Genomic DNA, 72,089 nt, shown 5'->3' with positions numbered 1-72,089 from the left:
AATAGGACAAAATAACAGAAAAAGTCAATGTGCATAACTATTCACCCCCCTAAAGTCAATACTTTGTAGAGCCACCTTTTGCGGCAATCACAGCTCCACGTTGCTTTGAAAAAGTCTCCATGAACTTGCCACATCTTACCACTGGGATTTTAGCCCATTCCTCCTTGCAAAACTGCTCCAGCTCCTTCAAGTTGGATGGTTTGCGCTTGTGAACAGCAATCTTTAAGTCTGACCACAGATTTTCTATTGGATTGAGGTCTGGGCTTTGACTAGGCCATTCCAACACATTTACATGTTTCCCCTTAAACCACTCAAGTGTTGCTTTAGCATTGTGTTTGGGGTCATTGTCCTGCTGGAAGGTGAACCTCTGTCCTAGCCTCAAATCACGCACAGAGTGGTACAGGTTTTGCTCAAGAATATCTCTGTATTTAGCACCATCCATCTTTCCCTCAACTCTGACCAGTTTCCCAATTCCAGCTGCTCAAAAACATCCCCACAGTATGATGCTGCCACCACCATGTTTCACTGTGGGGATGGTGTTCTTTGGGTGATGTGATGTGTTGGGTTTGCACCAGACATAGCGTTTTCTTTGATGGCCAAAAAGTTAAATTTCAGTCTCATCAGACCAGAGCACCTTCCTCCATACATTTTGGGAGTCTCACACATGCCTTTTCGCAAACTCAAAACGTGCCATTTTGTTTTTTGCTGAAAGTAATGGCTTTCTTCTGGCCACTCTGCCATAAAGCCCAACTCTATGGAGCGTACGGCTTATTGTCGTCCTATGTACATATACTCCAATCTCTGCTGTGGAACTCTGCAGCTACTCCAGGGTTACCTTAGGTGTCTGTGCTGCCTCTCTGATTAATGCCCTGCTTGCCCGATCTGTGAGTTTTGGTGGGCAGCCGTCTCTTGGCTGGTTTGCTGTTGTGCCATGTTCTTTCCATTTGGTTATGATAGATGGTGCTCCTGGGGATCATCAAAGATTTGGATATTTTTTTTATAACCCAACCCTGACTTGTACTTCTCAACAACATTGTCCATTACTTCTTTGGAGAGTTCCTTGGTCTTAATGGCAGTGTTTGGTTAGTGGTGCCTCTTGCTTAGGTGTTGCAGCCTCTGGGGCCTTTAAAAAAAAGGTATGTATATGTAATGACAGATCATGTGACACTTAGATTGCACACAGGTGGACATCATTTCACTAATTATGTGACTTCTGAAGGTAATTGGTTGCACTAGAGCTTTTTATGGGCTTCATAACAAAGGGGTTGAATACATACACACATGCCAATTTTCAGTTTTCTATTTCTAAAAAATAGTTTTATGTTACATTTATAGATTGTCTGTCACACCTACATTTTAGTTAGGTTAAAAAAAACCTGCCTCTTATTAGTACACTCCTGCACTCTTTTAACCCCTAAAACACATTTTTCCTACCTTCACCTGCTCTTGATATTCCAATTATCTCCAATTTTCATTTTTCACAGTTTAGCAATGATCTGTTTTCTCCTCCTCTTTATTTCCTCAGTCTCCCTCAGTATAAAAATCTCTCCTTACACCCACTTCACTCATCCCCCCCATCCACATTTACATATGCCCTTCTCTGCTACACTCCCCCTCTCATCTCATGCCTTACACTCATTTTTCTACTCTCTCACTCCAACCCACAATCGATCTCATCCTATACCCCATGCATACAAAACCCATTCACACCTCCTGTCACTTTCTCTGCTCCTACTTCTAGCAGCTGGTGATATCTCCCAATCCAGGGCCCTTCACCTTCTCTACACACACGAAGACAACCAGAAACCCCACAAACCTCATCACAATACCCTGCCCTTTACCCTCACTTACCAAAATTCATTGTGCACTCTGGAATGCCCGCTCCATCTGCAGTAATTTAAAATCAACAACCATACACGACTTTCTCATCTCAAACTCACTCGCACTGCTTGCACTTACAGAGACCTGGCTGTCCCCCTCTGATAGCGCTACTCCTGCCTCTTTATGTTTTGGTGGGCTACAATTCTCTCACACTCCCAGACTCAACTGTAAAGGAGGCGGCGTAGGCATCCTTCTCTCCCCTCAATGTACCTTTCAACCAATCATAACCCCCCCTGCCCTATCCTTTTCTTCTTTTGAAGTTCACACTGTCCGCCTATTTAAACCCACTCCTTTAAGAATTGCTATCCCTGTTATCCTAGACTATTCATTGAGCACTTTTCTTCCTGGCTTCCCCACTTCCTCTCATCTAGCACTCCTTCCCTTATACTTGGGGATTTCAATAACCCCAATTACACTGATGCCTCCCGTCTGCTCTCTGTAACCTCCTCCTTTGGCCTTACGCAATGGTCCAATTTAGCAACCCATACAGCAGGAAACACTCTTGATCTTGCCTTCACCAACCTCTGTACTGCCTCTAATCTCTCCAATATTCCTTTTCCTCTATCTGGCCACCATCTGCTGACTTTTGACATTGGCATACCTAATGTATATATTTTTCTAATTTCACGTCACCAACTTAGACTATTGTGTTCTGATCCATCACATAAAATTCAGATTAATAAAACATTGAACTTAAAGCTATAATGTAACGAAATAGGTAAAAAGTCAAGGGGGGTGAATACTTTTGCAAGGCACTGTACACCCAACCAACCAATTTAAAATTTTAGTCATGTACCCCCACCCGCATGGCCACATTCACGCACCCAATCAGTTCTAAATAAACCTACCCACACTCAGTTACTCACTATACTACAACTGTACCCATTCACCCATCAATTGATGTGCCCCTCTACACCAATTTACACCCATCCTTCCATCCATACACCCAGTAAATTATCTTATCCGTTTACCTACTGACACACCACCCACAGGCATACACTCCTAACCACCCCATCACCACATACCCAGTCGCATATAACACACAGTTACCTATACATTTTTAAACATACTTATACTCATTCACATACACATTTAATTCAATCACATTTTGGCTCCCCCCTGCATCTAACTATCTGGTGTAGAACATTGAGTCCGCGTGTTCTGACAACGGATTAAATTGAATCATTGCCTTTTTCAACAGCTAATGTGGTATTCTGAGCAATTCCAGTGAATGCAGATTGTTCTAAAGTGTATAAATATGTGTAAATAAAAATGTATGTTTGTGACACACTATATGTATTATTTAAATGAATCGCACCCAATAGCATATTTTGCTTATCAATTTTTGTAAAATTTATTGTGCAGCTCAGACTCTAAACTGCCCCATAAAATATAAATGTTCCCTTCACCATTAGTATGTACATACTGAATAGATTGCTGCGCACACTATCATTAGATAAGCCATGAATATTTGATCTATCTTCCCAGGAGCAGAACACATTTTCGTCAATCATTAATTCACATAAAGCCCAAACTTTACTGTTTCCATAAATGTGACACCAAGGTGAGAGAGTTATTTAGCGTTAAAAGCGACAGCTCGGGTCATATGTCACATTATAAAATCCATCTTTACTGCATAATAATTTTGCATTGAATAAAAGTGTTCCAGCGTTTTTATGGACAGAATGAGATTTTAATGTGACAATGTCACCTTCACCAAATGCAAGGAGAGCTGGAATACGTTTTTGGAACTATTATTAGAGAATTTCTAAATTGTTTACTCGGATATTAAATGAACACTGTCACACTCTGGGATTGGGTAGCGGGGAGGGTGGAGAGGAAAACAAAATGTATATTTTTGTTAATATGTTTTCCTTTCTTTTTGTTGGTTAAATTAACGTTTACATTGTATATTGATGACACCATGTATTTTTTATTCAATTGTTCTTAAAGGGACACTATAGGCACCCAGAGTATCCCTATTGCCCTTAGCCCTAGAGAAACTGAAATGCCTACGTTGGAGCATTAAGACAGCTTCTAGTGGCTGTCTACCATGTCTGCTACGTCTTCACTCTCTGTATGATGACATCCAGTGTTAGTAAATCCACATAGGAAAGCATTGAGTCAGTGCTTTCATATGGGGAGGGCCTAATGCACTCGCAGCGCTTGCTACGCATGTGCATTAGCCCTCCTCCCGTCGGATGACATCGAAGGAGGTGGAGTGCTGACCCAGCATCTCTGGCGCTGGGTTCAGGTAAGTGCGCAAACGATTTGTAACAGTTAATTGATCGGGAAGGAGGGGGAGGCAGAGGAACTATTCCTAACACTGTAGTATCCCTTTAATGCCATTCCTACTCATTAATAAAACTGGTAAACTAAGGTATTAGTGTCATAATTTTCCCAGTATAATATTTGTGCTATGATATACCATTTTATTATTATTTAAAATTAATTTATATTGAAACTTGTGACGAAATTACTTGCTTCCTTTTCCATTCCTTGTATCTGATGACCATCTTTAGGCACCTTTGGTGGGATTGTCAGTTATCAGACACCATACTCACTCTTTACAACCATCCATTACTTTTTTACAGGTAAGCATCATAGCATTTCTTTGCTGTTTTCAAAGCAATAAAGGAACATTCTAAGGTTAAAACTAATATTTCTTAGAGTGGTCCTTTAACCCCTTACGGACCAAGCTTCTGGAATAAAGGGGAATCATGACATGTCACACATGTCATATGTCATTAAGGGGTTAAAGTAGAAGCCGGAGATGTCTACCGCTGATCTGCAAAATGTGAGGTTCCTGCTAGCATTTGGCAATATTTTATATAGGAGTTTTAATGAGAATTCTAAAATGATGAAGTCATTATCTGCTGTTCTTGTTTTTCTGGGGTCATGGGCTCTGAATGGCAAATGTGTGCTGAAGTTACACTTTTGGGAGAATATATTATAGAAAAAAAAATATCAAAAGACCATTTAGTTTGGAGAAAGTAGACAACCTCATGAAAATAGAATAAATATCCCAGGGTTTCTGCCACAGTCAATCTGGCTTTTTTAAGAGAATACAATAGTTATTACTTCTCAATGTGTACTACAAATAAATTATTGTAAAAACAGGAAAAACACAGTGATATCTGCTCTAGTGTGTAGTTTTGACAGTTTTTTAATAAAATATACATTTCCTTGTAGGATATTAGTTTTTGTTTAGAGGCGTATTTGATGGCTTTGTATTCAATGAAACTTTTTTTTTTTTTTTTAAACAAATCTCTTCAAAACATTGCGTTGCTTGAGATTATTTATCACCTAACTTTAACTGTTTACTTAAAGGGATTCTATGGTGCCTGGAAAGTAAAGCCGTTTTCCTGGCACTATAGAATCCTACAGTGCCACCCTCGCTTGCGCCCTCAAGGAATAGTAAATCAAGAATTTAGATCTGATCATAATGATGTGTACACTAATCAGACACTACATTAAAACCACTGATAGGTGAAGTGAATAACATTGATTATATCATTACAGTGGCATCTGTCAAAGGGTGGGATATATAATAGGCAGTAAGTGAACAGTCAGGTCTTGAATTTCATGTGTTGGATGCAAGGAAAATGGGCAAACAAAAAGATGTGAGTTAATTTGACAAGGGCCAAATATTGAATTAGGCGACTGGTCAGAGCATCTCCAAAGACTTGTGGGGAGTTCTCTGTATGAAGTGGTTAGTACCTTCCAAAAATGGTGCAAGGAAGGACAACAATCGGTGTCAGAGTCATGTGCACCCAAGGCTCATTGATGCACAGAATTGGTACTGTAGTTCAAATTGTTAAAAAAACTTAATGCTGGGCATGAGAAAAAAAAGTTTACGGTGTATGGGACTGTGTAACCGCATAACGGTCAGAGTGCTCATGATGACCCCTTTCCACCGCCGATAGAACTGGATCATGGAGCAATGGAAGAAGGTTGTCTTGTCTGATGAATCGCGTTATCTTTTAGATTAGGTGGATAGTCGGGTTTCGTGTGGGTTGTTTACCTGGGGAAGATAATACCAGGACGCACTATAGTGAGAAATCAGGCCAGCAGAGGCAGTGTTCTTGTGGGAAACCTTGGGTTCTGGCATTTATGTGGATGCTACTTTGAAACGTGCCACATACCAAAAGATTGTTGCAGACCACATACACCCCTTCATGGCAATGATGTTTCGTAATGGCAGTGGCCTATTTCAGCAGGATAATGCACCCTACTACACTGCACAAGTTGTTGAAGAATGGTTTGAGGAACATGTGAAAGAGTTCAAGGTGTTGCCTTGCCCTCTAAATTCCCTAGATTTCAATCCAATTGAGCATCTCTGGGATGTTCTAGAATAACAAATCTGATCCACGGAGGTCCCACCTCTCAACTTGCAGGGCCTAAATGATCTGCTGCTAATGTCTCGGTGCCAGATACCACAGAACATGATCAGAGGTCTTGTGAGGTCCATACCTCGATGCATCAAAACTGTGTTGGCATCACAAGGGGGACCTACACGATATTAGGCAGGTGGTTTTAATGTTGTGGCTGATAAGTGTATGTACTTTACAGTTAGATGTGTGTATTAGATTTGTCACCAAACGATAAACAAAGAGTTATCTGTGAATTATTAGAATTTGTCTCCAAATGATGCACAAAGGGCTACCAGCACTACTAATGATCCATTTTAACCTAAAATAGCTTCTCTCAAACATGCGTGGACTGCGGACTGGGAATGATTTAATACCCTATATCCTCATTTGTGAGCATTTAAAATGTTGGTCGCTAATAGGTTTCCAGTTTCCTGTAGATCAATATGTGTTTGATTTCCCAGAAGAAAAAAAAAAAAAAGTATGAAGAATGAAATAACAAAGCGATGAAAAGATTGCTTTCTCAGATATGATTGATTACAAACTCACACATACAACCACGGCCAGAAAGGCATAACACAGAGCAGAGAAATGAATGTCGCCCCATTACAGGTAAATCTATCAAAAAAGAGAACTCAATGAAGCTAGTTACTGGGGACATGCTGTGTTTTGTCCAATCCTGTTCCATAATAAGAAAAGTGTATAATATAAATATTTGTGCTTCCCTGTGCAGGTTAACCTGCTATTATTCCAGCCAAGTTTGAACCTTCTTAGTCATTAAATGATCAAAAAACCCACTGTATTAAATGGAGATCACAAGAAATAAACTGAGATTTGTGTACTCTTTAGCTCAAGTCTTTTCACATCACAAGGCACTATTTAATTGAAATACATCGATCTATTTAAAAATAATCTGTAGAGTAGATCCTTATGGAGTTTGCAGAGTTTATGCATTGCAGAGATCGATTAGTCGTGATAGATTAGAGAGATCAATGGATGAGATCAACAGTATAGGGCAGACAGACACACAGACAGATGCACAATTCCAAATTCCAGACAGGTCAGGTAAAATAAATCGTAGCTGATCGTAAACCCAGGTGAGCAGGGATCCCCCCTTTCTTGTACCGGCACCAACATTTGAAATTGTTTTGGAATGTGTGCCACACACGATTTACTTTTATAGTTATATCTATACATAGATTCTTCTGGTTAGGCAGACTAGTTTAATAGAGGAGGATTTTATGGTTTATTTATTTTTTATTTTTTTTGTAAATCTTTTTATTGAAGTATTAACATGACATAGAGAATGCGCAGTAAGTAAGCAGTGTGAAACACGCAGGTTTCAGGCATTTGAAGTAATATGTCATAACACGAGATATGCAAATCTCAGCGGGATTATCAATAAGGAGATACGCAGGTCTCCTGGTAGGTAAACATAATATTCGTGCTTTATGGATAAAGTAGGCACTTAAATAGGTGTAATGAGGAGATCTCTTGGAGCACCAAGCAAAGGATACCTGTAGGGTTTCCCAAGGCACATCAATACGTTAAGGACAAGTGTGGCTAGTGTCGGAAGAAGCTGTTTTCAACTAGGTATGGGACACGGGAGGGATACGTAAGTATGGAACTCTAGAGTCTTTGGCGGAGTGCCAGGGCAGAAATAAGAAAGGTGGTCTATGTGTCTTTATCGAGTCAGGCGCACCAATCTGTAACTATGGCGTCTATCAGTCATTTGGACCCATGGATGTCGGGGTCACCATGGGTGCCTTTCACAGTCTGCTACAGGGTGCTTGGGATGACATCTATTCTCTTCAGTGTGTGGATTGGGGCCCGATCGCCCTCTCGAGACAAAGTGGTCGGAGAAGTTGCCCCTGCTAAGGCTTCGCGTTCCCAGGGGCCTTTCCCTCATGTTCAAAGACGTAAGTGGTCATGGGTTGAATCGTCGTCCCTATCGGCAGAGCCTGCGGGTCGCAGGCGTCTCAGGTGTAGGTCACTTGTAGTTGTCATGGGTAGGTTAAGTGTTTGGAGTGAGAGATTATGTTGTAACTGTAGTGTGTGTGTCAGTGTTGTCAGGGGGGGAGTGTGAAGTGATGTGGCGCCTCATCGTGGGCAGGGAACCAAAGTCGTCCATCACCACGGCATTTGTCGTGAAGATGCGAGATGGTAAATGTATTTCGCAATTGCTTTGGTGCAGGCGGTCGTCTGCGCCACATAATGGCCGGGGGCAGAGGCATCCGTGGAATGGAGCCTATAATTTGGCAAGGCGGTATCTCCCCAATCCCGGTCTCCAACCCCGGGACCCCTAGGCCTAACAGTCGAGCCGCAGCAGAGTTAGAGAGAGAAGAGGAGAAATTAAAGGTGGGAGGAAGGGAGGGAGGAGGGTAAAGAAGGTCGGTCTGCGTCAAGGGGACCCACTGCCGCCGTCCCTCCACTGGGGTGGCCGCGAGCACCCCTCGCTAGTCTATAGCGGGTGATGTATGTGAACCATGGGAGCCACATCTCCAGATGTTTCGTTGTGCGGCCGGTCAGAGAGGCATGGATGTCTTCCGCTCCGTGTATGTCTTCCACCCTGTTGATCCATTCATTCTGTATCGCGCGTTTTCCAATGTGCCGGTATGTTGGCTTTGGCGGCGTTCAGCAGATGGCGTAGTATGGACCTCTTGTAAGTTCGGACGGGTTGGGTCGAGATGTGCAACAAGGCAAGCTCAACACTCCACTCCGGGATGTCACCCAGGATGTCGGTAATGGCGTTTTTTATCATCGCCCAGTATGGGACTATGTCTCTGCACTCCCACCAAATATGAATCAATGTACCTCGTTCTGCCTGGCATCTCCAACACAACGGTGTGATTGATGGGAATATCCTGTGTAGCAGGGTCGGGGTCCTATACCATAATGAGAGCAATTTGTAGTTGACCTCCTGGTAGTATGAGCTCATGGAGCTTTTCTGCTGCCAGAGTAGAGCCGTATCCCACTGTGCTGGAGTCAGAGTTTTCCCGAGTTGTGTTTCCCACTGTCGGCGGAAGGTGGGCGTCTGGGTCCCGTCCCCGGCGATTAAGTGCTGATATAGTGCCGAGATTGTATGGTCCAGTAGGCTGCCCCGGTCGCATAGGTCTTCAAACCAGGTAAGTTCCCGATGCAAGCGTTCTTTATGCAGTATTGAGTTGTAACAATGTTGTAGTTGTAGGTATCTGAGAACATCTAGGGGGGTCCTAGGGGCAGTTCCCAACAGCGATGTCGAGTCGCGTAGTCTGCCCTCTGTAAGGACCCGGTAGATGGGGATGTATGCCCTGTCGCTGACGGCGGGCCATGCCCTCGATGAAAGACCTCCTGCTAGGGTCGTGTTATGTGTGATAGGGATCATGGGGCTGGGAGTAGGCGATACGTGGCTTTGGTTTCTCAGTGATCTCCAGCCCATTAATGTTTGTTGTATTGATCCATTTGCAATTCCTCCACCCATCCGCCCCTTTGCGGTTCCCCATATCTCCATTTCAAGGGAGGGTCCGAGTAGTCCTTTGTCAAGTGTAACCCATTGTTTTGACGTGGTATCTGTGTGCCAGTCCAGTATTCGCTGCATTATCGTGGCCTGATGATATTTCTTAATGTCCGGGAGTGCTAGTCCTCCACGGTGCCTTGGTCGGCAAAGGATGTCGTGTCGAATTCTAGAGCGGGAGGGGGGGAGGGGGGGGGAGAAGTCAGTTGTGATTTCAATGTGTCTGCTTGTCGGGAGGGGTCTGGCATCCCTCCCAGGGTTACTGTTTGGTGCGACTGACTCTGGGTTGGGGTTTTACGTAGGTCCTCGTGTGGGTGAGTGCCATTACCAAGCAAATAAAGAAATTACATAACAACATCATGTAAAACACAGTCAAGCAGTTTATCAGAGGCAACCTACTGTTGCCGAAACCCAGCTCCCATACCATAATGTCTGCCTATGGGGGGGGGGGGGGAGGGGGGGAAGGGGGGGGGAGGGAGAAAAAAGGGGGGGGGAGTGGAGAGGGGGAGGGGAGTCACAATTCCAGGCACCGGCACTAACCCAGGGCCTCTCGCTGCTGAGGGTGTGTTGTTCAGCCCGGGGGGGGGGGTTGTCGGTTGGTGGGACTGAGTCAGGGCTGGAGCCTTGTATAGGCGGACGGGGGTGGGAATGTTAGTACCATGTAGACACATAAAACATACAATAACAGGGTATAAAACGGGATTGAGCAGTGTGTCTAGAGCAACCTTAGGCAGTGGAGGACCGTCCCCCATGCAGTAACGTCTGTGCACCTGTCCATCAGGTCCTTGCGGGCACCCGAGTCTCGTGTGGGGGGGGGGGGGTGAGGGGAGGAGGGGGGGCAGGGAGGGAGGAAGGGAAGAGGGGGGGGGGGAGTCTGAAGTTTGCTATTTGGCTGGACCGGCTCAGGGTTGGAGCTTTGTGGGAGCACCTGGGGGAGGAGGTGCTAGAATAATGCAGGGTAACAAAACATATAACAACATCGTGCGAGACAGAATCGAGCTAAACATTACCAGTAACCGAAACCCATCTCCCATCTCATAATGCCTGTCCGTACAGCAGGCCCTCTCAGTCACCTGGGTCTCGGGTGTCGGGGTGTGTAGAGGAGGCTTCTTACAGTTTAATTTACTAGGCTATACAAGATCATACTTAAGCTGCATCACATAACTCACCCCCGACTCTCCTAGCCATGCAGGGGGCAGGGACATAATCAAGGCAGTTCCCCCCGACCCCTTGTGAGCCCCCCTCCATCCCCCGCGCACTTGCATATACGTAGGTAAAGCTCTCCTAGACATAACAGGGAATGGGAGACACAACCACTGGGGATTACCGAGGGTGAGAGGCTCTGCATTATTACGTTAAGTTCCCACCCCCACTCCCCCAGTACATACCCGTATGGTTCAAAAACACAGCCAGTGTTACACGTTACTGCCTCCCCCAGATGTGCACCCCACCCCCGCCCCCCGCACATCGGCACATGCATGAACAACCATAATAAAATAACAGCAGAAATATAGTTACTGTGCCCCGAGGGAGCCAAGGGGTGCGTTGTAGTGTTGCAGCGGCAAGTGATGCGACCGAAGCCCATGTTCTCACCCCGTGGTCCCCACCTCCCCAAACAAAGGTACCCCATCCCCTGCATCAATGCCGTTTAACCTGGGAGTCAGGTGGCAACTGGACTAGTCCAGGAGACGTTACTCAGTAAGGCTGGAACTTTCAGGGAAAAAGATAAAAAGGGGAAAGTTCTGAGAACCCCGGAATCAGTCCCCTGAGCCCCCCCACGAGCCCCCCCAAAAGGAGTCCCATCAAACCTGTGGGTAGCCATTACCCCAGCCGGGGCCAAACACATGACAGGTCCGGAATCAGCAAACCAGCGAAGGGTCGTCAGCCAGGATAGGAGGCCGTGATGGAACGTTCATGTTAGCGGGGGTGTACTCACTCCTCCGGGGATGTCGGGTTTCTATGCCGTCTTACAGGTTGAGCCGATGGAGAGCGGGCGTCTCTCCGTCTCGGTGCCCGTTGCGATCTCGTGGCAGGGGCCGTCTGGCCTAAGATCCAATTGGGAACAGGTGGCGGTGGAAGGCCTAGTTCTTCCATAAACCGCGGGACGTCCTCAGGCCAGCGGATGGAGATCCAACCATTGCCGTTTCTGGCCATCAGGGCGAATGGGAACCCCCATTTGTAGGGGATAGCTCGTTCCCGCAGAGCTGCTGTCACAGGGCGTAGAGCTCTCCGTGCCTCCAATGTGATAGGGGACAGATCATTGTACAGGGCAATTTGCGCGCCTCGGAAGGGCCACGTCGGTCGTTCCCTGGCCTTCTTCATGATGGCGTCTTTAACGGGGAAGGAGTGGAGGCAACAGATGATGTCTCTAGGGCCCTCTTCCAGTGATCTGGGCCGTGCAGCTCTATGCGCTCTCTCGAACTCTATGTGTTCCGGGGAAGTCGGTTGCAATATTGCCTGGAAGAGTTCGGTGAGTATGCTAACTACGTTTTCGGCCGGACCCTCGGCTTCAGGGATTCCCCGGACACGAATATTGCACCTCCGACCTCTGTTGTCTAGGTCTTCGAGGTGTCTCCTCATGGATAATAGCATCGATCCCTGGCGGGCAATTGCAGTGTCCGCAGATGTCTGGCGTGCCGAGAGGGTTTCAGCCGCTTCCTCAACACGTGCGATGCGGCCCGCGTGGGTAGTGACTTCAGACTGGATCCCCACTATTTCTGCCCTGAGGGTGTCCTGTATGACAGTGGTAAGGGACAGCAGGTCGTCTTTTGTGGCCATGGAGGCCGTGAGGCTCATCAGCATCTCCTCAATCCTCTCTAGGGCTGTGCCTTCCGTCGCCGGAGGGGTAGCCGGCGCCATCTTGGGGCTTCCCACGTCCCCGCTAGCGCCCGGTTGTGGGTGTAGGAATCCGTCCAGGGGACCTTGCTGGAGGTTCCTGGGGGTCTGGGGTTGCTCCGGTTTCTTGTTGCGACCCATTTAGCAGGTGAAAATGCTATTTATACGGCTATATCGGGTCCGGTGGAGCGGAGCTCTTCCTCTATGCGGCCATCTTGGTCGGCACCGTAACCACGCCCCTTATGGTTTAATACCTATGTGAAACATAACCCAATATTTAGGTGCAGGGCTACGTGCATGATTTTACACCTGATAGAATTTGAAAGAAATGGGTAAAAAATAAAATATAAAAAAGCTAAGATTTTCCATATTTTAATGTACAATATGTCCATTTCCAGCCCGGCACGAAGGCAAACAATCAAGAGTGCACCCGTCATATGGCACGTCACAGCAGATGCACGTATGACTATGGATGTTCTGTGGAAGTAAATGTGTTTTATACTCTCCTCCAGTGCACTGTTCACCCAACAAATTGCTTTGATACTATTTACTAAGTTGAGGATTTGAGGAACTGTTAATTCCAGAGAAGTATCAGTTTCACTTTAATATGAATGACTAGCAGGACGCAGTTATCTTGGTTTGCACGATAGGAGACGTGTACATGGTATTGACTATGGAGAACAGAATATCTTCCAGTATATGCACATTACATAGGCACCCTAAGCAACATAATCTATACAGACAGCTATAATGTTTGTTACCTACAATTCCCTGTCACCTTCCCTCAGATGAATATCAAACCCCTTAAGAAAGGCTTTATATAAACCAGGGGCTTATTAGTGCTGATAGTCTGCCTAACCTTATCAACATTCCTGCATTATCAATTTCATTCAACACCGATAAAAAGGACTTGTTTGAGAGCACTGGGCTAACATATCCCCAGCATTCTCAGTCTACGTCAACCATGCTGGCCAAACGGATAATGATAATAAGGAAGTGTTAATTATGCATTATTAAAGCAGCCAAGATAGGGGCAAACAGAATAACCCTATTTGTGATCAAAACTATTGTAAGTGGTTTTAAATTAAACAGAGGCACAACACTAGGGTGCTGTAGGTAACTAGCCACTACAGAGAGCCATAGTTATGTTTGACTGATTAAATATGCTATGTCAGAAAGTGGTGATTGTAATTTAAACTAAACCTGTGTGAAGAGTAACTGCAAGTAGTTTACGCATAGGTCAAGTTCATCCTTTTTCACATTTTATCGCTTAGTTATGTAGAGTTACACACTGGAGTTCCTTAGCGAAACCGAATTACATATCAAGAACATAAGTGTGAAGACCACTACATGTCTAGCAGACAGTCATGGGCCTTGGTATGGCTTCTTCTGTTATTGACTACGTCATGTTGGAGATGTGACCATCTCTATGGTTTGGAGCACCATGACCTGGAAAGAAAGTTTGTTATTCTCTTGAGTGCAGTCCCCCTTTCCCTGCTGTTATATAACCTGGGTAGTGGTATCCTTCTCTCTCTAACCGACTTCTGCTCCAACAACACTCCAGTCGTAACTAATTTCCTCCCACTTAATGATGAAGCCTCTGGGTACTACCCACTCATTGAGGTTTCTCTCAATGCCCCTATCGCTCAGCAGCCAGTTACTGTAATGAGAATGGGAAAAATAAAACAACTGGGCTTTTGTAAGAAGATAGGCTTTGGAATGAAACATCTGCATTCATAAATTCTAGCAATTTTAGGACTCATCAATTTATATTTACTTTAATTTTTTTTTCCAACTTCACAGCAAAAAAAAATTAAATAAAACAAAACAAAACATCAAAACTCAAATCTGCATCTTTACAATTTTGGAACTTATGTCAGTCAGCAGAAATAGGACTTCAGATTAACATCTTTATTCAAGTGCCAGTCCTTTAACTTCACCAAATTTTGGCAATGTTACATACTTGTTACCCTGTGTGAGGACATGAAGGTACATGTAACCGAAACTTTCAGAGGCAACCCTAAACAGATTTTTAGTTAATTTACATGCAGCTACTGGCACAAAGCATGGTACATATTTACAATAGATTTAAATATTAACACTGGACAGGAAATGAAAATCAAAGCAGGACAATAAACATATACTTTTTACAGACATGTGATCTGTTTTGTTTTTTAATCTTGTTGTGCTCATCAGAAACAGGGCAATAACAAACATCTAGTAGTGGTCTTCAAACCAGTCCTCATGGCACACCAATGGTTTTGGTTTTGTCAGTATCTCCCTAGGAACAAAATGAAGAAATGTCCAAAGCCTTGACTGTCGGCGTGCCATGGGTACTTGGTTATGAACCACTGTTCTAGTAGTTTATAGTGTTCATCTAATAGTTTGTAGTGTCATTAAATATACAAAACAAATCCAAACAGGCACTTGTAACCATCAAATATATTATTATTACTAAAGCCTTACATATTTCAAAATTGCAGGTGGTAAGGGAAATGTGTCACCCCCTGGCACTTAAAAAGTTAAGAATTCTTGTGAGGTTAGTCATGGCTAATTGTGGTAGCATGACACGTTTTTAGGGAAGACCAATCTGTGAAGGATATTCACGTGTAATACGGGAGGAAGGAGAATGCTCCTGAGCAGGCGAAGTGCTACAACTACCAAATTTCTCAGATAACCCAACTATGGGTTTGGTGAATATCAAAGAACCTATACTTTCAGTAGCAGTTTTACCCCTGGTGTACATTGATTGACTGGTGGGTTGGAGAAACTGCTTTGTGTGTACACTCTATTACTCTATAAATCTATTACTCTACAAATGTGTGTAGCCTATGCTTCACATTATGCTGTCACATAATCAAGCACACATTTTCAATGATCAGCAGAATTTTTGAAAACTGAAAGTACAATGCCAGAAGGAAGATTCTCGAATGTTTTGTCTTACACACTCTGATCATCATAGAATTATTTTTGTGACAGATAACTGGGACATTTTTAGGGTTCCCAACTACTTGTTTTAAACCCTTACCCTCGATGTGTGGGATGTGATGGTTAGGATTCACAATATCTTGTGAATTAGTTGGATGAACATGTTGATTTGTGTTTCCCTGCCCCTTGCACTCTTCTGATAATGAATAATGGAAGGTGTGATGCATTTAATCACACAAAGTTCCTTCAAGAATTAACGTAGTGTAGATCACACGGTCCACTCATACTAAATCGCCAGACACCTTGACTGCAGGATGATTGTAAATGTACTTCCTGCAAACGTTTATATTATGCCAGTCTGAAAAGTGTTTTATACAATGACAATTAATAACCGTGCCATCTATGTAAACTATATAAAATAATGCCAAAGTGCATTTGTGCTCATTAACTCCACATGTACACTAATGAAAATAACCTGTGCACCATACTTATCCAGAAGATATAAATCTATAAATATATATTCTCAATTTTACATTCTCCCTGAGAATTATGTAACATTACTGGATCGCTTTAAACAAAAAAGAAACACCAATATTTAAATCTCCTGAGGTTGCACATCATCCAAGATGCAGAACTTAAGGACACCGTGGGGGTTCTACTCAAAGAACCAGCATGGATATTCCACTATGTTCCATAGTTCCAATTTTAGAACTTCCCCCTGAATTGATTAATTAAACACAGCCATAAATGTACTAGAGCTCAAGGTATAATGAGCATGAAGTAGTATTAATGATCTGTTTATAACCCAGTCCTTTTCTAGTGTACATGTAACAGTTAACTTGGTTGTTTCTAACTTTTCTTTTTTTACATAAAAAACAAACTATAGCGATCGTATAACATTACAAAGAACAGACAGTACAGTGATGAAAATTTAGGCAATAAATAAGTTTTTGGGTAATTTTGACGACCCACTTTCATCCTCTTCGCTTTGCCAGTGGCTTTAACTAATTAGGCACAGTTCCATATGACACGTTGTTTGCACTTGGCTGGATTTTATCCACACTTTCCTTTCCTGTAAAACGAAAAAATATAAAGGAAATAATATTTATAATTTTTCCAAAAAATAAATGTAATCTCACATTAGTAAACATTTTTTTTTTTTTAAGAAATAAATGATCCTGTACATGCTGGGTCATGTGACACTACATATATGTAGTTGGCACCATTTTAAATCAATGCATTACATTACAGCGTTGGCACTGTACTACAATAGAAAATGCAATCCATATTTAAGAGCTGCATTTATTTTCTTGTTGTTGAATTGCCTTTTGATGACGGTTAGAGATACAATAGTGGTTGATCCATGACACGCTGCTTATTATTAACAGTGTAAAGCACATGTGACCATCACACGCTTTCCTGCTTCCAGTTCATATGAGTCAATGCCAGACACAAGAAGCATGAGCTAATCTTCTACCTCCGGGACTTTCCGATGAAGTCCAATTGGAATATTTTCACTATGTTGCAACAGATTTCAGGCCAATGCTCCTAGTTACATTGGCTCAGAGACTTTCTACAGAAAACTGCTTGGCAATTGTAATATATTAAAGAATAAGTATAGCTTCACAAGGAGACAGACAACGTATCGTCATGGGTTTTCAAGAAACTAGATAGAGATACTGTAAAACAATGCATGAGAATAGTTCTCCTTGTTTAATTTCTTTACAGTGGTAGCAGAGTATGGACATTGTATGGTAAGGGTCATATAGGTGGATGTCCTAAAAAAAGTCTCCAGAAGGAGGCGCTGTGTTACTATTGGTGTACCTATAAGGAAACCTCTCAAGGCAAAATGATTTTCCGTGGAGAAGGCAATGAAGGTCTAGCTAGCCTCCAACATAGCACCAAGATTTTAGAATGGTTGGTTTAGGTGTGAAAACGGTGTGGAGGGTGGGAGCCAGCAAATGGAAAATGTAGCATGAGGGCACTGGGACAGGACAAATGGAAAATAAGAGAAAATATGTGGACTACTGCTCATTAGAATGTGAAAATTATTTAATATAAGTGGAAAGGCTGCCTGCAATGACACTATTCTCCATTGTGGTGATTATGAGATATAGATGGATTATATATATATATATATATATATATATATAATATATATATATATATATATATATATATATATATATATATATGACAGTGCAGTACCAGTGGTGTGAATGGCCCCAAAAACTGAAGTGTCCTGGGATATTTACCAGTGGGCCAGTTCAGACCTTGGGTCTCTGGCCAATGAACAAACTCACACAGAGAACTGCAAAATTCTTGTCTGCTGCCTCACTTTTGCAATAAATTGCTAACCACACCACGATCATAGGTCCACCTTTCTGCACCTCCTCCAGCTGAACCATTGGTACCTGTCTCACGAGCAGTCGGCGCTTGTTATAGCATCGGTAACCCACAGCAATGCTCTAATGGGCCGAAGCTCACCGTACAGATACACAAGGTCTGCGCCTGATGGAGGTGCAGACCAGAGGCTGAATCCTCTCTCCCCTGCCTCATATTAGGGCCTTCCGCAGCATTGCAAGTTTCTGAGCTGGTGAGGAAGATATTTGATCTCTCTACAAGCCCACAAAAGGAAAACAGAGTGTTTGTGGTACCCTGCATGGGGCAGCTGGGGAGATGCCATGAAGTATTTACACAGATGACAAGTGCAGGGCGTTTTATGTATGTTCCTAAATACAGAACGTGCGGGTATATATGCATGAATGTTCTGTAGAGCTTCTTTTGAAACAGTATTGTTTGAATAAATTAATCTTCATTTTTAAACCAGTATAATTAATAGATTTGCTGATCTGCAGGTTCATAGGAATCCTGCATATTAACAGCATGAGGTCAATGAGTTCTTGTGCCAACAGGACAAAAAGCGTAGTCTGGGAATGCACATGATGTGCCAAGTCACTGAAAGGGCATACAAATTATGTATTTTACCTGGGCCAAAGCAGAAAAGGGGCAGCAAAAAACATCTCTACCTTAGGCTGAAAAAATCCAGAGAACAGCACTGAAAGGTTCCTTATAAGAAACCAGACAAGAAATAAAAGATAACTTTTTTCATACTTGGATTGATTGAATACATACCAGGAATTTCACCAAAGTTGATAAAAGGTTCTTGAATAGGTTGTTTTTCTTGGTTTCTTGCAATTAAAAATACACCAAGGAAAGACAAAATACACCTACAGAAAACAAAAATCAATATAGAGTTACATTATAGCAGGCAATATTACAGCAAATGCAAAAACAGAGCATCTAAACATCACGTATAATAGATTATAGATTCCCACATCTCTGTCTACCAACACATCTGCCTATCTACATGTGAATCAGTGGAGGTTGGTCCATTGGGGCAGTGAAGGCAGCGCCGCATTAGATTTTGTTGCAATTTAAAAAATATATATATATTATATATATATTTTTTTTTTCTCCTTTCATAGTTGTAGAAAACTATATGTATTCATGCAGCTGTAGAAGAAAAATCGAAAAATGGACTATGAGCAAATGTAATTGGTTGCTCATATTGTATTTCTATATATAAAAAGAAAGATGCTTTAAAGGTTTCATTAGTAATTTCATGTCTCTCCTAAAGACGGTTATAGCTTCAGTTATTGATATTAAAGAGTTGTATGTATTCTTTTAACTTTCTTTTTTGGCAATCTTTCTTTTATTGAAGCATATGAGATGGGGTTCAGAAATAAAGAGAGAGAAATGCAAAAACGGTTTACAATAAAGGGTTAGTACATCGATAGCTGAGTGATGATGCCTCATTTTTTAATTGTGTTAACTTGTCGTGTAACAAAAGCGTGTTGTAGCTAGTGGCTATGCCTATCCTGATAGACTATTAGAAAGTAACCTTAGACTATGCAATAACTTAGGCACGTAGTAAATAATAACAATTTATGCTTGACGTTGCTAGATTGGGTATGGTAGGTAGTTAGATCCACATGACTAGGTACATGCTAGCTGGGTCATCGCTGTAGACACTTAAGTAGATGGAAATCCTACATTTGCATATAACAGCTGCTCTTAACATTTGCTTATAACAATTGCTTTATCATCTTCGCATAGTATTTGCAAGAGAATCAGTATGTAGCCTAAAAGCAGGTAAAGCAAAACATATGGCAAACTATGTGTGTTCGCTGATTAAACCTTAGAGCTGTAAAAATGCATATGCCTCAGAGTCTGCCTCTGGGTTAACGTTTGACAAAGTAATAAGTAAAATAACGGTTTATAAAAATGCAAACGAAATGATAAGTAAAATAACGCCATGAGGGCGAGTGGGCAGAGAGACTATTAAATACGGATCATGTGTATTAACCACACAGGCTATTAAATATTTGCACATAGCATTACAGTCTCGTGGGTGGTCTGCTGCGGTGTGCTACTCAGGATTTACCCCTCGCGGAACAGTCTCAGGGACAGACTCAGCCCATGCCAGCAGGGGACATAACACAGTCTCTGAGTTCAGTTCGGGTTACTTTGGTGCCGTTGGGAGTCTTGTCGGGTATCACCGGAATCCCCATCGCCTGAACAGTGCTGCAGTCATATTTTCAGGTCGGAGTCTGCTTGTGGCCCGCCGTTAGCTCCGATATTTCAGCTCAGAAGCAGGAGCTCAGACGAAACACGTCTGATCCGACCGGCAGTCAGGCCCCGCCCCCTTTTAACTTTCTTTTTAACCACAGTAAAGCTTTATTTTTTCCACAGCAATTATCTTTGTTAATTATATTATTTATTGTCTTGAGATGCAAACGAGTCCCGTAGAGCCCAAAATGGAATATAACGCAAGCCTTGGTTTCTATACAAGTGTCTACGCCATTCATCACTGCAAAATACAAAGCTAATTACTGGCTCGTGTCTATATAAAATGGTCTTTTATAGCTTCAAATTACACCAACTTGTAAAGATTTATTAGTATAAACTTATTTTATTGATCAAGAACCCAAGGAAGTGGTTGTTACAAGAAAATCTGAGTGCTTAAGAGGAAACGTTTGGAAATTCATAAGTTTTGTATTTCACCAATGAAAAACGCTTTTTTTCAATCATAAGCAACTTAATTACATTCATGAATTAACTTATGAAATGCCTAGGCAATGTGCCAAGCATCAAGAAAAATTCATTGAATACTCTTCTAGCAATCAATGTAAGTTTCTTACATCCAGTTTCTAATAAATTGGACCGCTCATCTCACAAATCATCTGGATGACAAGGTCACCTTAAAATATTTATAGAATAGTTCCACTTCCTTCAGCATGGCAGACGGTTCAGTTAGAGTCATATTCACCACACTTCTAAATAATGCACATGGGATTCCATCAGGCTTAGTTTTAGGATGGTAATGCTACCTTAGAGGTGATGGTTTTAGAACGGTTTGACTTTTTATCTGGGGTCCACTGGGTGACAATCCTCTTCTCCACTACAACTGTCTGCATCACGCCTGGAGGGTGCAGGACTCAGGTCATTGGCCAAAAGCAACCAGCTGTTGCACTCAACCAAACAGCTAGCCTTACACCTCAAAGCTTAGCTCAGAAGAACTACTGGAATCTTCTACTTAGGAGTTTCCATGTCTCTGTAGTAAGGTGCAGGCAGAGGTGGGAGCTGACACCTGGTGCTCCCCAGTTAAGCCATTCTAAAACAGTTTGACTACTCAGATGGGTAGTTTCTAGGGCACTCCAGGCACTATAACCACTACAGCTCATTGTTTGAGTTTATGGTGCTTGGTGTGTTCCTATAAAACAAAAGATTTGCTAGAATTTTGACTAACACAAAGTATGTAGAGAGAAGTTCGGGTCAGAAGCCAATGGTATGTTTTGGCATTGATTTGGGTTTACTTTAAGACATAAATATTACCAGATTGTCATTCAAGCATTTACGTTATAGTCTCACAGTACATACAGAGAGGTGCTTTTTGCCTCTGCATTTAGGTTTTATTTTTACTCAATATCACGGCATAAGAAGCGATTTTTCAGTAAGACTTGGAAAAAAAAAACAGGGATTAAAGAACAACATAAATGAAAGTAATGAGAGAGAAAGGAGGAATTAAGTTGCGATGGTGGTGGTTAAGATAAAAAAAAATGTTGGAGGGGACAGACAACTAGGTGGTTCTTCCAGACTTAAATATGGTTCCTCTATGCTGCTTCTAATTTATTTTTTATTTTTTTATCATTCATAGATTTGCGCTTTTCACTTATGTGTTCATGCCTTCTTGAATATGTTTAAGTCTTATGAGAATGTCATTTGTATTTCACAGAATTGTATACTTTTATGGTCATACGCTTGTACCTTTGAGAACCTACTTACGCTTTTTTTCTGCTTGTATTACATTTCATACAACTGTACATTCATACAACAAATCTGAATATTTAAAAAAGTCATTTTACAAAAAAAAAAAAAAAATCTAGGTGAAAATTCTAAAATGAAGCAATCACCATGGAAACCAATAGAATGCTTTGGCTGATGACTTTGCCCCAGAATTGTTCTTTCTAATTGATCCACACAGTGTGCAGCTACATCTAGAGTATGTACATTAACATGCCAGTGCCGATGCCAAGGAAGAGACATTTGGGCTTTGTAATCTTTTAAGTGTAACATAGTGCCAGTTAGACACAATTCTGCTTTATTCTATTACTTAAGTTGAATTATGTTCTGTGAAATAAATGCCTAATACTGTGTGTGTGTGTGTGCGAGCGTGTGCGTGTGCGCGTGTTTTTTTTTTTTTGTGAACCCAGGACATACTGAAAGCGAGAGAAATCTCAATGTATCCTTCCTGGTAAAATATTTTATAAATAAATAATAAATAAATACATTTTCTCCTTTCATAGTAGTATTGAACAGTAGACCCGAAAATACATATAAATATATTCTGCTATAGTGCTACTAGAAATTCAAGCAAACATGCCCTAAAAGTGCTGATCACAGCGATACCATATTTCCTTATGGTGGTTACAAATCTTACAGAGACCATATGTTTCAAAGTTGGTTTCATGGTTGCAATTCTACAAACACCATACTGTGAGCTATTGTTCTGCCCTAGAGTCTCGCACGAAACAATAAGGAGATGACACATATTCAACGACTGCATTTTTCTTGTATTTTCTCACTAATGACTTGACAAAGGCCATTGTAAGGTCTGAACGGTGCTTTTGTGTCCGTGTGAACCCAATAACATGAAGGAAGAAGTATAATCTATATTCAATTGGATCTTCAATCCCACAGTGAACACACAATGTCATCTATTAAATCTATTTCTTTGTTTCCACATTATCACTTATAAAAAAATAAAACCTAAAATTATTAGCCTCTAGTGTAAACGGGGATTATTTTTATGAAACCATCATATTATAAATCACATATTGTGTTGCAAAGTGATGATTACTGTGTACTTGAGGCAAGTCTCATCCAATTTTAAAATATAGTCTCAAAACATTCTATAACTGTAGCCAGTTTCCAATTAATAGCACATTCTATAACTGTGGCCAGGTTCCATTAATAGCACAGCAAAGTTCAAAAACATGCTTACCCAAAAATAAACATGCATATATTCAATATGGCCGCATCTCTGAATTCCTGGTAAAATATCACACCTGTAAAAGAGACACAACAAAAACATTGTTAAGACATGTCTTGTAAGCATACTTTACCATAGTTACCATGTGCACCATTACAACAAAAACCTGATATTTAAATAACAACATAATAGCATCCTTGTTTTACACAGTGGCATAAAAAAAAAAAAAAAAAACAAACATTTTTTTAATTTTTTTTTTAAATATCACTTCCACTAACCCAGCATCTTATGTCCATGCGATAGGCTTTATAAAAAGTCTGCTACAAAATATTTTCAATGAAGATGTGAAAAGATTTAGAATTTGAACATCTAGTCAGTCTCACTATCAGAGCCATATGTAAAGCCCTCCAGATTAATTATATAAAAAGCAATATACATATACTAAATCCATACAGCACAGGTAATACGTCACATGCATGACCGCCATTAAAATAATTATTTTGATAAAATCACAGAGTATGAACTATAATGTAAGATAGCTCTTGATAGAGAAATTACACAAAACTACAAAGGAGTTGGCGTTTTAACCCCTTTATGACAAGGGGATAGGCAGATTCCATTACACAAATTGACAATTCAAGCAAGTAATTTATCATAAAGGGATTATATGATAGAAACATTTAAATACATACATAGAATCAACACAGTAAAGGAGGAGACTATATTTAAAAGAAGAAAAACTACCACAACAAGAGGACCTAGTCTTAAATTAGAGGGACAAAGGTTTAAAAATAATATCAGGAAGTATTACTTTACTGAGAGGGTAGTGGATGCATGGAATAGTCTTCCAGCTGAAGTGGTAGAGGTTAACACAGTGAAGGAGTGTAAGCATGCATGGGATATGCATAAGGCTATCCTAGCTATAAGATAAGGCCAGGCACTAATGAAAGTATTTAGAAATATTGGGCAGACTAGATGGGCCAAATGGTCCTCATCTGCCGTCACATTCTATAAAGAGTGACAAATGGCAACTAAGTTTCTAGTCCAAAATTGCACAGAATCAGCTCCAAAAGGAATTTAATGAATACAAAGACAAAAAAAAATTAAAATGCATTTTACATAGTAAAGTTGTGTAGAGTTAGATGTATTAGTACCTGCGAATATGGCACTGGTTGTGAAAAATACAAAGTTAATTGGCACGACCTCTGTGGCATTGTAGAGTTGCATGGCTTGATTTAGAAACCTAGAAGGGAATACATAAACAAGTAAAAATGATTCAGCTGGCAGTGAGTGAATATACCAGCATCATGAATATTTATACATTGTTCCATTCAGCAGGGCTCAGGATTCCTTACTAATGCACATACACCAGGAAGCATAAACCCTCATTAAACAAATGACTGCCCTTCTGAGAGCAGAGAACAGCATAGACTGAAACCACAAATTAACACCCGGAAAATCAAACTCACATTACGTGCTAAGAATGTTACGTTTTATATCAAGTGTTAATAGTAAACATTGAAGTGTAAACAGTCTAAACAAAAATATACATAAACACTATGGCTAGTCCTACCTTCTCCCCGAGCTTTATTAGGGGAGAATTAAATTTTCCCTAATATATGTTAGTATGTAAAAAGTACATTATCTGCTTACCCCCTGATTCAAAACAGTAATGGAAGTTATAATGGGTAATATCATTCCTACAGACAGGGGGTGTGAGAAGGGATCATGACTGGACTTTACCATTTAGCATTTTCCTCTTCAACCTATTGTTCCCGTAAGTTTTAAATTGTCCTATTTATAGTTAAATCCCCCTCTCATAATATTGTAAAGAGCTTCGGAATCTGTTGGCGCTATATAAATGGCAATAATAATAGCATTACATAAGCATTTAACACTTTTAAATACTTTTATCTTGATGAAACATATGATTTAACTTTATTTACTGTGTGGGGGCAATAATTCTGAAATGCAAACATTTGTTTTACATTCTGTTACCACTTTTAATGTCTTCAGGGTCCTTAAAAATGCTAATAAAGTAAGGTATTTGACCCTTCTTTATTTTTCTATTTTGTCTACAAGAAAAACATATATTGTTTCCTTTATACTAACATTACACACCCTCTGTGAAATACTGCAAGATACAATATATACATCTTTAAACATATGCTGTAGTATAACAAAAGTTAAGGATCAGAAAAAAAAACAAAAAACAAGCAGTTCTCAAAACAAAACAAAAAAACACACCAAAACATAAAAGAGAAATGTATGGTTCAACCTAGTTGTACATATACCAATTATGTGTGAGTTTAAAACACTACATAACAAAATTTTTAGTTTAAATTTTTTTTTATTTCTTTATTGTCTGCTTTACATATAGACCTTAACCTATGCAATGGGTTTCCTAAATGCAGGCACTTTCATTGCCAATTTTAGGGTCTGAATGATTTTCATTACAATCACTACAGTAGCGACAGAATAGTGACATTTGATAGTTATGGGTTCCACACTTTAATTGAGCAGTGCGTGGGAGATTCTAAATAAGGAATACACAGATAAAATAGTAAACAGATCACTCAAACCTTCGGAGTTATAAACTGATGCCAGCACACCGTAATTAGAATTCTGCAGCGTGACAGATATGGCTAAGCAGCTAATGGAGAAATAAGATTTAACAGACAGAAAAAAAAAGCTGGTATGGCTACAAATGGCAAGCTACTCACTTGACCTGGAACGCACATGAAGCCACCATTATAACAATCATGACGTAGAAAATAGGGTAAGTCAGTTGCATGTGACCTTTCAGGGTCATTGCTATCATCCCAGAAACAGCTTTCACAGAAATCACTGCCAAGGATGCTGCAAATTACAAAAATAATCATTAATTTCTCTGCTGAACACGAACAGACGATCATTCCAAAGAGAATCAGTTTCCAACTGCTGCACTGTCTTCAATGGGTGTTGTAAAGAAATCCTGGTATTTATTAAGCTAGATGGGCGAGTTAAATCGAGCCTGACAAACAGAAGTGAAGTTAAAAGCTCTAAGGAACAATACATCATTTCCAATTGGGTTTTTGTTTTTTTTTGAATTTCAATAAAATTGTAGTGACAAAATTAAAACTGAAATCACAATTCAATTCCATTTTCCTGAGTGACAAATCTAGTTTAGCATTGAATGTGCTAATATATATGAGACTATTGCCCTTTTTTTACAGGGTTACTCATTAATGTATGAACATTTAGCAATTCAAAGTACATTTAAAGTCAATTTACATTTGTAAGACGTAGCAGTAAAAATTCTTCTATTCAGCTATATTTTTTTAGTTTGGCTATTTTTAGACACTTTCATAGCAAAGAGTGTTAATGAGGTTTTTTTTCATTTTTTTTTTTTACGTACACTCTTGCAATTTCTGTTCCCTGAAGAGGTTGCAGTGCAGCGCGACTAGTGTTGATTGTCTCCATTTAAAATGTTCATTAATAGGGAAACGGTCAGCCCACCATGAAACATTTTTTATTTAATAAATATAGAATCTCTGTGAAATACTAATTTTGACTGAAATTCCAACACAGTCAAGAGATATACAGTGGCAAAGTAAGAACTACTTTGTCTCCGTCTATATCCTCCGCCTGACTTTCTTAGAATCTGGGTGGAGTTACAGTGTCCATCCCGACATCAGTCACCATTGACGGCTGTAAGGAATGGACTCTGTCCATGGAGGATTCCGCGGTCTTGCCTGAACATGATGTCGGTGCCCATGAGGGACAGATTCTGGTAAGTATATCTCACCTTTACCTGCCTCCCCCATCCACGGTCACCGAATCCCCAGTGACAATTTCATTGTCTGTGGTCTTTGCGAATTTGGCAAAGACCCTAGGTGGTGACAGTTCTGCTTTAAAGCTGCAACAATTTCCCACCAACTGTGAGTCTTCACAAGGAGAAGCTATGCTGTACGTGGCCATACAGCTCTATTCATGTGTACGTGTAAGGTGATTCTTGAATCCTAGCACACGCAGTGCTTTCAATGAAGGAGCCTTATTGAAGCCATTTGCATGCAACGTTGCAAATGATTTCATTTGAGAAAACAAAAATGAATGCAGCTGTTCCAGCTATTGAGCAAACTTGCAGACTAATTCATGTATTTTCAAAGATGAAACTATTGGGCAGTGCATTTTATATGGACAGAGCTACCACTCAGAACAATGGGAGGAGCACGATTGGTTGAAAGGTTCCAGTAACTGCAGATACGCAGCACGTCGGAATCTTTCATTTATTTATTCATTTATTGCATCTCCATAATGTATGGGGAAAAAAGAGGGAGATCTCAATTCCTGTCTGGCACGGGCCTCTGCATTAAAATGATTTAATTGATTAAATGGAATAAAGCACCATACAGTGCATGCAAATAACACATCATGATGAAGAAGAATTAAACAACTTAGAAATTGAACAGATATCGTTATTATAACAAAAAATGCACTTACCAAGTAGTGCTACCAGCAGTAGCAAAACTACAATGTGGTTCACCCCCTTCCTCTTGTATAAATACAATAAGATACAGAAGATTATAATTTCCAAGATCTATAAATGAAAAAAAAAAAATTAAGAACATCAGAAGTTTAACATAGTGCTATTGCAGTTAATGTTTTCCAGTTAATTTCATTAGAAGGTTCTGACCTGCAAAATGACAATAAATCACGTAACAGAATACAGCATTAAATGTGATACAAGCATTTTACTAATCTATGGAGAATTTACATCAATTCCTATTAAACCTAAACCAGTCCACAGAGAATACACAATGCATTCTCTAATTCTCTTGAAACACTACACGAGATAAAAACAAGAAGGGACAGTTATTTGCCAATTATGGAACAGATGTAGATATGAACATATATTTCACTTTTTTTGTAGGGAATAGAAGTTTAAGAAAAAATGATAACAGTATCCCATAGACAGATCACTTCTAACACTGTCAAATATTTAATTTGTTCATGATTTCTATGGTGAGCTAGTTTGCTCACAGTAATTGATTCCTTAGACATCTAGAGCTGGGACTTTCAATTAACCAATTTGATATGAATATATGTAAGGAGAGCCGCATGTAAAGCAGGAGTTTCACGATATTAAATCTCACAGTAGCGGCCACTTTTAAAAATATAAAAAATATATATATATAATTAAAAAAAAATAAAAATAAAAGTTCCACCGCAATAACCACATGGCAGCATGTAGTGTGTGAGCATGTAACAGATGTTTACAAGGATAAAAAAGTCAAAAATAAATTGGCATCTAGTTTGTATATCACAGAGCTCCAAAGCAACGAAAATGCCAGCAATGTAAATTATTCCGGGGATCCACACGTATTGTACATTCCCCATTAGAATGCAGTGTGTGAGCATACTACAGAGCTCCACGGTTTTGTAATGTGTCTCTTTATTCTGTATATTTTTGAAAGTTACCATTTCATAAGGATTTAACATTATCAGGGTTAATCACTAAACTGAAAATTGCTGGGAATTCAAAGCAAAATGTAAAGTGAATTTCAAATTTTAGACCACAATAGCAGAACTGGAAGCATAGCGGACAGAGCATTTTCCCAAATTCAGCTATTTTGGCCTTTAAGAGTATGTCAAAACCTTTTTTTTTTTTTTTAAAAACCCTTTTGGCATTATTCACCTGGCCTATGGAATGCTAGAAAAGCGTTCTAATTGCAAGCGTTGCTTCAATCCAGCACAGGGAAAGGCTCCTGGTGCTGCTCGGTGTGCCCCATCTAACATCACGGGAGCTACGGCGAGGTTCAGTTTAAAGGCTTCTCATTAAACTGACTCAGAGCACATGCACACTGAGCCACGAATGTGAAGGGGTAAAGGAAAAGCAAGAAAGAAGGGGGATGGCAGGGAAAGATTAAATATGGGATAGGGGTAGGAGCGCTACATTGAAGGAGGGTGAAAGGTAGGGGGAAGCAATCTTACCCCAGAGCTTTGTGCTTCCAATGTCATGTGTGCTGGGGTGCAACTAGCCCCCAGCACAAAATTATAAATAACTCTGGATGTGCTGTGTCTCAAGCTGCACATCCAGACTTCAACCACCATGACCACTTCTAACCACTGAAATGGTCATGGTGGTTGGAGTAACCCTTTACATTTGAAATTCACTGTGAATTCCCCACAAATTTCACGTTCGTGAATACCATATTTTTGTCTCTCTTTCTGAAAGCAACATAAAACTCAATCAGAATCTAATTGGACTTCTGATGCTCGAACTCTTGTCTTTCCCACAAATAAGTATATGCAGAGAGATAGAACCATTCAAGTATCATGACTTGGGAATGAACATTCGGAAGTAGTTACCAAACAAACTACGATAACTCGAAAATGACACACACAAGGGAAAAAGCGATACAGAAACCAGAACTGTATTATGCACGAAAACATGGCGCATCCCATTTTATATGTAAAATCATAGAAATTATTTAAAAAGTGCAATGAAGAAAAAAAACAGATTTCTAGCACAAGAAAAATACAAATAAATCAGAATTTCACATTTCTACATTTACGGTCTGTAGGTCTGTAACAAAGCGCCAATGACCCGTCCCATGAAATTACCATAATGTAAAGGTCAGAGCGTTTTACCTAATTTAAAAATCCACTGCCATGCACAACCTAATGAACCTAAAATGGGGAAGCATGGCACTGTATGGCTCGGAGCCTCGCTTGTGGCAGGAGCCAAAACAAAAACAGAAAAAAGGAAAATATAGTGTAAAATGACCCTCTATTTTTAATCTATTATGAGGATTAAACACAGTGCATAAAAAAATATAAATAAATGTTTAGGGATAGGGGTTTTTGAGCCTAGCAGCTGTTCTCCTAAGAGCAGTTCTAAATCAAAGTTTGGAACTGGAGGGAAACATGGGATGTGTTGAACTGGAGCATGGGAACATAGGATGAGTGGAAATGCTTTGTAAACCGTCAGCATCCATATTGTGGCCGCTATAGGTTTTAACATAGACTGGATCACCGTTTACTTACCTGGCTATATGCAGCTAGAACCAAGCATGTGTAGCCCATAGCTTGCTCTCCTAGAAAATGAGGGAGCCCAGTCCAAGTCATGCATGCGGCAGCGGCACACAACTGCTGCATGCAGAGCCTGGCTAAAACGGACATTGTCTGTCTATTAATAAAGTAATAAGTAAGAAAAACTGAATATTTAAAAGCTCTCAGCATATCACGATGATACGCCGCACAGTCAGTCTGAAACGGTTATGGTGTCATGAGAAACTCTAAGCATTGGTCACTGAAACATCCGACTTGCTAAATGCATGCTTCTAAAACGGAGCTTATAGGTTCAGCTATTTAGGCGAGCTTGGTGAACAGACCTGACACCACCCTTGTTTATAAGAAACCGGTTTTGTAGCTCTCTATCTAATGTGGCTTAATGATTAACTTCTACCGGAGGACATAAATAGAAATAATACAATTATATATATATATATATATATATATATATATATATATATATATATATATATATATAAAAAACACACTCTCTCTCTCTCTCAAGGTATATGCACATTAAGCAGATGGGACTGGAATGCATTACATATTACTATATTAGGATGACATTAATTGCCGAGTTTATAAATCAAGCAGAGTAGCAGCACCTCCTAACACCCCGTTTACATCATTAATTGGCAAGCTCTGCTACTTTTTCTTGCAATTTTAAGTTTATGCACAATTCCCCCCACCCTGTCTCTAAGTACTACTTGGTTTATCCATTGACATTTGAATAGAACTCTGACAGCATAATACAGTTACCAGTGTGTTCATCACAAGGTAAATCAATAATAAGCGTGACAGTAAGAAGAATAATGGAGATTACTAGCATAAAGCGCCAAGGTTGAAATCTGTACTAATTGATGCCAGTCAGCTGTCAAACCGGTGAATACGGATGAAGCAGAGTTTCCTACTAATGCAAAATATATTAGTATTCCGATAGGAATGCAGACACATCACCAGCTAAAGGAAAGTTGGGCCTGATTCATAACTGGTCTCTATAGTCTTTATCACTTAGCTGGAAAACTATAAATTATATTAATTGAAAGTGCTTATAAAAGAAGCACATATTGATTTCTGGTTTGAGTCATATTTCATAAATGTGTTAAATCTCAGTGAACAAAATTGAGAAAACAATCCCAAAACAAATCATATAGTATAAAGGAATAATTAAAGCAACCATAGGAACAGGGTAGCATCGGCTGTCAGTGAGCCATGCGTTTGGTACCCTCATATTTGAATTACAGATGGTGACCTCCTGATATATTGACCTCCTTTCATTTTCACAAGTGGCTGGACATCAATATTGTATTTGTGGCTCTGAACATTACATAGAAGGTCCCATATGTGCTTATACTGGTGTGTCAAAAAATTATATTCAGGAAGGATACAATTGATTTTGCTAAAATCAAAGCGTGTTCGACTTGCTAACTCAATGGTGCCAATTTTATTGATCTCAGATTTATTTAAGGCACAGTGTGGAGGTGGTGAGGCTTGGGGAGATCAGTATATAGAAAGATTGGTAAGTACATTACAGCAGTACATGAGTAAGCAATGAGATTGTATGTGACAGCACAAAACATGAAAATGTCGAGAGTATGTCTGTCAATCCTACCTGCACCGCAAAGTGTTGTTTAAAGAACAACTTGCGATATCTACTCAGGGTGAAGAGGAAGAAAAAATATTGCAAACACAAATAAACACAGAAACACTGGGACATATGGGCACAGAGAGTAACGGACAACAAAAAAACAAAAATTATAACTCCAGTAAATTTTAAAATACATGTGAAGTAGGACCACGATGCATGTGAAGTAGGACCTTGTCACTAACTTATAGTGTAAGTGTCTTATCACTATTGTCAAGAGTCTAACCAACTTGTATCCTATGCAACTGTAATGGTGATATCAGATCTATGGGTGAGGAGATAGCATAGGTAGCACAGGAAATATTCTGGAGAAATCTTGCAAATAAGCCTGTATAATGTATGCGCAGGGTTTGCCAAGGGTATGGATACTCTACTTGTCCCAACAATGTAAGTGGCCATATACGTCAAGAGTGGGTATATGGTGTGCCATGTGACTGGTTACAAATTCCAGCAATTAAATACATTCTATAGGGGGTCGAGCCCCATTGATCTGAGGGGAGAGAAAGACTTCAATATCATTTAACCAACAGAGTGGCTGCCTCTCCCATCTGGCAACTAAAGCTAGTCCGAAAACTGAGCAGTGGCACTCCTCTAACAATCGTAACTCAACAGGGCCAAAATTGTGCCGTAGAGATTATATAGTAAGAATTAGTCACACTAAGCATTCAGTTTTCTACTTACACTGCTGCTGGAGACGATTCTTTTACTCAACCCAGTTAACCTGATTCGAGTAGTTACTATAGTGACATTTTTAGAAGAGGTAAACATAAAACACTCACTTCTATTGCACTTCTAAGCAATTTGCGCAAATTTGTTCCCAAGATGCTTTGCATGCACACATGCCTCGTGCATAATTTTCTTGTGGTTCCATACATGTACAGTCACTGGCAACATTCAGAGAATCAGAAGACAAGTATATTTGCATTGTGTGTCAAGATGTGCTAAATCAGCCTTCTCTTTCATATACATTGTAATAAAAATAAAAATTTAAGGGGCGGAGCCTGACCGGGGAGCTGAGCAGACACGTTTACTGAGAGCTCCTGAGCCTGATCCCGGTTTTAAGCAAAAATCAGGGGGTAATCTACAATTTCTGCACCCCAGTTCACCCTGCCTTGTCACACAGGAGCAGGGGTACCGGGAGACACCTTGATCGCCTACATGCCCGCTGTGATGCTGAACCGGAGGGCCGAGGCCTACAACTCGCAGAGCTGGAGAGAGGCGGCCGCTCTCCCAGCTCACCGATCCTCGCAGCACCCGCAGTATCGGACCTCCCTCCCCCCCCCAAGACCGGCGGGGGTTATCCCGGTCCCCATCGACGTGTACCATCAGCCCACAAGCGATGCAAAAACCGACGGCACTCAACAACAGGCTCCGCACCAACAGGCTGTAAACCGCACAATGGCGACCGCAATCCTTAACACAGAGCCTGCAGAAACTCGGCCCCTCCATGAACGCCTGGATGCCCTGCTGAATAGTTTTTGGGAAAAACTGGAGCAGCGGCGTTTACAACAAACCCCCAACCAACCTGCAGTAGTGGGGAAGCGGGAGACTGCGAGCCGGAGAGGGCAGATCCCGGACATGGCCGCCACTCCTTCAATGGCGGAGTGCCCTTCCAGGCAGAGGCCCAACAGGAGATTCTCTCCAAACCACCGACCACACCGCAGGAGGGTCGCCCGCCGCCGGCGGCGGAGAACCACCAGATCCCTCCACAGCGCCCATAAAGGGAAAGACCCGGCCCAGAGAGGTACCCGAGTCTGTGGACACGAGGTGGGGGCCCAATGTAAAGCCTGGAGCTGGGGAGAAGCTTCTCACCGCACTCAACCCCTCTGCACGTTTACCTCACGGACCGACGTCTATCTCACTACACTGCCGAACAACCGACCATCCATCCGTCCGACACCAGCCTTGATCCTGACCGGCATCGGCTGAATGCTTCCAAGGACTCAGACAGAATAGGCCAGCGCTACCATTCCCAACGACACAGCTACCTTGCCTCCTGACGGAATCGGTTCAGCTACCTTGATGGACTGGCACTGTGCTGGACTTTCCCACCTAACGATCTGAGCAGCTGCTCTTCACGTTATATTTTAATTTTATATTTACAGTCTGATTTGCTTTGAATTCATGTCCAGTTAATGACAATAGGTCGCTGACTGACTGCCTTGCCTACTGGGAACCGTGTTAAATAATCTCATGTTAAGCAGGATAAACCTGGGCCTAATTGCTTGCTAGAATTGAGAGCCTGCTGTAACCTAATATAGACATATCTTGCCCACTAGTCTGACCCTAGCATTTAAAGGGGATTATCCCCCATACACTTGGTCTCCAGCTTGTAACTATCCGTAACCTTGTATATGTACTGGGAATGCTTGTTTGAAGCCTGTAATTACATGCATAGCTTAGGAACACTGTGATGCTTGAAACGCCTATAAATCGCTTATAATTAATCGAAATGTTTTAATGAGTAACGATCGCAGTTTTTCCTAAATGTGAAACACAAACCAGCTTGCCAGCATTAACGTATGTTAAAACGATACCTGCTAAACTTCACTCTTTTACCTTAACTAATGATGTTTTATTTTGTGACGCTTAACCTAACTTGAAACGCTGTGATTATTCATGTTTAAAAAAAAGAAAAATATGGCAGGCTTTCTTGGGAGTGTAATGTGAACCATCTTGTTACCATTCACATGTGTTATCCCCATGTACCTCCCCTTTCTGTTCTGTACCCCATAACGCATATGCCATAATAAAACAAAGATTGACAAAAAAAAAAAAAAAAAATTTAAAAAGATTAAAAAAAAAAAAAATCCTTTTAGTTGGCTATTATAATGTTCAGCCTCTCCACAGTGACAGGTCATGTTAAGGAGTCTTGTTCTGAAATACAGATTCTTAAAGTTTGAACTATATTTATTCTAAAGGTCTGTATTAAACAGTAATGAGCAATTTCACAGCGCACTGCACTGATCTATCTGGTTCTGTCCTCATTATGGACTTAACATAGCTTAGGGGATACATTACAGATCTCATTTTGCATTAAGTGGAAAGAATTTGTGACGTCAAACTTACAAAGGGCTATTTACTAAAACGAGAACTGTTCAGAATTTCTACTGAATTAAAACTCTTAGGCCAAAGTATCTCAATTGTATCAAAATGTTGAGAAAGAACCATCTAGGGGTCAAACGTCGATCGGGACTGTGTGTATCTTTCGCTAATTTGCAATAAATTATATCAAGTTTATTTACTTAAATTCTGGAGTGCACCCTTTTCATTTTGGATTATCTACTAAACGCAGATAGCACCGGGGTAAAACATTTCTGTCTTTATACTTTAAAGGTGAGTGCCAAGCCTTCGTTATATATATACACACACACATTATATATATATATATATATATATATATATATATATGATCTAAGTAATTTGTATGTACTTTATAAGCTTTTATTAACTTTTACAAACTTTTTTGCATGCTCTAAGGGGACAGCCTGGGAGCCCCCCTGCAGTCACTGCACAAGCCGGCTATTCCGGCCATGTGATCGCAAGGACCCCGCGATAATATCCCGGGAGGGCCAGATTGGGCAGAGGGGGGCAAACCCCAGGATCGCGACCGTCGGCGTGGGATCAGCAGGGACCCGGTAAGTCCCCTGGATGGCGGGCATGTTCTATGCCGCCCTCTGGCATTTAGAGCCACCCCAAAAAGGACGACATAGAATGCCGACCGTCCTTAAGGGGTTAATATTGCAGCACTAAGTGCAAATAGACACTGCACCTAGACCACTTCAATGAGCTGAAGTGGTCTGGGTGCATACAGTGTCCCTTTAGCTACAATCTGAGTTTTAATTTAAAAGCCAGTTTGGTTTAATTAACAGGATATGAAGAAAGGAGGTACATGCTTCAAATATTTTGAAATAAAAATGTTTTACACTTTATGTTAATCAAGGAAGGCTTTTAATATCCATAAAATGTAAGAAAAAATAGCTTACCATATAAACTAAAAATTGCCAGCTTATAATATATCTTTGTACTTTCACCGCAGTGATTTCTTGGAATACATTTGGAGAAAATGTCACTAAAAGATATGTTCCTGCAATTGCCAAACTCCCTCCTGTAAAAGAGAAAAAAAAACAATACTATTAGGAAGTAAGCAAGTTTATTACCTTAAGTTACTTACATTTAAAAAAAAAAAAATCACGTTTGACGATTTGATGGAGCGTGATTAAGTATTAATCATGTTGGCATTGTGCAGTAAACCCAGCAGTCTAACTATACTCCATAACACAGAATTAAAAACAAAACAATAAAACAGTGGCATTTAAAGCGGTGGATTTATTCATCTCTGCAAGTGTTTCAATATTAAATCATCTGAGACAGTACCGCAGCCTACAGGCCAACTGAGAACACTGAACCATTAAACGCCAAACATAAACTTTTACTTTCTTCCAGTAACGCAGTAATTCCCATCACAGATCAGCTCAGTGGAAACGACACTACAGAGATGGAATGTGCCCCACCTGTTGTATCAGCAAGGCTATCCCACTGTGCCACTCATTCTCTCTAACTGCTGGAAAAATGAGGCAGAGGTGTACAAGAAAACAAAAACAAAAATAGTGCGTTCAAAATAACAGAAATCGGGGTCATTTATTCATTTCATAAAATGCCAAATGTGATTTTAAGATTATTATAGAAACTGCATTTTTGGTAATCACATAGGGCTCTTTGTGGTAAAACTGAAGATTTTCCCCAATTTGCAAGTTCATTTTTTTTTATCAATGCCGCCTCTGAAAAGGTCCACATTTCTTAGAACATATGGCATTCAATCATTTATCCAAAACACCAAATTAAAACCCAAAATGTTTTTAATCTGTACATTCAGAAATGCTTGCTTGCTCATGTCCAGCTCTCGTATCACATAATTCCCATCAAACGTTGAATGGTTAATTTTGAAATGCAGTTCTGCATTAGATGCGTCACAGCAGTTTCTAGGTCAAACCACTTGAAAATGGTTTAAAGGCAAGTGCAGGGGTAGTACCATAAATATTACAATGAGCTGTGCTGATTGAAGAGTTTAGAATAATGTATCAACTGGATTACTAAATAGGTAACAGGATATTCTATTCCTTAGTGTTATGCAAATATTACTTGTGAAAAAATATTTTTGTTAGGATCTAAATCAATTTTATGAACATACTTCGAATTATAGCTGGAAAACACGGAACTTTGGCATCATTACTATCCTTTCTTAAACTTGGCATCACTGTTGCTTTAAGCCAAACGTATTATTGTGTTGAGTGCTATGGGTATACAAAGGCAAAAGTCTTTCCCAAATAGAAATTCCCCCCCTGGTGAGTGTGCTGTGGTTCCTCCAGACTTACACTGGAAAGTAACTTTTTGGCCTGTCTCGTAGTGTAAGACTTGAAATTCTGAGCTTTTAGATTTATTTAAAGGAACACTATAGTCACCTAAATTACTTTAGCTAAATAAAGCAGTTTTAGTGTATAGATCATCCCCCTGCAATTTCACTGCTCAATTCACTGTCATTTAGGAGTTAAATCACTTTGTTTCTGTTTATGCAGCCCTAGCCACACCTCCCCTGGCTATGATTGACAGAGCCTGCATGAAAAAAAACTGGTTTCACTTTCAAACAGATGTAATTTACCTTGAACAATTTTATCTCAATCTCTAAATTGAACTTTAATCACATACAGGAGGCTCTTGCAGGGTCTAGCAAGCTATTAACATAGCAGGGGCTAAGAAAATCTTAATTAAACAGAACTTGCAATAAAGAAAGCCTTTACAGGAAGTGTTTATGGAAGGTTGTGCAAGTCACATGCAGGGAGGTGTGATTAGGGTGCATAAACAAAGGGTTTTAACTCCTAAATGGCTGAGGATTGAGCAGTGAGGCTGCAGGGACATGTTCTATACACCAAAACTGCTTCATTAAGCTAAAGTTGTTCAGGTGACTATAGTGTCCCTTTAAATACATGAAAATAATAATAACATTGTTTACTGCATGGGTACAAAAAGACAATTTTAAACAATATAGTTCCAACAGGCACTCTGGAGACTTTGTATAAGTGCAAGATAGATTAACCAGAAAAACATGCATTTAAAGATCTGTTGTACTAAGGGGTGTCTGTCTTATTGCATAATATATATATATATATATATATATATATAAATAATACATATTTATCTGTAAATAAATAAATAAATAAATAAATAAATGTCAATAAGACACCTCTTGGTACAACATATCTTAAACTAAATGTATGTTTTTGGATGTTTTTTTTCTGGCTCATATATCTGGCATATATGTACACACACCTACAATGCCTGCCCTCTCAATATGTGACCACCTTGATGTACTCTCATATATATAGCAGAATATTTCTGAGATGATACATCTGGAATTAGATTTTTCTAAGCTTACACCCATCCCAAAGGAAAATACTTGGATTAAATGAACTGACAGTTCTTTCAACGTGAAATTATTATCTCCATATAGGACAGTATCTGTTTGATAAGAGAGTATTTCACTTATCCCTTTAAATGCCATTGACCTGAACGCAGAGTTTGCAATAGTGCCAGAGACTTATTTTCAGTCAATGAAAACCTCTGTTTCGATCAGGGTTAAAACACTGACTTCTACCAAGAGCAAAACTAGCCCAAACTTCTATTTTATGTAGATACAATACATTCTATTGATGCAATACAATTGGGTTAGTAATCTAACATATTACAACAAAAGCGGTTTCCATTAATTTAACACGACCAAGCTGTGTCTTTTGCCCAATCAATGTATCAATGTATTTGTGTGACCTTTTACATTTCTTATATTCTTCACAGCCCAATATTTGTATTACCTACCCATCATTTCTCATAGGAGTCTTGGATTGGCAAACTAAAACAGGACAGAGAGGAGAAGCCCGCTTATTGCCCATGTAAATTTGCTTCAAATGCCTTCTCACCGGTATCTGTGATCAGCTTCAATATAATGTGTCGGAAAAACCATATAGGTCAACAACAACAATAAGGAAGATGGAATTGCAAATTTGATTCATTGCTCAGAGCCCACAAATATTTTGACTGTTCGCTTTATTGTGATTTGTTCAAAAGCAACTCACATTGAAAAAATTCTGCAATTGATGCAATGCTTTTCTTTGTTAAGTATGGGGAGAATCACAGCAATTGACAAAAAAATAAATCTAAAACAACAAAGTATGGCTTCAGTCTTGACAATCTACAGTCTACACTGTCAAAAAGACATTCTTCACGTCACTCGTGTTGTTTATTAGATTTTTTTGTTTATTGTTTGATTAACCAGCTACTCTGCCTCCCACAGTTTTTTGTTTTTTTTTTGGTTTTGCTGACATGGTAACATCTTTGTCCCAAAAAGTAAAGCAAAAAACAGACAACAGAATTTGCTAAAACAGCTAGAGTTACTTTTGAAAATTTTCGGAGAGAAATACAAAAAATTCGAACAAAATTTTATCACGAGTTCCAAGTGTAGTGATCTAAAGGATTGCAATTCATGAGCATCGGTCATTATGTCTCTTCTCTATAAAACTGCAGTTACAGGAAACTAGGTACACTTTGCGATTTATACGTTCATAGAACTGCAGGATTACGATATTGATTTTTTTTTTTAGTTAGCTTCTTTTATGATCAAAGTAATTTGATGCTATACTGTAATTCTTGCAGAATAAAAATGTTTTGTAAAAATTTTGACTTTTTATTTTGCTACACTTGATCACTAAGTACATAAAGGAAAATAAAAATATAAAATTAATAACATCCAACTGCTCCTTAAAAAGACACCCAGTACAATAATTGCATTCATGTTCAGTTTATTACTGACTTACTAATATAAAAAAAAAAAAATAACAGCCCAACTAATGCAAAGTCATTTCTAGTTAAAAGTAACAGTACAAAAGCCAGGTTTGGCATTCCTTGAAACATGTGCATGACATCTGAATTTTGCTTAAAAGGATGACAATACTAATTTACATCAACGTGGGAAATCGGGAAAAAAATAATAATCAAATATCCAAATTAATGGCAAAGAAAGTAGTCTATTTTAGGACCAGAGCCTATGTTTACAGTGCGTAACATTTTGTAACTTGATTAAAAGACCAAATCTGTGTCTTATTAAAAATTGTGTCGGAAGGAAAAACACGATAGAGACACACACACAAGCACACACACACTTATCAAACATCCGATTAAAAAATAAAGACAGCATAATCTGTCATGATAATTCCACAAAAAAAGATTTTCTGTTTTCAAGAGATGTTACAAGCCTTATATGGTCCTGGTAAAATCTATTCACCTTCATTACGGCTATAAGCAGAATAGAAGCATACTGTCAAGATGCAATTTAAAGCCTTGCTTTTGAGTTCTAATTCAATAGAATATTGCCGCTACAAAGAACATGTTCCCTAATGTTCTACATTAATGGCATTTCAGGTTGCTAACCACACAGTCATGCAGCATTCAAGTGGAACTACATGATTAAAGTATATCCACTAAAATGTGGAGAAAAAAAGGAATGACACTCCAAAAGCAAGCTTTTGGTTATGGTGCCAGGAGTGCTCATGTGCCAATCATTTTAGAACAGTGGATCTTCTGGGCACCACACACTGACCCCACGACTATTAAAAGAGAGCCTACAGCTCCTATTTAATTCCCCCTCACCCAAAAGTGCAACAATTATATGGTAAGGAGCTGTCTTATGGATGAACCACAACTGCAAATTATATAATACACACATAAGATACACAAACACATACATACATACACACACTGGAAGACCAAGCAGTCACACAGGAGTCTAAGACCAGAGAGACCAACGTGTGCACAGTCTGGATGGACTACAAGAAAGCCTATGACACAATGCCACACACATGGATACTGGAATGACTGGCTCTATACAAGGTCAGCAAGACAATAAGATCATTCATTAAGAACTCTATGGGCAAGTGGGAAAACAACTCTAGAAGCCAATTCCAGGACAATAGTGAACATCAAATGTGGCATATACTAAAGTGATGCACGATCCCCAATGCTGTTCTGCATAGGCCTCAACGACCTTAGCCAGATCATCTAGAAGAGTGGATACCGATACAACTATTAGAGTGAAGCTACCATCAGCCCTGTAAGCCAAGAATGAGCAGGACACTGACTCACTGATCCACCTAACTAGGATATACAGCAAAGGCATCGCAATGTCATATGGACTAGAGAAGTGTGGGCTCGATTATAGCAAAAAGAGGGATAATGATCAGGACAGAAGGAGTTCAAGAACCAGAAGTCCAAATAGAAGATGAAGAGAACAGCTTCAAGTCCCTGGGGGTACCACAAACACATGGCAACCACGAGGAAGAGGCAAGGAGGATAGCAACATCTAAGTACCTCCAGAGAGTCAGACAGGTCCTGAAGTCCCAGCTGAATGGCAAGAACAAGATCCAAGCCATCAACACATATGCTCTATCAGTCATTTGGATTTGGAGGATTTGGAGTTAAATGTGTTTTACAGACACAATCTGTCCTCTCTACGACTACATTTAGAAGGTTGGAGAAATCACAATGTTCCATCTTTATCTATGGTGAATTGTCCTGTTTTATTCACCAAGTGGGTAAACAGTGAAATGGAAAGGGGTATTGCCGGGTTTATGCCAGAATAGTCAAAATGGAATTAGTATCCAGTCTCAAAATAATTTTTAGAGGTGTCATTTTGGCCTCAATTCTGGTTCATTCGTTCCAACTCTCATTTTAATGAATGAACCCCAAAGGGGTGTTAAAGCCGGTCTTGGCATGGCAAATATTCTTGCCACGCAAGAATATGGCTTTTATCGGTGATGCGAAATACATCACTAGTATGGCCATATGGCCGCCCACCAATCCCCTGGTAACACAATTTAGGATATCCCTGATGTTCATCTTTCACCTATTAACCAGCCATATATATTGAATCTTGGCTTACCTATTACATCTGATGCCCGCAGAGTTTCTTTCAGGAACACAACAGAAATTGCTGCACTACCTGCAAACATAAAAACAAAATATTAAATCATACATGTACAATAGATGGGGTGAAAAAAATGTAAATCAATAAAGGGTTACTCCAAGCACTATGACCATTTCAGCGATTTGAAGTGGTCATGGTGCCTGTGTATGTACTGCAGCATTTTTCTCTAAAAGGTTTCACGTACAGAGACAAACACCATAGCAGAATTGGCGTCTGGATCCAGTGTGCTCTGTGTGCTGGCATCAAATAGCCAATGTGGACATGCCTCCTCAGTGAGGCGGTGTAATGTCAGCCAAAGAGGATAAGGCTTCGGGAAGAACTTGGTCTCGGCACCAAAACGGCAATACGTTTTCTCATTTTTCATTTATTTAAGTTTGAGGAGCGTAGGACCATCTCAGAAATCTTTATGGTAACCAAAACCAGTTTTACAAAAACACTGTTATTGGTTGGAGTACAACTTGTCATTTCCACGGATTGCAAGTCATTCTTACACAAACAAATATTATTTATTATTATTATTATTGTAGTCGTTTATCCATAGAGTCCCATTTTAAAATGTCACACAGGGAAGTGTGACCAAAACATCAACCTATTCTCAATATACAGGCTTTGGCAGTTGAGAAGTGAAGTTGCTATGAGATATCTTTTTTTATTTATTTATTTGAAGTGTCAGCCTAAAGAATTTCTTATAAAACGATCAATACTAAGAATTATTGGCGTATAGCAAATCATCTGTTCAGTTATTTCATATTGTTCCACCACATGAGCTGCAAGCTTCCTAGAACATATATGGTAATACACTATCAACATATTTTGTAGTGGTTATAGTGGCAAGGGTCCTAAGCGCCATTCCATAACATAATATAATATAAAGGGTACTTTCACTTTAATGATAGCACAGACACCAAGAAGGACTGCAGCTGCCCGAGGCACCCAGGTTAGTGCCAAACCACTCAAAAACAGCTTGATTCCTCACTATGGGATGGTGCTAGAGGCACCATAACTACTATAACTACTATAGCACTCTACAGAGGGCATGGTGTTTAGCATGCTCCTTTAACGGAGTTGCAGCTAGTCGTACTCTTCTTTTGATTGACAGGAAGGACAGTTCCCCTTGAAAATGATCTAACAGCTACAAATGTTTGTACATTCCAACATCAAGTGTATCAGCATTAGACTTGCAGCATTATCAATAACAAGGCGTTGGATAATACCACCACTCTAGTGGCTATTTAGATCAATCTGAAGAAAAAGTGCTGTTCTATGTACATGAAAAAAAACAACTTTTTTTTTTTCGATTTGATCGATCAATACACTTTACTGCTGGCAGCGAAACAACAGTGTCTGGTAATTACGAGGATGAGAATTCTTTGAAGACAAAACTGCTCGTCGAATAATGCTGGTGGGATGGACCGTGGCGCAAACTAAGTGACATTTGAAAAATAAATAAATAAATGTAATTGCATCACTTCTATTAAATGTAAGACAGTGGTATTTTGTCAGCTATGCACTTGATAGAGTATACAGATATTTGCACGTTCTAGATTTGTAACTATTAGATAATTTTGAACCTCTTAGGGAGCCACTTCTGGATGGAGGAGAAAATCCCTGTTTTCCACTCCCTATGCCCTTTCATTCCCAAAATGCTGGGATAGGGTATGTCTCTCACCTAATTCCCTCTCACAAACATAGTTTATAAATCTTAGTGGCTGTAATATGTAATATCATCCTACTGCCCCCCCATAGCTTGTTTTAGTTCAAAACATCCCTTTGCCTTTCCCATGGACTGGCTGGGAATCCTTCATGATATAGATACTAAAGCACAGAAATTCCTTCAATGTTATAGGGATTACACTCCTAATTTAGAACCCTCATTCCAGCATCCACGTGAATCCACCCTGGAAAAAACAACGTTATGGTATGTGTGCAGAGTCCTTATTGGAAATCTCCCCTGTTAAAGTTCAAAATCCTCACACAATCCTACCCAATGGCTTTTAAGGTTCATTACAATTTTTTATCAATCTCTGTTTTATTATATCGCTGTTTATAATAATGCCTACAGGACACATGAATTTAAAATTAGTTTTCTTAGGTTTATAAAAAAAAAAAAATAATATGAAATTGTTGTCAGGTCAAGAGAGCCTTCTTATGCGGTCGATCCAACCATTTTTAAAGAAGAAAAAAACAAAACATATTTTTAGCCCTTCATAGATTTAATATACAGTATGTGTAACAGTTGTTTTATTTATTTATTTTTAAAATCGGTTCTGAAAATATGTTCACCAAAAACTCAATCTCCAAAGGCACTTCAGATATGACAAACTACAGCTATCAAATATTTGCTGATAATGATGGTAGCTAAAGTCTACAAAGTAGCCCACAGTACCACTAACAGGAGTTTTGCACTCCACAAGATGAAGACTGAAAAAACACAATTCTCACCCCGGCTGACAGTGATCGGGGTCAATTACGCATGTTTTCTAACTGAAACTAGACCTAGATTATTCTAGATGTTTTGGACTACACCTCCCATGATGCTTTGGCAGCATTATGGGTGTAAGAGCATTATGGGGGATGTAGTCCACAACATCTGGAGTGCCGAAGGTTGCCTACCCCTCGACTAGATGGTGAATATTGTAATTACCATTATTAGGTGGCAGGACTTGAAATTGGAGAAAAGAGACATTTAGGAATCTAAGTATACAATGACCCTGTTTCTGTTGGATCCATATAAACTCCAGATGAGTGGAACCTTCTCGACAATAACCTTGGCTTCTTTTTCTTCTATGAGCTATCCCCAGATATTCTAGTGTTTGTGGAAGGGAGGGGGTTGGGCATTGAAAGGTCATGTTATAGTCAGTATTCATCTCAATACATTTCAATTAGTTTTCATTATGTTCCACAAACAACAGCAGAACCATAGTCAGAAGAAAATAGCACTACAATAAAATAATAATTAAAAACGACTGTCAAAACCAACATGTCATATGATTAAACTGTGAGCAGACCTTCTCATATCTACACAATTACAATCTTTATCAACCATATGACGGTCAACAGATTGTTTTCACAACACTAGTGCCAAGGTATACAGCGTGCGATGATATATACAGAACCACTGTACTCATGGATCCTTTTTACATGAAATCCAAGAGAAGTTTTAAATATACTGGCAATATACACAGGGCACTGAATGTAATCCTATAACAGTCTGCAAGCTAAAAAATGTGTTAAAGGACCACTCCACACCCATAGAACACTGCAGCTTGTTGAATTGCTATCTGGCTGTGGAGTATCCCTTTAAATAACCATTTAGAAGAGTGCCAATTTCAAAATAGAAACACGTCCCCTACTCTTGTTAGCTCCACTGAGCTAACAGAAGTAGCAGGTGCATTTTAATAGAGCGAGTCTGCCTTATAATATTGTCAGCAAGAACTGCCTTGGGAAACGATCGCCAGGTTACTGGTAGGAGAGGAAGCGCTCCCCTTCTGCTAGTTTTTGCAGTGTCTATCCCCCCTCCCCTCTCCACGTGTCTCAGTCTCCCCCTCCACACGTGTCTGACACCCCCCCTCCCCTCCACGTGTCTCAGTCTCCCCCTCCACACGTGTCTGACACCCCCCCTCCCCTCCACGTGTCTCAGACTCCCCCCCTCCCCTTCCCGTGTCTCAGACTCCTCCCCTTCCCATGTCTCAGGCTCCTCCCCTTCCCATGTCTCAGGCTCCTCCCCTTCCCATGTCTCAGACTCCTCCCCTTCCCATGTCTCAGACTCCTCCCCTTCCCATGTCTCAGACTCCTCCCCTTCCCATGTCTCAGACTCCTCCCCTTCCCATGTCTCAGACTTCTCCCCTTCCCATGTCTCAGACTCCTCCCCTTCCCATGTCTCAGACTCCTCCCCTTCCCATGTCTCAGACTCCTCCCCTTCCCATGTCTCAGACTCCTCCCCTTCCCATGTCTCAGACTTTTGCTGCCCCCTCCCCCCAATCCTGTGCCTTGGAACTGAGCCACATGGAGGGGAGAGGTGGAGATACATGGCGGGACTGGGGAGTGTTGTAACTATCTACGGTCTGCTATAGTGAGATTGCTCATAGGAGAATTCCGAGCAGTTTTTAGTTGGATAGCATATCCTGTTATAACCGGAGCAACTCTGCAGTGTGTCCTGCTTTGCCCGGGATTAGCGACTCAAGTACCAGAGTCCTAGCTCTCAGGGTAGAAGTTCACCAGGCGAGCTAGCGTTATTTCCCACAGGTGATACAAGGTCTGAACTGTTAAGCGTTCAGGAACAGAGATGCCAGGACCGTATTGCTTTCAGCTGAATCGCCAACTAGGAAAGACGCTGTGTTCCCTAGCAGAAACTGTACGGGCTAATGCAAAGAATCCCACGGGCGATACTAGGCATGAACTGGTCCACCTTCAGGGCCAGAGATACCAGAGCCATATCGTCACAATGTCCATCTCACTCAATGGACTGCGGAGATGGACACTGTGGACACGCAACTGGCATTAAATGTGTGCTATCACCAACTTATTGCACACAGAAATGAATACATGTTGTGACAAAAGTACTCCTTTCCCTTGGTACCTTGTCCTGGGATTGGGGTGTTACACACAGTCTTTTCAGGCTTTAGAGACACTTCACAAGCTGGATGAGGTAAAAGGACTTGCTCTTTTATTGTGGCTCCAAAATAAATGCACAGTAAGGTATAAAGGTAACAAAAATATACAAAACAAAAGCCTTGCTCTTCTGAGCACTAACTAAACAAAATAATCAGCTAACTGGGTTGGATGGCTTGTCCATTTCCCAACATAAACAACCTTACTGTTTCAGGTTTTCAGCTCTCTGTTTCCACTCACAGAAACCAAACACAATCTCCCTCCTTCCTTGGCAGGGGAGTACTTAATAGCACTGGTAATTGACAATCCTTTTCAGGTGAGTTAAATTAGGATTCAAACTCTGGAACTGGACTTCTCACCTGTAGGTTACAAGCAACTTCCAAAATGTGGAGTGGAGCACTGGCCCACCCTACTCTCCAAGTACTCCACTCCAGGGCCCAAATATACACATATTTAAAGTGCAACATTCATTATAACATAACACATTTCCCTGGGGCTAATTACACAAAGTAGGATCCTTGCAAAATCTGGGGAGGTATATAGATTCCCTCCAGCACAATTCCTTGCTTTCGGTCACAATGTGTATGTGAAAGCAACAACATATACCTTTAAACCTAGTGCCTCCAGCTTCTGTGATGTACTTTCCTACACTTCATCACTTAAAGACTCTGCCTAACCTTAAAACAAATTCAAGTACAGATACTTTTTAACTTTCTTTTGAAAGAGCATAACATGTACAGACAGGGAGAAAAACCAGTTTAAAAAGTTTTTTTTTTCTCTCATCTGTCAGTCAATGCCTCGGGAGACACTGAATACTGATAGGATTGACTGACAAGGGAGAGCAGAAACAACACGCTACGGGATGTCCTTCTGCTCTCCCAAGAACAGGAACGGAGTGACGTGACAATGATGCAGGCGTGCTGACATCACTAAGGAGGTTTACCCTGCTTGGAACTGCGTCCACAAGGAGGGCATATCAAAGAGGACAGCTGGAGGATCGAAGGTGGGTGTTACAAGAAGAATAACACACATGAAATCAGCGCTGAAACAGTGGAAAGCTGAATAAATCTCTATAAAGGTCATACAAAGTTTTATTTTTGTGAGTGAGTGTTACAATTTAACTCTATTTAGCACACATTATAAGCTGTATCACTCAGAAGAGGCTCTAGATTTTGTGATCTCTGAGTCAACACTCACAAGTAAAGCCATTTAATTGCCTCACCTTCCCCCAACCCCAAATAATTCCATTCCCACTTGCATTGGAACATGCCCTTTGTGTCTGTGTTGTCAGGTTTTACATTATGTATGTGCCCCTCCTTCTATCTATGTTCCAATGAACATAGATGGATATGTTCCAATGACCCATCTAGTGCCCATGTTCCCAAGTCTCCCCTTGTGTCTATATCCCAATGTCTCTCTTGTTGCTACCTACCCATATCCCTCCTAGTAGCTATGTGCCCATATCTCCCCTGTCCTTGTGTTTTGAAGCATTGCAGAGAGCCATGGGGGAGAGGGCTCTGAGGTAATCAGGACTCTTCATGCTAGGCGCAGAGTGCTTTGTGGAGGAGGCAGGAATATAACAAAACATCATATACCGTCTCTCTGTTGGCGCACCCAGCACTGATGTAATGAATCCTGTCAGAGCATGCTTTCATTTCCATGCTGCTCAGCGGTCCATGGTATATTTAAAATAAATAAATAAATATAATATTACATTTTTTCCAGTAATTTTTTTCAGGAATTTAAAACAAGAATTTTGCAAGAAAACAGATTAAATAAATATCTAGCTGGGCTGGAGAATGATTCTGAGTGTACTCTTGTGGCCTAATATCACTTTGAACTCACAACATTTCTCTTCTCTGAATAACCCTTCTAATCTTGAAGCAGCATATAAATGAAGTCAACCAATGATGATTCATCTAAATTGGTCTTCGTGAGATGTCAAGAATGGGAACCAGTGAGGCTTTAGAGCCAATGATTGGCAGTGATTATGATTGAATATCCATAGTTCAGTAAATAAAAAGATTCAGATTCAAATAGTACTTACCTATAACGGCCACACATCCCAATGGTGCAATAAGTGTTGCCGGGGCAAATCCATACGCTGCAAAGTTGCCCAGTTCTCCAATGCCCATCACAATGATTCCACACCACCATAGCTTGCTTTTGTAGTAAGGGATAGGATCCTGTTGTCTTGCTAGTCGAAGATGCGTGTATTTCTGAAAATGATGCGGTTGTGACATGTATGTTAGATGTTTACCTTATTACCATTTTCTTAATTATGCACATTGAACATCGAGTTAGAATCCCATTTAGTGCCATCTAGGTTTTGCAAATCTCGGGAGAATGGAGATTCATTACAGGCTCCAGTAGCTAAAAAATTATTTATCGCTTACATCAGAGGGAATTAAATGGCAAGTCCACCAGCTGGAACAGTGTTATTAACTACAGAGACAAGGTAAATATTCGTGACAAGTTTCCATTTATTACTGAAAGTAACAATTAAAGGGGAATTTTAAGCAATAAAGATCATTGTAGCGATTATGGTGCTTAGAGAATCCTGGCATCACCCTAGATTTAATATCAAACATTTTACAAATGGTTTGACATAAACTGTCAAAGCTTCCCAGTGCATGAAGGCTGCCACCATCTCAGCCGCATTGATACAATAATTGGCTGAGATTGCTGTGCTATCCCAATAACTCTCCCCAACCAATCTAAGGCTACCAATGCAGTCCAGGTTGGATGAAACGGACATTGATTACACAGAAGTTTTAATTCCCCATTATCAGTGTGGCGGGGGAGGTGTTAGTCTCAGTATGCTGGGAAGAGCCCCTGTTGATGTCAAACAACTTCTAAACAGTTTAACATTAAATGACAGTATAGAGAGTTGCAGTGCTTACGTTGCTTAGAGTATTTCTGTAATATGCAAATAGATATATACACATGCCACATGCTGTCAATTGCCTGCACAAGAAAAATGACGTTCTGAGGAACATCTATTTGGAGTAGAAGCTGCATAGTTCCCTGGTATGTTTACATTGTGTATTTGGGATAAGATTCTACGATCGTTCTCCCAATAGCAAATGCAGCTTAGGAAGCACAAAGCGGAGGTTAAGGCAAGGGTTTGGGAGACACTTTGTTAATACACGTTTGGTAAGAGCAGGTGAGAGTCTTCAAAGACTATATGCAAATTTTCATATAAAAAAAACAAACATAAAAACTGTTTGTAAAAACATTCAACATAAACAGCAAATTCTAGCCCTAGTACCTTGCCCCTAACTGCAAACACCATGGGAACAGTTAATCCCTCTGGTAAATATTCATGGTATTTAGCATTTGTCAGCATCAACAGAATTTAAAGATTTTGAACAATTTTGTGGACAGACTAGAAACCCACACGGTCCTACTATCCACTCACAAATGAAAAGACTGACTATTTACAAAAATTCTAGAAACAAATATGTATCTGCTAGGGATGAATACAATTCAGTGTTTAGGGAATACCCCTGTATTTCAGATTTTGTCACGACCATTGATCTCTCACTAGGTCTTACAGTTGTAGCTATTTAGTTGGCCGACAAATCTTACCAGTTCTTTACATGTAGAAGTATAGAGCCACAGGCTACACTGTGCAGGATGAAGAGTAAGGTATATTAAGGTTCAAAAGACAAAACAAATATACAACATTTCGTCCGTGAGGCCTTAATCATGTTCGTTGTATCTTTGTTTTGTCTTTTGCACCATAATTAAATATACCTTACTCTTCACCCTGCGCTGTGCAGCCTGTGGCTCTATATTTCTGGAGTTATATTGGGAGCTAGCGGACACCCCTCACAGAGCTTCGGGGTATCAAGAAACTGGTGTGCAGCACTCTACTATCTGGTTAGCTCTTCATATATAGTATCTGTAAAGATTTCTTGGGTCTCCAGTAGAAGTGTGTGAATACCATGAAATCTTGGTCAAGCCAGATGACATCCCCTTCTCAGTACCAGTGGCGGATCATTGTTCTCTGGCAAATGTCAAACGTCCTGCACGGTGTTGGGCTGTAAGCACAACCCCCACCTGTGGACGTCGGGCCCTCATACCCCCCTCATGGAGTCTGTTTCTGACCGTTTGAGCAGACACATGCACATTTGTGGCCTGCTGGAGGTCATTTTGCGGGGCTCTGGCAGTGCTCCTCCTGTTCCTCCTTGCACAAAGGCAGAGGTAGCGGTCCTGCTGTTGGGTTGTTGCCCTCCTACGGCCTCCTCCACGTCTCCTGATGTACTGGCCTGTCTCCCGGTAGAGCCTCCATGCTCTGGACACTACGCTGACAGACACAGCAAACCTTCTTGCCACAGCTCGCATCGATGTGCCATCCTGGATGAGCTGCACTACCTGAGCCACTTGTGTGGGTTGTAGACTCCGTCTCATGCTACCACTAGAGTGAAAGCACCGCAGCCTTCAAAAGTGACCAAAACATCAGCCAGAAAGCATAGGAACTGAGAAGTGGTCTGTGGTCACCACCTGCAGAACCACTCCTTTATTGGGGGTGTCTTGCTAATTGCCTATAATTTCCACCTGTTGTCTATCCCATTTGCACAACAGTATGTGAAATTGATTGTCACTCAGTGTTGCTTCCTAAGTGGACAGTTTGATTTCACAGAAGTGTGATTGACTTGGAGTTACATTGTGTTGTTTAAGTGTTCCCTTTATTTTTTTGAGCAGTGTGTATATGTATATATATATATATATATATATACACACACACATACATTTCTGCTAGGTGCAACCTGGTTCCTTTGTTACATTTTTCTGTAGGTGTTTTGGGTGAGGAGGGAACATTATTCTCAGTGTCTGCTGCCTGTATAACTTCAATTTAGCGCTATATCCGCATTTCATTTTATGCTATTTTCCTTCATTGGTATCAGCTTGTTTACTTAAAGGACCACTCTAGTGCCAGGAAAGCATACTCGTTTTCCTGGCACTAGAGTGCCCTGAGGGTGCCCCCACCCTCAGGGACCCCCTCCCGCCCGGCTCTGGAAAGGGGAAAAGGGTTAAAACTTGCCTTTTTCCAGCGCTGGGCGGGGAGCTCTCCTCCTCCTCTCCGCCTCCGTTCCTCCCCGTCGGCTGAATGCAAAAGCTGCGCGCGCATTCAGCCGGTCACATAGGAAAGCATTCATAATGCTTTCCTATGGACGCTTGCGTGCTCTCACTGTGATTTTCACAGTGAGAATCACGCAAGCGCCTCTAGCGGCTGTCAGTGAGACAGCCACTAGAGGATTAGGGGGAAGGCTTAACTAATTGATAAACATAGCAGTTTCTCTGAAACTGCTATGTTTATAAAAAAATTAGTTAACCCTAGCTGGACCTGGCACCCAGACCAGTTCATTAAGCTGAAGTGGTCTGGGTGCCTAGAGTGGTCCTTTAAGTGGATATAACTGCTATTGTAGGGAACTTGACTGCGCAGCTGATACTGCTTCTGTTATACAACATTTCAAACTAGCAAGGATCGTTGCAATTCACATAATATTAGAACAAGTTCTCAGGAGACAGTAGTCAGCCTAACCCATTGCAGCGGAAGCAGTCTGATGTGCATAATGTACTTGTGCATACGTAGTTACAATGTTACCTGTGAGATATATAGGTCTATAAGTAAATAATAATGTGAATATATGTGTCCACATGGAAATAAAAGTGTTTAAGAAGATAAATATTCATCAACGTCACAGTGATATAATAATTAATCAATACAGAAAATAAAATCATACTCAGAAAGCAGCACATATATATCCACTATCTATTCCGTAAGGAACATACATAATAACTTAGTAAGCGAGCCTAGAAGCCTAGAAGAGAAGAGAACGTGCAAGTCCCAAATTACGTTTTTTGATCTTGCAACCGGTGGAAACGTTGGCAAAGTTTGTCCCGCTGAGAACATTTAAACTATATCCTACCACTTTGCATTAAACTAGTGTGTGTTTCATGTATTTCTCAAATGTGACAAGTTCACAGTTATGATACTTTATTGTATTACCTTAACTCTGAAGACAATAAAAAAAAAAAAGACAGACAAAAAAGGCAACCAATACACCCGAAAAGTCCTTAACATACTAGCTACAATGGAGAGGGGGTCGGTCGGAGGCCTCCTTCTAGCACTGGATGCGGAGAAGGCCTTCGACCGACTCAATTGGGCATACATGCAAAGAGTACTACAAAAATTTGGTTTCCCCACCGAATTTATCAAAGGCATTATGGCACTATATATGACACCAGCGGCCAAAGTTGCTCATGGTGGGTTCCTCTCTACCTCCTTCCATATTTCCAACGGCAATATCTCCCCTACTCTACATTTTATCCCTCAAACCACTAGCACAAAAAATAAGAAATGATCACTGCATACAAGGCGTCAAAATCTTAGGTAACGAATACAAATTAGCACTATTCGCAGATGATATTTTAATAACACTAGAAAATCCTCAAATGTCAGTTCCACCCCTGATGGAGACCTTGGCGAGATTCGGGGACATATCACACTACCGTCTAAACCAAGACAAAACACAAGCACTACCTATTAAACTCCCCTTGACTACCACGTCCACACTGAAAGAGAAATACCTATTTGATTGGAGGACATCCTCGTTTACTTACCTTGGCGTAAAAATTGCATCTTCTATAGCGGAGGTACTAAAATTAAACTATCTCACACTTCCACAACAATGCAAAAAATAAATACACAAATGGTCACAATCACACATCTCCTGGTTAGGCAAAATAAATGCGTATAAGATGGTGATCTAACCAAAAATACTTTATATATTCAGAATGCTCCCCCTACAAGTCCCACAAACACTCATAAAAACGCTACAAACCATATGCAATGCATTCATTTGGGGAAACAAAAAAACACGCATAGCAAGTACGATACTATACAAACACTCAAAACAGGGCGGAGTGGGGTTACCCAACATAGGCCTATATTATAAAGCATCGGCCTTAGCAACAGGGATACTGCTACACACCACCGAAGGGACCATACAATGGGTGGACATGGAGAGAGCCCAATTCAGCAATAACTCGGCACTAGCACACCTGTGGACACCGAGAAAACTAAGGTCATTCAAATCTGACCTACTACCCACCACAAAATTTACTATCCAATTCTGGATGGCATTTTTGGAAGCCGTGGGGGATAGGAATACATTCCATACAGGGGCTCCACTGACGGCCTTAAAGGCTATTTCACCAGACATGCACTTGCAGAAGTGGTCGCTGGCGGGAATAACACACATACGCCAACTGCTCCAACCTCACTGAATGATGCCATTCCCCGAAATACAACAAAAATGGGAGATTCCCAATTACGCTATTTTCACATACTTACAACTTAAGGGACTCATCACCACACATGTATATAACCAACAAAAAAGTCCTACCCAAACATCCCCACCGACGAAGGCAATACTGGAAATGTGTTGGAAACACCCCACAAAACCGAAAACCATTTCCCTATGCTACAAAGCTTGGGAGAACACTACACCCAACACGTCACCGCATTGCAAAACATTGTGGGAAATAGACTGTGCCATCCAAATTACAGACGTAGAATGGATACATGTATTAAAGACCTATCTAAATGGACAAAATGCTATATACATATAGAAGCACACAGAAAACTAATATACATAACCCCACACAAGCTTCACAAAATATACCCAAACTCAACCCCACTATGCTGGAGATGCTCTGCAGCAGAAGGTACACTTATGCATGTCTGGTGGACGTGCCCCAAAACCCAGCCTTTATGGACAGAAGTACACAAAACATTTCGCGCCCTCAAAATCCCAGATTCCCAAAATACACCTGAAACATACTTACTCATGAGGTTCCCTCAGACATTCGAAAACTCACACAAACAACTATGTTCCATCACCATCCTGGCAGCTCGTAGTCTATTGGCTCTCCACTGGAAATCCACAACATGCCCAAACAAAACCCAATTATGGGACAAAATACACTAATTCTACATCTATGAGCGAATGGCCGTACCCGATACCAAAACGGCACAGATGTTTCACACAACATGGTCCCCATGGGTAGAACTGTATAACCGGCAGACAACGAGATAGAGCCACAATAGTGAGAATATTTATTAGCCCCTAATAATTATAAGTAACTATACGTATGAGCTACAGAGGAGCATAAAGACAAATACAGCTATCCGCCACCTGGTACGCACAAACAGGTCAAATGTTAGTCTGGCTATATGAGCAATAACTGTATAGGCGGCTATGTATAACGATCCATGTTACCTAACTGTACATGTTCCCAACCACACCTCAACTTTGATGTTTTACTTGTTTTTGTACTACTTCAAATTGTATCACTGGTTCAAACTGTATCACTGATGATGAAAACTCAATAAAAAATATATTGAAAAAAAACAAAAAACAAAACAAAAGGCAACTAATTAACTCTGTGTTCTTTCTGGAAAATCAAAGCTGGTCTGTGCTTGCCACATGAGCTTTCTGATGGCCACACTGATATGCACTCTCTGCATTTAGAAGTTAAATATTCTAAATAAGTAAACATAATTATATAGAGAGGAGCGGACTCTACAAGTCTTGCCCACATTGCAGGGTAGTCTGATGCCTGCATTTCCTGATCACACAATCACATTCATTGTTTTATTACCTGCAGATTAAGAGAAATGCTGATCAGGAAACTTCCCGCGATTGACAAAATAATGCCGAAGACTTGATTCTGAAAAAAAAAAAATGAACAAAGTTATAGGGACAACCGATACAACTAACCGGAGAAATGGGCATTTCTAGGAAATTATATTAGTTGTGTTTTCCTTTTAAATGTAAAACAATTCAGAAACAACAAATTCTTGTTTGGGTTTTAATGAAAATTATAAATATATGTTCTACGTAAAATCCCAATAGTCGCTGAATAAAACATTAAAACGGACGCACCTTGTGGGAATTAATTTGGCTTTTTAATGCCCTATGGAGATAATGTGGAAAATAGATCCAAACAAAAACAATATATTTGCTGAATTCGTGAAGACATAACTAAAACAAAGACAGACGTGCTTAGAATGCAGTATGATTTTGCTATAAGCCAGAAAAATAAACCATAAAGTAAAACCTCCAGTTTAACTCAACATTCATTGTGCTTGTAGCATTCTCTAAGCCAGGGGTGCCCAAAAAGTAGATCCCCAGATGTCGTAGAACTACAACTCCCATGATGCTTTGCATGACTTTAGAATGCCTTCTGAATGACAAAGCATCATGGAAGCTGTAGTTCTAAAACATAAGGGGGGGGGGGGGTGGTTCTACCATTTTGACATGCATGCTCTAAGCAGATGTCTGAGAACACATGAACACTCCTAGAGCTTAATGGGTAATAGTGTCGCCCAGGACACAGGTGCTGTTGAAGAAAGCTTGTTTTAGAATTAGCTCTGATGAGTAAGTGCCTTATCAGTGTTCACTTGGGCCAGCTAAAGTCACAGTTTTACTTAAAGCCATAGTCATGCACTAGAGGTGTGCCCAGTACACACTAATAAAGACTAAGAACATATATACAAAAAGAACCTAAAACATATTAAATACCAGCCTCTGGTGGTAAGGATAAGTATTCAATATCCAGGTAAACAAAAACTCACAACGAGTTCTGTAAAACAACATATTTTCTTAGTCTTTATTGGTTTTGAGTGTTTGGTGAAGCAAACTGCAGGAAGATGCTGTTGTCACATTTATCTGGTGTGTTGTGATACGCACCGTTTGTACGTATTGCACACCTCAATGAAGGGGTGGTTTTGTTGGACAGAAACGTCCACCATGCTCAGCTGGTGCCTGTCTGAGGTTGGTGGCAGTTCAAATACACCGCAGCAGATACACTTGCAGAATCATGCAACATCTTGCCCACAAACTTGGGTGGAATACAACGCCAAACAAGCTCAGTCAGCTATTAGCTGAACGTGAATGGAGTTTATATTCCACAAACATTCAAGTACAAAGTTTAATTAAACCATAAAATCAAGTTCTTTTGTGTGTTTCACAGAGCTTCTTAATAATGAAATGTTTACTACTTCTACTTGGTAATCAGATACACTTTCTTCCACCTGATGTATTAAATTTGTAATTGTAATTGACCTACCTCTTATACTGTGTAGCGTGGCTGAGCTGGGCAGAATCCCCCTGATATATGTGCTAAGCTGTCAATCAGCCCAGCCTTATCACTAGAAAGCCGGTTCATAGCCACACTGGGGAGCAGTAATATGATGTCCATCATGTCCCTGACCTCTTCACACAGCCACCAGCACAAACCAGAGACTGAGGCTGTTAATATTGAAAGGGGCTGCAACTCAGCCCCACTACACACATTAAGGGGGAGGAGGAGAGAGCACAAAGCAAAGTGGGCATGCTGGCTGCGGAATTATTTTAACTCCCCCCAGCAGAACTGCCAGTGGTCCAGAAAAGCATTCATAAATCTGTGCGATGTACACAAAGACCCTGAATTCCCAACCAGCCCCAGGACTTGGGACAAATAATAATACATTACATATTATAGTCCAGGTGCTTTTTGGTGGCCCACTTGGTACTCTAGCCCAGTTGGCCCCCTGACACCCCTGGTGCAGGCATTTCTTCAGTCTTTGTGTGAGATCCTCATCTTATCTCACACAGGATGCTGACGGCAGGGCACAATATCTCACTGCTTCACATCTCTCAGAAGGACCAACTGCACTGCAAATCCTAACAAACACTTTGCTGAACATGAGAAAGGGTCAAATATTTTAGGAAGGGTGAACGAAGGCTGTATGATTGATAGGCAGGGACTGGAGTCTGCTTGTTGGCTAATGTTTTTTTTTTTTTTTTTTTATATAAACAGGGGCCGGGGTTTAGTAGAGAGGGGTGCTGAGATTTAGAAGAAGGGGGACTGGGATTTAGTATAGAGGGGGCTAGGGTTTAGAAGAGGGGGATGCTGTTTTTTTTTGTTTTTTTTTTAATAAATCTGCGTTTCTATGAAAATTTTAGTTTTGGTTTTTTTTTACGGCCCACATAAACGTAAACCTTGTTTATTTGGCCCGTGCTAGCCTTTGATTATTACTATATTGAAGGGCCTTAGAGCTAGCTCACAAAATTTTCAGGTATGTTAAGCTTGTTACTGTATTCCTTCCAGGCTTCTTAGCAGTACATACATTTTCCAAACTGTGGTATTAGAGCACGCAGCAAACAGAATTACCAGCAGAAGGTATACTATTTATACAGTAGGAGACATAGAAAAGACAAACACTGCAGGGTGGAGACTGCAATAAGAACGTCAAAAACCCGAAGTCAATATATCGCATTGTATAATACACATAGACTGTGAATAAAGACTTTCTACCACCCTGTAAGTGTAATGCAAGATTCAGGCATATGGTAAGGAATTTGGAGTTTCACGTAAACTTTTACACACATTATATTTGTTACATTTAGTATGAGAAGAAGGCATTTCTTTAGCTTGAGGTCTAGAAGCGGTGTTCTTTAAAGCATACCTATAGTGTTAAGAATACAAACATGTATTTCTAACACTATAGTCCTAAAGTGGCTGTTTAGATCCCCAGTCCTGCTATGAGTGGAATGAAAAGGTGATTTTACAAACCTTTTGCCTCTCGCCATCTTTCTTTTAGGTAAACACTGATGTTAATTTGCCAATAAGTTTCAACGAAACTAAATCTGTTTGCATCCCAGCTAGAAAGGTCACACTCCCACCAAGAAAGACAAAGCTCACTATGTTTATCTTTGTAGGATTTAGGCCCCAGTTACAAGGTGCTATGGAATGGAAGGAGGTTATCGTGACAATCTTCATTCAGTTAATAACTTGCTATGACATCAATGGGAATGTACAGACCTTATTTTAATCCCCAGGGCTTTGCAACAGGCTTGAATGGACACTTCAAACATCATATTCCCTACAGTTTATTGCAGTGGTTATGGTGCTAACAGGCTAGCCTGAGAGGTTATAATGAAGTTTCACTTCTTCATTTTATGTGTAAGATTTTGTACAATGAAAAGATGGAAACAGATGGTTGCACTGGGATTTCGCTGGGGCAAATGTGTTCCCACTCCTAGACTTACACTTAAACCAATGGATCTAGCTCTAGCTAGTCAGGATAAAGCAGAATTCTATAAAATTACATCAGTTTGTAAAATCTAAAAAGGTACGTCTGCACAGCAACAAAGGTGTTCCACATCATTCCTTACAAAAGGCTACTATTAAAACTGAAAGATATCTGACAATTGGCTTAACGATACAGTACCAGAACATTGTTGTTGTTAATATAAATGTTGAGGTTCCCTCTTCTTTAAAGTGCTCGTTAAAATATTTGCATACTGTCAAGATTGCATTACTTAGGTTTTGGCAGGTTCAAGAATTGCTTTCAGTTCCCGCTGCAACTTCGCTACGAGGAATGCTGGTAAATTGAATGGGAGAAGCACAACGTGTCAATGTAAACACAATGAAAAGGATTTGGCAAGTGCTATAGCTAAAAGATTTAGCACTAGTGTGGGAACCGTGCCAAGTCAGTCCTGAGCCATAGGTGTGAGTAGTAGGATATTGTCATGCATAGACAAGGGATATTAAATCTCAGGATGAAAAATGTACAATGTGGGATCTACTTGAGTATCCCACTAGACTTATTGTCCACAGATATTTTCATACAAGTGCACGGATGTTATAGGCAGTTGGGTTTGCATGAAAGGAATAAACTCAGAAGTTAGAAATAAATGCATTTACTACTTTCCTCTGATCCAACAGCGAGATCCCCCTACCTGAAGCTCTTAGCTTCTCTTCCATCTCCCACCGGGCTATTTATGCACGGATTTACTTGGGCCAGCTGGGCGCTTTCTGTAGATTAATAATTTGGAAAAAAATTTGAACAGGAACGAATATTTGAGAAGCTTATTTAATTGAGGTCTACGCGTGGGAACTTGGGAGGTATACAGGGAAACAAAGTTCTCCTGAAGCTCTCTCTGGTAGTCTTAGTGCTGTGCTGTCTGGGAAGAGTTCCCTGGTGTCCCCAGATGTGGGACACCAGGGAACTAAAGTGGGACCACAGGACAGTATGGATCCCCGCTGGAGGTATGGTTGTTATAGTACTTTCTATGAAAATGTTTCTCTAAATAGGCCCATTATAATCATTGGCACCAGGCCCAACGTGCTCCTAATCCAACCCTGCCCAAGCAAGCACTGTCAAAGGGTGACATATAAACACATTTACCCTGACTTCATTCAAGAGAGATGCGATATGACACTACATCATTGTGCCTGGGATAAATGGAACTCCAAAAAGAGTGATCTGTCTTCAACGGAAAGATTTTTCCAGATCATTTCCTTAACTTTTAGAGGAATAACGCAACATGGTGGAACAGGACCTAGCGCAATACATTTATTAAGGGTATTGTAAAAAGTAAAAAAAATAAATCTAAATCTATAGGTTTTGAACATTTTCCTGCAGTTGCTCAAAAGCGTCTGAAAGTCCAAAATGTTATATGGACAACGGAGTCCTTTTAAGGCGGACAGGAAGGAAACTCTATATCTGAATAAGAAATAAAAAGACACTGGTCAATGGCATGCATGCACATCTCTGCATAACAATGGGACCTCTTGTGCCCCAGGATAATATGGTAATGAATCCAGCTCTGACCACACGCAATAAATAACCTGACAAAAGGTCCTTTCTACTATTTAACCCCATGGTATCAAGACAGTAGGCTGACTGGATTGTTTTTTGTGGGTTTTTTTTTATCTCCCCAGGGACAGACATCTTGCTGAGTCTTCATTTCTTTTAATTTATTTGACCCACTAAATGTCCCTCGGTTACTTTTACTGCAACCAAATAAGAACATAGGGCGACTAGAGACTCCCTTAAATCACAGTCACATTTTCTGCACCCAGTTCTTTTATCGTGGGGTATTTCACCTCCAATAAGAACAGTGTGATCTGTTTGGAGGGAAAATACACTTTGAATGTCTGTTTGGGTTATTCACTAGTAAACTTCGCATTTTACACCACAATAGCCAAATTGGGAACAATTCTCCAAGTCAACGATCTTTGAATTTTGAATATTTTTGGTCCAAAACTTGAAATTCAATTTGAATTCCCACTTTAGCTTAACCCCCCCCCCCCCCCCCATAGGATTTTTTTTATTATTTTTTTTTCATATTTATGTATTGTACATAAATCTCTTCCATATCATATTCAGTCCTTAAATATATAAAGTATGAGAAAATTATTGAGGAAAGAAACAAAATTGTAATGCTCTAAATACACACACAGCTGTGTTCGTATACAAACTGGACACACAGGCCGACAACATTTATGAAAAGTTTGGCGAATTTGATGAAGTCAAGAAACCGCAAATTATAGGCCAAAGTAGCAGAACTGGACAAATAAGAGATTAAGATAATTCTTCCACCGTGCCTATTTGAATTTTTTTTAAAATAAAACCTAGATAATCTGCCCATATAATAATAATAATAATATTTTTTTTTTTTTTTTTTAAAAGCACACACGCACTTTTCAATACACCATGATTTGCGTCAAATCAACACATTAGAATATGAGTTTAGGCTAACTTTTTTCCCCATTCTGCTAGTTTGGCCTGAAATTTCAGATTCTTTAATCTGTTTTCTGCAATTCGCAGCGCCATCAGTGGACACAAAATCTGGATGATATATTTAGTATTTTACTTTTCTGATTAGTAATTAATTTATTGATAACATTTTTTTTTTACATTTTTATATAGATAGATATATCCCTTCTTCCATGTTCTAAGCAGTCACATATGTTTTTTTTAATGTTCCTTCCAAACCCTAAGTGTATTTGTAACACATCAGAACACAAACTTCCTTTCCATAGAATGTTCAGTATCACATCCAATAATTCTTCCTCTGCAGTACCCCCCGCATTTAAAAGGTTAATTCGTGCGTCACTAACCTGCTGTGTGGTTTTGTACAGTTCAGACACACCTGTGCTGTTCTCACCCATCTGATCAAGAGTGTCATTTTCTTGTAGGAAATCCATGGGCCACTGCAGCCCACCTTCCCTTAGTCACAGAGGGTTTGAGTGATGGCTTTTCATAGGATTCTGGCATGGGTTCCCATCCCTTTGGGCGAGTTAGAGGGAAGCCAGCTGGCCTGCAGTGTTTGTGTGGCAGAGAAACTCCCTGTTAGCAATCACTTCCTATACTAGGAGGGTGTGTGATGGAGCTAATCTATTCGTGACACACCCTCTGCCTGAACAGCAGGACTCCAGCTACTGGCTCACTATGTCCCCTCTGTGCAATGTGCTCAGAGCAACAGGCTTCACAATTGAATTTAGAAAGCACTAAAGCAGATCAGTTTATTGTCAGCTGAACAGGACAGCCAGAAAATCCAGACTAGCACACATTTATACTGACAGGGTAGTGAGTGGGAATAAAGGAGCACAAAATACATTCTAAAAATTAAAATATATATATATATATATACATTATAATGAGTGATGATCATGTACAATGAATGGGGATAGTCCTGAGAGCAAATAGTTACCTAATATGATGAAAATCTTAGGTAAGGTTCTCTTAGTTTGAGAAGTGAACAGAAAATGAACCATATTTTTGTATGTCTGACTCCAGTAACCAAGCAGTGGGTAATATTTTTTATACTTGCTGGTATTTCCTACAGGCTGTGCTTAGACACAGTAATGGGAAACCTGGAATTGTTCAGAGTTCACAAGGGCATCGCAATGGTTGTGCCAAAAATGGATTAACTTGGGGGAAAATAGCGGAGTTTGAGAATTACCGGTACTTCCAGTTCAGTTATTTTGACCCAAATGTGGTTGTTGGTTTTTTTTTTTTTTTTTTTTTAGTGACTTCTTACCCCTTAAGGACCGGACTGTTTTGGCCATGTTGTACGTTAAGGACCAGAGCTGTTTTAACACTTTTGTGGTGTTTGTGTTTAGCTGTAATTTTCCGCTCTCTCATGTACGGTTCCCATACAAAATATATATTGGGTTTTTTCAGGACAAGAAGGGCTTTCTTTACATACCATTATTTGTATCATGTCATATATTTTACTTTAAAAAAAAAATAAAAATATGGTGAAAGAATGAAAAAAAAACATGATTTTGGACTTTTACTTTACAAATGGTTTACTTATCTACAGAAGCTAATGAAAAAAACTGCTAAATAGATTAAAAATTTTGGCCTGAGTTTAAAAACACCCAGTGTTTACATGCTTTTTTTTCTTTTTTTTGCAAGTTATAGGGGAAATTGCTGTTTCAAAATATATATTTTTTAAATTTATCAATATTGACATTGTAACACTGTTATCTGTCATAAATCTCAGAATTACACCTCACATGTACATATTTTTTTAAAGTAGACAACCCAGGGTATTCAATATGAGGTATGTCCAGTAGTTTTTAGTAGCCACTTAGCCACAAACACTGGCCAAATTTAGCATTTATATTTGTGTGTTAAAAATGCAAAAAACTATTATGAACGTTAACTTTGGCCAGTGTTAAAAAAACACTGAAACGCTGAACATACCCCATTTGCAATACCTTGGGTTTTCTTCTTTTGCAAATGGTATGCCATCGTGGGGGTAATTCTCTTTCCTGGGCTACCATACGCTCTCAAAGGCAACATAACCAATTTGGCAAATTTCAATAAAAAAAAACAAAAAAACGTAAAATCAAGCCTTATATTTGACCCAGTAACTTTCAAAAGCACTATAAAACCTCTACATGTGGGGTACTGTTATACTCAGGAGATTTCGCTGAACACGAATATTAGTGTTTCAGAACAGTAAAGCATATCACAACAATAATATCATCAGTGAAAGTGCCATTTGTTTGTGAAAAATGACAATATCATCGCTGTGATATGTTTTACTGTTTTTAAACACTAATATTTGTGTTTAGCGAAGTCTCCCGAGTTAAACAGTACCCCCCATGTACAGGTTTTAGGGTGTCATATATATACATATACTTATTTTTATTTTTCACTGATTGCTTTTTTTTATTTATTTATTTTATTTTACACTTGCAGGAAGACTGCCTGTCAGCACAGGCAGTCCCCCTGCAGGCAGATACACAGGCACCTATTGCGGCCATGTGACCACTCTGTTAGAGCGTTCACGTGGCCGCGGGGTCCTAATTTTCCATGGGGAGACTGCCTGGGCTGTCAGGCAGTCCCCCCGGACCGAGAGAAACGCAGATCGCCGCCGGGGGAACGACGGCAATCAGGTAAGTACCGTCACTGGTCCTCAAGGGGATGTTTCCAATGACGGTCTTGTAACGTCATCAGTCCTTAAGGGGTTAATAATTCTCAGTTTAGGGAATAAACGTGTAGTGTTCTTCATAGCTTGGAAAATCCGCTGCCATCAGTTAATTAATATGCAATTTACTACGGGTTGATACACTAAGCAGTGTATTGCAGTAAAGTTAAAGTAGAAAAGTAGCAACATGTAGGCTAAAATAGCCAAAGAGTGAATATAGCTGCAATGGAGACTATTTCCTAATCTGCTGTTTAGACCTACACTTGGCAAATCGGTTACAAATCACCGTAAAATGAATGAGCCCCAACCAGAATTTGTTCTGCAAAAAGTCAGCTGGACTAGAGTCAGCATAGCATTACATTCCTTGGCAAATAGGCGATAGACTTGTACAGGTAAATAAATGGGCCTGCTCGCTAATTAGGCAAATAAAAAAAGGAGCAGGGGTCCCATAATAACCATGGAACAGTTACATGCATAGGCAACCTTCGGCACTCCAGAAGTTGTGGACTACACCTCCCATGATGCTTTGCTAGCATTATGGGTGTAAGAGTATTATGAGGGGTGTAGTCCACAACATTTGCAGTGCCGGAGGTTGTCTACCCCCTGGAACAGTATATCCCCAAACCCTTACACGCCTGCATTGATGTGAGAGTTAATAATAAGGTTTTATTTGCTGAACTCTATAGTGCAGGCTTCCCCAAACTCCGACCCTACAGATGTGGCTGAACTACAACTCCCATGATTCTCAGCCTATTTCATTCATAGAATCATGGGAGTTGTAGTTCAGCAACATCTGAAGGGCCGGAGTTTGGGGAAGCCTGCTAAATATGTTGAAATCGAATTCCTAAATTTCAAGAAAAAAACCCATGCCGTGACTGTAGCTTAGTTAGATAATCTTTCCCAATCAGCGATTCTGGCCTACATGTTACTATCCAGACTTCAATTTAATATAATTTTGAGTTTCGTGCACAATCCCTTATCAGGGGGCAGTAATTATTTTATTAAAGCTGCAGATTCATACATTTCTTTGTTTTATTTGTGCAGAGATTAAACAAGCAGATTTGCACTGCCACAACAGATAGTGCAAACAGATCTTGAGACATATACAGTGATATGGCATCAAGAACATTGCACTTTTTTTGTTTGTTTTATACATTTTAAGGATGCCGTCTCCTGACAATAAAATTGTACCCGTTCCAGTTCTCTCATTGTATACTTTAAAATATATTTTTTCCCTTTTTTTTATCCAACCCACAGGAGTTTGGATTAGCAAGCTTTTCAGAGACTGTCTATTTAAATGTGTTTCTAACGCTGTGGCATTGATAGAGCTGGTCTGAAGAAATATTGGCTTTAAAAATTCTTAGTCTAAGAAAAAAAAAATTGTATTCTAATAAATCACAATAGGACTGTTTGTTGCTATACTTGTGCATAGATCACAGGAGTCATTCCTTTACTTTGTTTTTTAAACAAACGAATAGATAGAAGATACAGGGTGGGCTTTTCAAATGTTTATTGTGTTCATTTATTGTTATGTCATATAAACAGACCTCTGTGTATTGCTACCAGTTCACATAATTCCTGAAAGGAATTCTCTGTCACCATATAAACTATAAATAAAGCTGAGTTAGTACTTGAATGTAAATTGCCCAATAATTACACAGTCCTTCCTAACTGTGTCTGTGTCTGTGTGTCAACCATGCACATCCTTGTACATATCCCCAGGCTGTAATCTTTTGTGCAAGTACTATGTATCACCTGCTCTTTGTTTACTATTTTGTTGTTATGCAAACAGTAATATCTTCCTTTCACTCGATCTTATCTACTGTTATGAGTATTTAGAATGAGAGAAGATCCTCTCTATGCCCTTAAAAAAAACATCTTCTCCAAAACACAAAACGTAATTTTTGCTTTGTTCAGATTGCATGTTTGTGTGTGTCTGTATAACTCAATCCCTAACGAAACACACACACATGGTTGGTGGTTATGGCAGCCTCACACATCCTTTGAGTGAGCACTCAGACAGGCATACTCCTATCTCTCCAAACTACAGTGCAATCCGTCTGTACAACAAAACTAAATTGTATTGTAAGTAGTTCATATGTGATGTAGGAAATGTTGCCCTTTCAAATGTATTTAGCTTTTTTCTCTTATCACGTCCTGTAATGTCGTGTATACATAATTCATTTATTTTTTTGTAATAATTAAGAATGCCCATTTTTTTTTATTCCAAGAAAGGCAGCAACCCTAACATGTGTCCCAGTTTGCTCCAGACTGATTTAATGGGGATTATATGTAACATTTTAGCATATACTTTCACATTTGCACCAATTTTGTATGAATGTGCTATTCTCGTATGTATAAAATAATTACCTTTATATATTGTAGACTTTTTTACCTCCTTTTCTCTAATGTAACAACATAATCGGTGCTTTCACCACTAATTTGTTTGTTTTTTTAATTTCTCTTGCATAATTTTTACTCCTTTTTTACTGATGATTTGACCGTTGAATACATTCACAAAATTAAACAAATTGGTAAAATTACTGGGAAAAAAGATCCATTTACAACTTGAAGAATTTTTTATTCTTTAAACAAAATGAAAGAGTAGGAAAGCTGCTTACCTGTCATGGAATATCTGCCGCTCTGAGTGTGGTGGAAACATTTGTCAGAAAAAGAGTTCATTCTGGCACCTCTTTTTTTTTTTTTTAATACATTAGAAGCAAACATATTTGTGAACCCAAAAAAAGAAGGAAAATGAAGAAGGAAATTAAATGACATAAACACACAATAAGGAATATTTTGGTGCAGAGAAGGCACAACAATAGGAAAAGAGCCCAAAAAACGGTCTAAAATGTTCACAATACTTTTTCATACATAACAATGAGTGCCCATGCCGTCACCATGCATTTGAGACGGGGCGGACAGAAATGTTGTCTGATAGCTGCTGCTGCCTTTGAGTGACTTCCATCAGTTATGTACTAAGACTAATGGATACCTTGTGTGCCACGTGGAGAATATTTATGTACACTGAGTCTGACATTATGTACTTTTCTTCTTCATGTATTTTTTTTTTCTTTTATTTCTCTGTATTCAGGTTCATTATCCTCATTCTGTGTTTAAAAATACAATATGTGGGAGGGCGGTGCAATAGCGAGATGGCGCAGACGTCTTTTAACGAGTGCCCTTAACAAATTACCTCAAAATAAAGCATTTATTTGGGTACCTAGTTAGCTCATAACAATCTTCTTCTTTCCGCTTTATCATGGCAAATAAGCCAAAGAAGAAAGAAGCAGCTCCATCAGTGGGATCCCAATATATTGGTGATTTTCTCCTTCAAGTCCATGCCTAAAATGGTGACCTGAACAACACATTTTCCAAAGCAGACGAAGATACACCAGCTACAAAGAAAGATGTTAAGTCTTTATCTTTAAAAGGATCTCTCCGGAATCAAAGAGGAAATCTATAATTTAGCAGGCAGAGTGAAGGCCCTGGAAAAGGATTCTCATAATGTGCACTCCCAGCAGACCTCCATCCTTTTAACGCAAAAGCAAAGACTTGTGGCTCATGATGAGCTTCTGCTGAAATTGTTGGACCAAGAGGACAAAAGTCACTGCAATGTCATTCCAGAGGCCATCGATGCGGGGGAAATGCCACAGGTCCTACACTGCTTATTTCAGGGTCTATTACCCCACAAACAGGCTAAACATATGCTCTTAGATGCTTACTATCATATAACTAAATCTACTAAGGACTCACCACCTTCACAGGGGGATGTGATTGTACAGCTGGGTCTCATTTGGACAAGATGGTTGTTTTGTCCTCAGTAAGGGGCTCACACACATAATTTTTCTATGCTGACCTCTCCAGATATTTTTGTGGCGACAATCATTTCAGCCAGTGAACAAGATGCATAAGATTTAAAAATCATATACTGCAGGCAACCCCAGGGTTCTACACATTGCTAAAGATGGGACACTCTTTAAGCTTTTGTTTGTATGCTTTTTTTTCCCAAGCAGTTGTTTGTTTATCTGCCCTGCTGCCATTTAAATGCAAGGATGTGTTTGTCTGTACTGTTGATATTTCAATGCAACTGTGTATTTGTGTGTAGTTTGTACTTGAATGCAGATGTGTGTTTGTTTTTAATGGTGTTTCAGTGTAGAGGTGTGTTTGCATGTAGTGTTTGTGTTTAACCCCTTAACACCGTTACGGCGTTCTATGCCATCCCACATTAAATGGGCTTTAAAGCCGTTGCGGCGGCATAGAATGCCGTAACGGCTTTTAGCCCCAGGAGCTCGGAGGTACTTACACTCTGCCCAGGGAGTCCTCCCACAGCAAATCAGGCCCCCGGGGGCCATGTGATCGCTCTCAAAGAGCGATCACATGGCCCCCTATAGCTGGCTGTGGATCTGCCAGCAGGGGGACTGCCTGAAATGTCACATCTGCTGGTGGGTAGTATAAACAAAAATTAATTAAGCATGTTTAAAATAAATTACAAGTATTTATATATATATCTTATATATATGTAGCGTCATACGTAGTGTATTTTAATGTTAATATAAGTACATATATTAGTATAAAAACACACTTAGAATGACAGTACATGTATACAAGATATATATATTGTAGCGGAGGGCTGCTATTACACAGGTTATCTCCACTTTAGATCCCGGTAAGACTCAGGAACAAGTATTAGAAATCCATAAGGCAATAATTCCAGCAGGCAAAACAATCCAATAATATCCCAACATCAATGCCAATGACTGGACGACACACAGCATCAGGAGCAGAACTGAACTTTTAATCACACAGATTCCTTATAAAGGCTTCTCCCATGCAAGGGAGGGATTTACAATAATTGGGACAGTAGCCAATAGTACAGTAGTTACCTCCCATACATCTTCTCCCCTCAGTGTGACACATAATCCACTTATCTCTGTTACAGTTTTACCCGGTTTCTAGATGTACCCTAAAACTGTGAGGTACAATTATCTAAGTGGCACCCCCTGGTAGCCCTGATCTGGATGACTAACATATTCGAAATTCACCCAGATCTGATCAGGGGTTCGGGAGTTATGTGGAAGAGACAATTTGACCGACCGCACATGAGGTGGTAGCCTAAAAGGGTTCCATGTGTTTTGGCCCTGCGGTCGGTCTCCGTTCGGGAGATAAAACATACATAAATCTTTGCCATCCACTATTAAAACGGTGTTCGTATGAATCCCCTTGTTCGGTACGTTGAATTCACCGAACGAGGGGCTGGTTGGCCCCTCTGTTCGGGAGTTACGGAGCTCTGGAGGTCTCAGCTGTGTTCGGGTAATTGAGTGTCCGATTTGAGTTCCAGACACTCGACGACCAAACACCGCTGAGGTTTCGTGCGTAAGATTCGTATGCCGAACGGCGGCGGCCAATAAAAAATATATTAAAATGAATTCACACTGATACACACAGCACACCCAGAAACACAGAACCCCCAGACACACACAGCACCCCCAGACACACAGCACTCTCAGACACACACAGCACTCTCAGACACACACAGCACTCTCAGACACACACAGCACTCTCAGACACACACAGCACCCAGACACACACAGCACCCCCAGACACACACAGCACCCAGACACACACCCCCAGACACACACAGCACCCTCAGATGCACAAAGCACCCTCAGACGCACACAGCACCCCCAGACACACACAGCACCCAGACACCCCCCCAGACACACACAGCACCCAGACACACACAGCACCCAGACGCACACAGCACCCAGACGCACACAGCACCCCCAGACGCACACAGCACCCTCAGACGCACAATACACCCTCAGACGCACACATCACCCTCAGACGCACACATCACCCTCAGACACACGCAGCACCCAGACACACCCCTCCAGACACACACGGCACCCAGACACACACGGCACCCAGACGCACACGGCACCCAGACGCACACAGCACCCAGATGCACACAGCACCCAGACGCACACAGCACCCCCAGACGCACACAGCACCCCCAGACGCACACAGCACCCTCAGACGCACAAAGCACCCTCAGACGCACACATCACCCTCAGACGCACACAGCTCCCTCGCTCACACAGCACACTCCCACACATATACAGCACACACACACACACATTTTATATATATAAATATAATATATAATATATAAAATAACCCTCAGTGAGTTAACAGACAAAGAAAATTAGAAACCTAGAATGTGACGGCAGATAAAAACACCCACACACACACACAATGCGCACCTCACACATACAATACATCCAAATATATATATATATATATATATATGTGTATATATATACACACACACACACACACACACACTACAGCACCCCTCACACTGCACCACTACACACATTACGCTCCAGATACAAGCTAGATCCCTTACCCTATATGCACTCTTAATCCTCTACACACACACACACAATCTTCTATACACACTCTGGGTCCTTTACACATTAGATCTCCTACACACACACTGCACCACCTACACACACACACTACATTCCTTGTAAGCAAACACATACAACATTCTCTAAACAAATCCTTTCTGCAACCTCTACAAACACTACAGCCCGTATGCACACACTCGCTACATCCCCTATAACACTATGCCCCTATACACACACACTCTCTACAGCCCCTAGCCACACATATTACACCACAAACACAAATGAAATTGACCTATACACAATACCACACCACACTCTACACACACGCAATCTCACAAGCAGGCTCCATACACATACACTTTCCTGGCCCTTTGGTCCTCTGGTACCCCACTTATGGAGACACCAGAGACAATTAAAAAAACAAACAGTGCAAGCATGTTATTAAATTTGCTTGCGCTGCGCAGAACAAATATAGAGCCTTTTTCTAATGCTAGAGCTCTTCAGCGGGGCTCTGCGCATTGAACCAACATGCTCACTTTGAGAGGGGGTGTGCTTGTCATTAGTGATGACGAAACACACCCTCTCTGGCCCCTCCCCCTTCTTAGGGGGCCACTCTGATTGAAAAAATGCCCGGGCCTAATTTTTTTCCCAGTCCGGCCCTGTGTGTGACTGTGTGTGTGTGTGTGTGACTGTGTGTCTGTGTGTGTGTGACTGTGTGTGTGTGACTGTGTGTCTGTGTGTGTGTGTGTGACTGTGTGTCTGTGTGTGTGTCTGTGTATGTGTGTGTGTGTGTGTGTGTGTGTGTGTGACTGTGTGTCTGTGTGTAACTGTATGCCTGTAACTGTGTGTGTGTGTATGTGTGTGTGACTGTGTGTCTGTGTGTGTGTGAGACTGTCTGTGTGTAACTGTATGCCTGTAACTGTGTGTGTGTGTATGTGTGTGTGTGAGACTGTCTGTGTGTAACTGTATGCCTGTAACTGTGTGTGTGTGTGTGTGTGTGTGTATGTGTGTGTGAGACCGTCTGTGTGTAACTCTATGCCTATAATTATGTGTGTGTGTGTGTGTGTATGTGTGTGTGAGACCATCTGTGTGTAACTGTATGCCTGTAACTGTGTGTGTGTGTGTGTATGTGTGTGTGTGTGAGACTGTCTGTGTGTAACTGTATGCCTGTAACTATGTGTGTGTGTATGTGTGTGTGTGAGACTGTCTGCCTGTAACTGTGTGTGTGTATGTGTGTGTGTGACTGTCTGTGACTGCATGTGTGACTGTGACTGTCTGCCTGTAACTGTGTGTGACTGTCTGCCTGTAACTGTGTGTGACTGTCTGCCTGTAACTGAGTGTGTGACTGTCTGCCTGTAAATGTGTGTGTGGGGCTGCAGGGATTTTGTAGAAGGGGGCAGGGGTTTTGTATTGTGACAGAAGTCTTTATAAGGGGGGATAAGCAGGGGATTTGTGGAAGGGGGTTGTGGGGTTTTTGTAGACGGGGCAGTACAGGATTTGTAGAAGGGGGCAGGACAGGGGTTTTGTAGGAGGGGCGGGGCAGGACATGGGTTTTGCAGGAGGGGCTGACAGCGGTTTTGCAAAGTTTACAAATTGTAAAAAAAAAAGAAAACCTTAAACATTTTTTACAGGTTTCATTTTGGGGGGAGGGGGGGGTGACAGGGTGCCAAGCACAGGATCCGCCCCGGGTGCCAAATGCTCTAGGTACGCCCCTGGGAATAGGGCCTATAGCATGGGAATTAGGACTGTAGTGTGTGATTAGGGACTACTGTGGAGTGGATAGTGGTTATAGAGTAAATTATAATTTAAAGATAACCAGATTTTATTACCATGTACATGTCAAGTGTTTGAAAATGTGCCTGTATTTAGGAAGGAGTGGGTATGCTGGGGCTCAGGTTAAATAAAGTTAAAGTTTAAAAAAGTGGCCCTTGCACCCTGCAAGTTTTTCTTAAATAAAGCTGCATAATTTTAACTT

General features: G+C 40.4%; 1 protein-coding gene across 2 annotated transcripts; it reads right to left on the bottom strand.

Moving 5' to 3' along the window:
• Window positions 1-15,427: 15,427 nt before the first annotated feature.
• NIPAL2 (NIPA like domain containing 2) lies at window positions 15,428-61,616 on the bottom strand. 2 transcript variants are annotated; one of them, XM_063450301.1, is made up of 11 exons: window positions 61,375-61,616; window positions 55,081-55,149; window positions 48,452-48,623; window positions 41,749-41,808; window positions 35,750-35,871; window positions 27,545-27,641; window positions 25,786-25,921; window positions 24,217-24,305; window positions 23,075-23,138; window positions 18,643-18,737; window positions 15,428-16,579 (listed from the first exon to the last, which is right to left on the bottom strand). In XM_063450301.1, exons 1-11 carry the CDS (start codon window positions 61,459-61,461, stop codon window positions 16,512-16,514), a joined length of 1,059 nt encoding a protein of 352 aa, XP_063306371.1. In that variant the 5' UTR covers window positions 61,462-61,616; the 3' UTR covers window positions 15,428-16,511. The 2 variants fall into 2 exon arrangements, 1 of the variants encoding a protein (XP_063306371.1); XR_010090691.1 differs by lacking the exon at window positions 23,075-23,138.
• Between the last annotated feature and the right edge of the window lie 10,473 nt (window positions 61,617-72,089).

Source organism: Pelobates fuscus, chromosome 4 (assembly GCF_036172605.1).
Source record: "Pelobates fuscus isolate aPelFus1 chromosome 4, aPelFus1.pri, whole genome shotgun sequence".
NCBI lineage: Eukaryota > Metazoa > Chordata > Amphibia > Anura > Pelobatidae > Pelobates > Pelobates fuscus.
Note: the sequence above shows the minus strand (reverse complement) of the source record. Positions and strands in the feature narration are given on the sequence as shown.

Bases quoted from the DNA above. Each gene is read 5' to 3' on its own strand.
- NIPAL2 (XM_063450301.1), bottom strand. From the start codon at position 61,461: ATGGATTTCCTACAAGAAAATGACACTCTTGATCAGATGGGTGAGAAC. The intron at 48,624-55,080 runs GTAATAAAACAA...CATCATTTTCAG, and splicing joins GCATTTCTCTTAATCTGCAG to AAATACACGCATCTTCGACT. The intron at 16,580-18,642 runs GTATGTATTCAA...TTCGTTTTACAG, and splicing joins CAACTTTGGTGAAATTCCTG to GAAAGGAAAGTGTGGATAAA.